The 69,054-nt window shown below is 36.1% G+C and overlaps 12 protein-coding genes across 16 annotated transcripts in view; 4 read left to right on the top strand and 8 right to left on the bottom strand.

Moving 5' to 3' along the window:
• The window catches only part of LOC125214443 (calcium-dependent protein kinase 26-like), a 3,265-nt gene extending 3,022 nt beyond the window's left edge, over window positions 1-243 (top strand). The window contains exon 7 of the mRNA XM_048115475.1: window positions 1-243. This exon is cut by the window's left edge and continues 92 nt beyond it. Within this exon, the coding sequence (XP_047971432.1) occupies window positions 1-34 (34 nt within the window). The 3' untranslated portion in view covers window positions 35-243.
• Window positions 244-4,805: 4,562 nt separating this feature from the next.
• LOC125214122 (fasciclin-like arabinogalactan protein 15) lies at window positions 4,806-7,594 on the bottom strand. The gene is made up of 3 exons (XM_048115017.1): window positions 6,182-7,594; window positions 5,212-5,332; window positions 4,806-5,138 (listed from the first exon to the last, which is right to left on the bottom strand). The coding sequence occupies exons 1-2, from the start codon at window positions 7,455-7,457 to the stop codon at window positions 5,259-5,261; spliced, it is 1,350 nt and encodes a 449-aa protein (XP_047970974.1). The 5' UTR covers window positions 7,458-7,594; the 3' UTR covers window positions 4,806-5,138; window positions 5,212-5,258.
• Window positions 7,595-14,335: 6,741 nt separating this feature from the next.
• On the bottom strand, window positions 14,336-17,717 carry LOC125210970 (E3 ubiquitin-protein ligase RHF2A-like). Its single transcript, XM_048110632.1, has 9 exons — window positions 17,514-17,717; window positions 17,001-17,147; window positions 16,878-16,924; window positions 16,005-16,067; window positions 15,795-15,903; window positions 15,356-15,696; window positions 15,148-15,255; window positions 14,698-15,039; window positions 14,336-14,608 (listed from the first exon to the last, which is right to left on the bottom strand). The coding sequence occupies exons 1-8, from the start codon at window positions 17,517-17,519 to the stop codon at window positions 14,748-14,750; spliced, it is 1,113 nt and encodes a 370-aa protein (XP_047966589.1). The 5' UTR covers window positions 17,520-17,717; the 3' UTR covers window positions 14,336-14,608; window positions 14,698-14,747.
• Window positions 17,718-24,799: 7,082 nt separating this feature from the next.
• LOC125216434 lies at window positions 24,800-25,614 on the bottom strand. Its single transcript, XM_048118145.1, has 2 exons — window positions 25,529-25,614; window positions 24,800-25,404 (listed from the first exon to the last, which is right to left on the bottom strand). The coding sequence occupies exon 2, from the start codon at window positions 25,378-25,380 to the stop codon at window positions 24,928-24,930; it is 453 nt and encodes a 150-aa protein (XP_047974102.1). The 5' UTR covers window positions 25,381-25,404; window positions 25,529-25,614; the 3' UTR covers window positions 24,800-24,927.
• A 1,501-nt stretch (window positions 25,615-27,115) lies between these two features.
• On the bottom strand, window positions 27,116-27,861 carry LOC125211479. The gene is made up of 2 exons (XM_048111296.1): window positions 27,601-27,861; window positions 27,116-27,522 (listed from the first exon to the last, which is right to left on the bottom strand). Exons 1-2 carry the CDS (start codon window positions 27,737-27,739, stop codon window positions 27,326-27,328), a joined length of 336 nt encoding a protein of 111 aa, XP_047967253.1. The 5' UTR covers window positions 27,740-27,861; the 3' UTR covers window positions 27,116-27,325.
• Window positions 27,862-29,291: 1,430 nt separating this feature from the next.
• Window positions 29,292-33,191, bottom strand: LOC125216257 (ribonuclease MRP protein subunit POP4). Of its 2 annotated transcripts, XM_048117919.1 has the most exons (10): window positions 32,906-33,191; window positions 32,468-32,673; window positions 32,086-32,121; window positions 31,925-32,001; window positions 31,560-31,822; window positions 30,812-30,880; window positions 30,671-30,729; window positions 30,460-30,561; window positions 30,301-30,374; window positions 29,292-30,177 (listed from the first exon to the last, which is right to left on the bottom strand). In XM_048117919.1, the coding sequence occupies exons 2-10, from the start codon at window positions 32,661-32,663 to the stop codon at window positions 30,169-30,171; spliced, it is 885 nt and encodes a 294-aa protein (XP_047973876.1). In that variant the 5' UTR covers window positions 32,664-32,673; window positions 32,906-33,191; the 3' UTR covers window positions 29,292-30,168. The 2 variants fall into 2 exon arrangements, with proteins under 2 accessions (XP_047973876.1, XP_047973875.1); XM_048117918.1 differs by having other exon boundaries at window positions 29,292-30,374; window positions 32,906-33,190.
• On the top strand, window positions 29,407-30,123 carry LOC125209752. The gene has a single exon (XM_048109335.1). The coding sequence runs from the start codon at window positions 29,407-29,409 to the stop codon at window positions 30,121-30,123; it is 717 nt and encodes a 238-aa protein (XP_047965292.1).
• Window positions 33,192-34,556: 1,365 nt separating the features above from the next.
• On the top strand, window positions 34,557-38,647 carry LOC125211692 (prolycopene isomerase, chloroplastic). The gene is made up of 13 exons (XM_048111593.1): window positions 34,557-35,292; window positions 35,462-35,668; window positions 35,757-35,856; window positions 36,181-36,263; window positions 36,349-36,405; window positions 36,548-36,700; window positions 36,797-36,875; window positions 36,958-37,106; window positions 37,199-37,333; window positions 37,437-37,550; window positions 37,842-37,952; window positions 38,065-38,173; window positions 38,308-38,647. The coding sequence occupies exons 1-13, from the start codon at window positions 34,840-34,842 to the stop codon at window positions 38,379-38,381; spliced, it is 1,824 nt and encodes a 607-aa protein (XP_047967550.1). The 5' UTR covers window positions 34,557-34,839; the 3' UTR covers window positions 38,382-38,647.
• Window positions 38,648-38,652: 5 nt separating this feature from the next.
• On the bottom strand, window positions 38,653-45,215 carry LOC125211691 (ABC transporter G family member 22-like). 4 transcript variants are annotated; one of them, XM_048111588.1, is made up of 11 exons: window positions 45,114-45,215; window positions 44,638-45,001; window positions 42,223-42,293; window positions 41,561-41,796; window positions 41,339-41,494; window positions 41,073-41,256; window positions 40,624-40,932; window positions 40,198-40,488; window positions 39,601-39,885; window positions 39,411-39,518; window positions 38,653-39,308 (listed from the first exon to the last, which is right to left on the bottom strand). In XM_048111588.1, exons 2-11 carry the CDS (start codon window positions 44,996-44,998, stop codon window positions 39,087-39,089), a joined length of 2,223 nt encoding a protein of 740 aa, XP_047967545.1. In that variant the 5' UTR covers window positions 44,999-45,001; window positions 45,114-45,215; the 3' UTR covers window positions 38,653-39,086. The 4 variants fall into 4 exon arrangements, with proteins under 4 accessions (XP_047967545.1, XP_047967546.1, XP_047967547.1 ...); XM_048111589.1 differs by having other exon boundaries at window positions 40,198-40,485; XM_048111590.1 differs by having other exon boundaries at window positions 40,198-40,473.
• Window positions 45,216-57,665: 12,450 nt separating this feature from the next.
• Window positions 57,666-61,102, bottom strand: LOC125214302 (myosin-binding protein 7-like). The gene is made up of 4 exons (XM_048115258.1): window positions 60,858-61,102; window positions 59,193-60,774; window positions 58,538-58,584; window positions 57,666-58,150 (listed from the first exon to the last, which is right to left on the bottom strand). The coding sequence occupies exons 2-4, from the start codon at window positions 60,564-60,566 to the stop codon at window positions 58,042-58,044; spliced, it is 1,530 nt and encodes a 509-aa protein (XP_047971215.1). The 5' UTR covers window positions 60,567-60,774; window positions 60,858-61,102; the 3' UTR covers window positions 57,666-58,041.
• A 3,795-nt stretch (window positions 61,103-64,897) lies between these two features.
• On the top strand, window positions 64,898-66,680 carry LOC125216338 (putative UDP-glucuronate:xylan alpha-glucuronosyltransferase 4). The gene has a single exon (XM_048118028.1). It carries the CDS (start codon window positions 64,969-64,971, stop codon window positions 66,493-66,495), a length of 1,527 nt encoding a protein of 508 aa, XP_047973985.1. The 5' UTR covers window positions 64,898-64,968; the 3' UTR covers window positions 66,496-66,680.
• A 1,216-nt stretch (window positions 66,681-67,896) lies between these two features.
• The window catches only part of LOC125216339 (transcription termination factor MTEF1, chloroplastic-like), a 1,171-nt gene continuing 13 nt past the window's right edge, over window positions 67,897-69,054 (bottom strand). Inside the window, exon 1 of the mRNA XM_048118029.1 lies at window positions 67,897-69,054. This exon is cut by the window's right edge and continues 13 nt beyond it. Coding sequence (XP_047973986.1) covers window positions 68,028-68,993 — 966 coding nt within the window. The 5' untranslated portion in view covers window positions 68,994-69,054 and the 3' untranslated portion in view covers window positions 67,897-68,027.

The following is a 69,054-nucleotide window of genomic DNA, read 5'->3' as shown; positions in this document are numbered from 1 at the left end:
CAAGTTCAGAGAGGCTGCTGTCAAAGGTTCTTGACATTACACACGAGAAAAAAGAGTAATGGTTGTGATTCCCTTTGTCAAATTATTATGATATTTGTATAATGTGAAGATTTATGTGCATATAGAATTATTTCAAGGAAACTACAGTTTGGTGTATAACCACAGCTCTCAGATGCTTTGCTTTAGTCATGTGATGTCTAACTCAAATTCAAGCAAGAACTGATTTTTAGCTCAAATTGGCTATAAATTAAGTGAAATATGAATATAACAGTCAATGAATAGAGCATAATGATTTTCTAAGTTGTAGTTTTTTGCAAACTGCAGCCCAATTCTTTTTTAGCCCTTTTTCCCTATGTCTTATATTTGCATTGCATACCTGTAAGGCCCATTGAAGTTGCTAAAATGGAAGATTTGGGCTTTGGCCCATTAAAAGAGAGAGTATACAATTTTTTTAATTGACATTTAGATTTTGGGCGGTTTGTTCATTCGGATATCGGGTAGCGGGTATCGAGTACCCGATACACACAAATGTCCGGGTTAGAGTAGGGTATTTAAGTATTAATGAATAAGTTTATTATTAAAATGATGGTATGAATAAAATTATGTTTCTGTGATTGAAATGTCATGGAATATGAGAGTGAAATTATGAAAGTCAATTATAAGTACTTTTTTCTTTATAGACTGATGTTTTTATATGAACAACTCCTTTTGTATTTAAATTAATTAATACTCCCTTCAAATGTGAAAAGGAGTTTCGTTTTTCTATTTTGGTCCATCTGCGAATATGAGTCCCGGTTCATATCTCGCATTCCATTAACTCATTTCACACATATCATTTAAAACTAATGTATACAAGTGAGACTCATATTTAGTTAATTTTTTTCCATCTATTTTTCATAATATTTCTTAAAATCTGTGCCTATTTTTCATAATATTTCTTTAAATCTGTGCCATAAAGAAATGAGACTCATATCTATAGTAGGTGTGAGTACTGCAATATCACTACTACTTTACATGATTCATATATCAATACTACAATAAAAGTACCATGTTTTTATTTGTCTCGACCAACCAAAAACCCCACAATCAACATCTTATTTAAGATGTTGGAATTTTTTTTAAAAATATCTTCTACCGACTCATTTCGCATTAATGGAAACAGCTGACATTTACGAGTTCCTTTTTCGATTGAGATCTAAAAATATTTTTTTCTATTATTTTTATCTAACATTACATATCGAGCACATATATATAATGCAGATTCACAATGTATATATATGCACTATAAGATCACAATATAATAATCCCACTAATAATTAGAGAAAGGTTGTGCACGTGAAATGGAAGAAGATATTAATTTAAGAGTAAATTAAACTTGGAGAATTATTATTTACCAAATGCTCAAACAAAGAATAAAGTGAATTGAGTTGAGTGTTGACATTGCAAAGTCACATTCAACCCCACCAACTAATCATTCCATAAACTAATAACCACGCCATGTAAAAATACGTGATTAATTAGTTTATCACATGGTTAAGTCATAATTAATTTCACCCTAAACTAATTTGGGTGTCCGCAGCCAGTTAATTACTTTTCCTTAACGGCCTCCACAATGGGGCGCCCTATGCGACGCCCTAAGCCCCGCCCTATGCACCGCCACATTAACATTTTATCCTTCGCCCCTTCCATCTGCAGTGAGGCGGACTATACCCCACCCTAAGCGACGCCCTAAGCATTTTACTTCTATTTTGTATTTAAATTTTGATGTTTGCAAATGTAAATAAAAATAAACAAATAAAAACAACACAATTAAAGGGAAATTCTAAATTTACTTGATTAAAAAAAAGTTACAAACTTAGAAATAAAAAAAAAGCACTAAATACAAAAAAAGGAGGCTAGTCTAGAGTAGTCCCAACTTGCGGCTGAGGCCATCGATCATCCGTTGGATGCCTACGATTTGAGCCGGGTTGGTCGCCTACATGAGGGCGGTGTGCGCGTCCAACAACGTCCTGTAGTCGGAGGAGGCCGCCAAATCCGCGTAGGCATGGGCCGCAGTCGAAGTCACGGACGGCGTCGAACTCGGGGTCGGCGACGGGGCCTGGTCAGGCGGCGCGGCGGAGGAGGATGTGGCCTTGCCCTTGCCCTTGGCAGCCTTGACGCCAGGGGGACGCCGGGAGGACATCGGTGTGCCGGAACTCTCATCCTCGAACACCGGACTGTTGAGGTCCATTGGAGACGCGCCGCTATCGCTACTTGTATAATCAGCGAAGGTGCGCTTCAACGCCCTCCTCCTCGCCGCCGTCGATTGGGAAATCACACCACCAACGAACTTCTGTTTGTCCCTCAAGAGCTCCCAGGACTGGTAGTGCTTGAAATCGTCGTACAATGAAATGTACGACCGCATCGCTTTGTCCCGCACATCCGCGAGACTCTCGCCACTGCTCTGCTCCCTCTCGCACTTCTCGTACTCCCCCGCGAACAAATTTACCTGCTTCTTTATTTGATCCCAGTGCTTGCGGAGCTACTCCCTGTGGCGCTTGTACACGTACGCCGGCTTGGCCGCGTTGTATTTCTCGGCGATGCGCTCCCAATACGCAGTCACCTTCTGGTTGTTGGCGTACACCGGATCCTCCGAAACATCAATCCAACATCTCGTCAAGACGATGGATTCGGGGTCGGAGTAGTTCGTCCTTCCCGGGGCGAACTCTTCACACACCTCCGTTGTAGGCAACTTCTGGGCTCGTGCCTTGGTCCGCTTCTTCTTGGTGGCGGACCCAGAACGCGGCGGCGGCGGAGGGGCGGTGGGGAGAAGGCTCCATGTCGGACAGGCCGTACGAGTCGGTGCTGAAGTCGGGATCGTACTCGGCGTTGGTGTCGAATGGCCGGTATTCGTCGGGTTCTGTACCCGGCCATCGTGCACCACCGAACATCGGACTATTCGGATAATCTCCGGAATCCATTTTGCTTGAAATGTTGAAAATGTAGTGTGAAGTGTGAATTTGAGAGTGAAATGAGTGAAAAATGAAGTGAAAAGGAATATATAGGTTTTGAAAATTTAATAAAAGTAAAAAAAAGAATGGAAACGCGTCGCATCGTCCGTTACCCATCGTCCCCGTCGTCCACAGTGGCGGACGATGCGACGGACGATGGGTATCCTCCGCGCATCGTCCGCAGACCCATCGTCCGCGATGCTGTAGTGGCGGACGATGCGACGGACGATATCGTCCGCCCCATTGCGGATGCCTTAAATCATTTTAATTTGAGTTATATTTATATTTATTTTAGATATAAATGAAAATAAATATTTATGGGATATAAAATAATAAAAATAAATATTTATGGTTGGAGTACACGTTGAAATGACCGATGATTTAATACGAAGACTAAAAATAAGAAGAGAATTATAGTGAAAGTTTTATTCTGATAATGAAATTACACTCCATACTCATGAAAGTAAAGTTTTAATTTTTGGAAAATTAATTTGGAAAGATGAACTATTTAAAGATAAGTAGTTGAATTTGCTATGAAGTAAATAATTAAGTTGTAAGTAAAGACAAAGAGGGTTGTTTGAAAGAACTATTGTGGAGACATGCAACCAATAATTGATAATTATAGTAATACTATAAGTTAGATATGATGTCTCCATCCATCTCTTATATTAGACGCAGCATCTTAATTTTTTGTGAAAACCATATTAGCATCTACCACTTAATAAGCTGTCCTTTTCAGACATGAGACATTATTAATTAATTTATTATTTTCAGACATGAGACATTGTGTTAATTAATTTATTATTTTTAATCCATGTAACAACCACTATTGATTCTTGCGAAGGTTCTACCGTAACTTACATTCCACATGCCACCTTGTGCCTTACTTGAAATATACCCATTCATCCACACTTTTTAACTTTTTTTCATTTATGTACTTATAGAGTATAGGTGAAGTAGAATTTGAGTAGATGGAATGTAGTAAAAATATTAGAAGTAGTAAGAGCTTGTAGTGATTCAGATTGGATCGTGATATTAGGAAATATACAAAATTAGGGATTTGGGAGAGTTGGGAGGTCATGTTCTATTGTAAAATCAGACCCATGTATATATATACATATGAAGTTCAAATGCTAACGCATGGAGTAAAACATAAGAACACAGAACTAATTTTCATCTTTGGGTCTTGAAGATTCACTATGGATGCATGTTCTAGCTAGATGAATGACTGTAGGTATGTAGTTAAATTAAGGGCAAATTGCCGGTAAAATTATGAACTTTCAAGACAATTTAGTTTCCCGCGAATGTTAAATGTTGCATGAACTTCTATCTTTACAATCTCTAACCTCAGACTTATCACAAACATACAAGTAACACAAATGAACACATACAAATCGAATTCCACAAATCGAATTTAGCATAAAAGTAGCATTAATTCCACAATTCGAATTGAACCCTAAATTTGTCATTTGCCGAGTCACGCCTTCGGCGTGGCATGTAGGATAAGTTTGTGTCGAAAATCTATCGAGTTGGGTTAGAGATGAGAAATTTACACAGTCGGGTAAAGTTCATGACTTTTCATGCAACATTTAAAGTTCAAAAAAAACCAAACTATTTTTAAAGTTAATGACTTTATAGACAATTTGTCCTTAAATCAAGCCAACTCAAATGCTAGGACAACAAAATGTGATGCTATTGCAAGCTGTAATTAATGGAAACCTTGGAGATTAAGAATGTACCAAGAAAGAAAGCATATGACATGTCCACTGAAATTGCTTGTCCTATAAATAAAGTGAGTTATAAAAAAGAAGGTTCTTTCCATCCACACAAGGACAACAAATAATGTCCATTATTAGAAGTAAAAATAGAGGAAAAAGTAGTTCTCATCACAAGATTTTCTTGACATTCTTAAAACAGAGGCAAACCCTCTTTATAAAGAGAAACAAAAATAAAAAAAGACTATATATTTGTGCATACACTGGCTGTCGGCGGACCAAACTTACTTAAATACAAATAAAAAAATGGGTATGTAATTACAGTATTTATACCAAAATAACAAAACCAAAATAAAAAAGAAAGAAAAAAGCTCTCTTGTGGGGTTCACCCTTTATCTTCTGCTCATGCACAGACATTCACCATCCTAAAAATCTGTCAATTAAAATGAACAATTATGTTAGTAACTCAAACATAAAATTTATGATGAAAATATGGGGAGTCTCACCTTTTCTGCAGCTATCATTTACTTTTTTTCATATATTTTTTGAAAATTTAATGACAGGTGGAGAAGTGATGATTTTGCCCAACAGCCCCAAGCATTCTGCATCCCAATTCAAGCAGCTTCCCTGCAAATTATTATTCGAAAATTATAAGAAATCAAGCCACATGTCTCCAATTATTTTCTTTTAACAATATTGCCATTCCAGCTAATTTAGCAGTGGACTTCATCATATGAATTATATTTATTTGTGTTTCTATAGTAGAGTCCAAGGTTCTCACTATTTTTAAAGAAGACTTATCATAAACCACACAAAATACAGTGTTTTTTTCCTAAAAAAGTAGGGTATTTAATCAATATTTCTAATTTAGCAAATTACAGGCTGGTCGCTTTTGTTAGAGTCAAATAAATGAATAATTTATTATGGAAAACAACAGCTGGACTAGCCTGGATTCTGGAATCATTCTTGCTATGATCCACTGCGCGCTACCCCATCCTACTTACGCTGCACACGCAACGCGACGCCACTCACCAACCCCACATCACTGTCCACTCATGAGACTCCACCGTGTTCCCGCCACCACCTGATTCTTCCCACCCCAATTTCGCACCGACAAATTTCGTTACAAGCTTCTTAAATAATTAAAATCATTGTTACTCATAATTACAGTTTACTAAAATATGCGTATTTATTAGGGCTAAAACTCGATTAATTAATGGAGAAGCACTAATGTGACTTGAATTAAAATGTTTAATTAGTGACTTAATAATAAATTATGATTAATGTGCGTAATATTTCAGCAACTGAAATTCGGCGGAATTTCCCACCGGAAACACAAATTACGGCCACGTTTGCCAGATAACTAAGCAATTACTCTCTAATTTCACCGATCAATCCTTGACAAACCAAAACCCCCAATTTGCAACATCAAATTCAATCAACAATTTGCAAATTAGGGTTAATAAATGGACATACCTCTTCTCGGCTTGGAAACGACCTTGGCGAGCGGAGCAGATTTGGGGGCGGCGGTGTCCTCGGCCGGGAAGAGGACGCCGTCGATTCCTTGAACGGAGATTCTGCCGTCGGTGTAAATGTCGGGGTCGAAGAGGTAAGCGGAGGTCTCGCCGTGGCCGAATTTGACCGAGCCGTCGGCCTCCTCCGCCACGACCTTATGCGGCAGTCTCAGCGTGTCGTATTTCACCTTCCCGAACCTCCTCACGGAGTTGTACATGCTCTCCTCCGTCTGGTATTCTGGAATCAGATGGTAGTACATGATCTGCTCCGGCGCTCCGGGCTCGCTGAGCTGGTCGGTGGTGAGTTTGGCCATGGCCTCGTCGTTTGGGGCTAGAACCGTCAGCACGTAGCCCTCGGAGACCAGGCGCCCCATCTCGGTGGCGAGAGAAGTCAGATTTACCAGAATATCCGCCATCTCGTTGTAGCCGCCGTAATGCAGGAGCGTCTGGATGAAGTCCTTCACCTGGCTCTCGCCGTCGAAGTGGTGGTGCGGGCCACCCGGCCCGGGGGCGGGGGCCGGAGCGAGGGAGGGGCCCGGGGCGAGGGCGTCGTACACGGATAAGACCGGCGGGGCGCCGGCGGGGACGGGCGGCGCCGCTTTTTTCAGGCGGTGAGTGCGCGGATCGACCTCCGGCGCCCCCTCCGGGATCACGGCGGAGGTCTCGCGGAGGCTGCGGCGCGAATTGAACTCGCGCTCGACGGATTTGGGGATGAGGAGCCTCTCAATGCCGTGGATTACTCCGTCGGGGCGGACGATGTCGTCGGATTTGATAACCCTAGCCGTGCCGACGATTTTCTGGCCGTTTTTCTCGTGGAGGGGGATCAATTCGGCGGCGGCGTCGCGGCAGAGGCTGGAGTGGAGCACGGGCTTCTTCCTGGGGCCCACCGGCCAGTGATTGGACTGAATGCGGGTGGGAATCATGTGGAAGAGGAGCAGGTTTTGGAGCGATTTGAGATTCCGCGGCTCGAGCAGGAAGCGCTTGAATTCGGGATCCAAATCTCGCTCCAATGCCTCGTTCCTTGGGGCGAAGATGGAGATGTTGTGGTTGGTGACGGCGTCTTCGAGCGTTTGCAGGAGGAGAGCCTTCTCGACGAGCTCAGAGAGCTCGGTGTAGTGGGAATCGAGGAGAGCTACGAGGACTGAATTGGAATTGATCTGGCCGGCCGGCAATGCGGAGGCGGTGATGGAGAGGAGGGCGAGGAAGGCGAGGGAGAGGCCACAGATCTGAAAATCCATGGCGATTGATGAATTTGGGGGTTTCTCTCTCTAGGAAAATAATGCTGCAAGTATAAGTTAAATAGGTGTGTGTTGATTTCTCTCTCTACTGTGGAAGAATATAGTGAGAGAAAATATGTGGAGTTGGTTTGCGGGGATGAGGTTTGTTTGGTTATATCATATGCTTTTTCTTTTTTTTTACCTTTTTATTGTTTTCTTTCTTTTGCAAATTAAATATTTTGTACATTTAATTAAAATTGTTAATGCATGTAACAATTATTGATGGCGCCAACAAACATGTGCGTATGAATAAGTGTAATGCTTCCTCAGTCTACAAAAATAGGATTTTTGTGGTGAAAGTGTTACTGTAAAATTGATCAAATATAAAAAAGAAAATAAAATTAATGGATAGTGATATCTATCCATCTCATTAATAGTGATGTATAATGAAAAAAATTTAAAAATAAAAAGTGGACCAATTTTATAAAATGAATTACTCCAATTAGGAGTCACACTTTTTCATTTCGGTCAGTCCCCAATTAAGAGTCACACTTTATTTTTATCATATAGTATGTAAGTAGGTCTCACATTCCACTAACTCAATTCACTCATATTTTATTATAAAATCAATATAAAAAAATAGGTCATTCATTCCATTAACTTTTTCAACCAACTTTTCTTTACATTTTTATTAAAATGCGTACCTGGTCAAAGTGTGACTCTTAATCAGGACGGAGCTAGTAAGTTGGTAAAGGAAAATTATTTTATGAGAACGGATGAAATAGGATATTTGTGAACATACCATTGCAGACTGCAGGTAATGGTTGAAAATTTTGGATAGGAAATAGGGTAAATTGATTTGACATGAATGTCTTCAATTAATAAAATGGTTGAATTAACTGTTAAGCGCATTGAAATAAAATTTACGAGTAGTTTGGTCCTCAGAATTTTTCAGATGTAATAAGACGCAATTTTACTCAAATTAGTTTTGTACGAAAAGTGAGAAAATTGTTAAAGTTCATACAATTTTTATTGATGATTTTTAAAATTATGGGATGAACTAGAATTTGACAAAATTCAGGATTTTTTTAACAATTTGCCTTATTAAGTTAATACACCCTAATCATCTCCTAAATAATTAATTTGCCTTATTAAGTTAATACATCCTAATCTTCTCTTAAATGAATTTCTATCATTATATAGTATATATAGTAAAGGGGCGTAGGTGTGTGAAGGAATAGAATCGTTTGCTTGAGAGAGGGGAATAATGCAGCTAAGTTTACTCTATTTTTATTTTATGCAAACATTATACTAATAAGTTTTTATTTTGTTAGTAAGTTAGAAATGAGCTGTGGCGAGGGTCCACACGGAGTCACATAAAGTTATAGTTATTCTAATTAAACTTTAAAAGAGTAATTTCATTTATTTTTTGCATATTACTACAATACATTATTTTATCTTTTTATATTTTAATTAGCTCATCCTACCCTTCTTCACACTGTCACACCGTCATTCGCCGTTGTCAACAAGTTTACAAGTGTTGACTCTTACTTCAATTTATCTATTTTATGATAATTATAATAATTCTTCTTCGTTTTTGAAATTTCTATTTTATTCTAGTCGTAAATATAAAAAAAAAACTAAGAGAATAGTGCATGATTTTTTCATGGAATTGAAAATGAATAAGAATTGGTATAATTAAGAGTAAACAATTGTCTTAAAATTGAAATGCTGGTGTAAGTAAAGTCAACTTGAGATTAACCTAAAATAGAAAGGTTAACGCACTAAATGACAAGGTGGCAAGTCAGTCTACCTTCACCGGCGGCTAAGCTCAGCTGATCGGCTCGGCTATGGAGCCGAGTCTCAGCAAACTCGGAAGCGGAGCTGTCACGTTGTATTTGTGTATAGTTTTTACGCCAAGGTAACTAGGTATGGAGACTTAATTATTTTGTTTCACAATCTTTCAATTTAATAATATTCTAGTACTATTATTTTTAATTAAATTTAATTATGGACAAGATATTGAAAAATACTCCCTTCGTCCCGCTTTAGCAGTCTCATTGATTTTTTTGCACTCGTTTTTTAAAAAATAAATAAATAGTTAAAGTGGAGAAATAATAAAGTAAAAAATAGAATAATATAGAGAAGAGTCTTATCTACATTATTCTCTTTTTTGTTTTATTATTTTTCCATTTTAACTATTTGTTATCATTTTTACAAAACAAGTGCAGAAAAGTCAATGGGACTGCTAAAGCGGGACAGAGGGAGTATGTTATTAATAGTATTAATTACTTGATTTTAAATAAGGTTATTTCATATTTGCCTTTAACTACATGACGTTTACTTGATTCATGAATTGGTACATAAATTCAAATTTGATATAACCGTATGAAAATACACCAACTTTTAATTTATTTTAATTTTACCCTCGAAAAATTTAGTTTTAAAGTAAGTCTTTTAAATTTTTGAGTGAACTACATATTTAGGACCTATATTTATTACGATGCACGTTTACGGTCTCTATACTTACAAAATATCATTTGCGGTCTCTATACTTATATTTATGCCCGTTTTAAGGTTCTTTTCTTTTTGACATTTTTTAAGACTAAAATACCCCCAAATGAATGAAGGGCAAATTTATACACTATTTTCTCTCCTTTTTCTTTCTTCTTCTTTTTTCCTCTTTCCCCTTTTTGTAAATGACTCGTATAATTATAAGAAAATTTGAGATGGAACATATTTGAACAAGGAAATAAGACGAATCAAATGTTCAGCTAAAAAGTTTATTTTACATTATTTTGTTAGAATTGTGAGAACCCACATAAGTCGTCGGGCGCCGCCCACTTGCTAAATACACACAACCAAAATTACCATAATTTCATCCAATCCAATTATCGCTTATTATTCCTCACTTTACAATTGATTAGATTAAGATATTCAATTGTTGAAATTCATCATTCAAATTTTTAATCTTTTATTTACGGGATCTTTAATTAAAATACTCCACATTCGAAGCATAATCACAAATAATCTAGGCGTGATGAAGGAAAACGACGTGAAAATGTAAAATTTATCATCATGTGATTAAATTGTTCAAAAAGTTTAACAGAATACAAGGAAATAAGATTAACAAATCCAGAATTTCAGTTCTAATTTTGTTATAGTCAGACGAAAAATGAAGAAGGAGTAAAAACAGAAAATAGTGTATAAATTTGCCCTTCATTCATTTGGGGGTATTTTAGTCTTAGAAAATGTCAAAAAGTAAAAAAAATCTTAAAACGTGCATAAGTACAAGTGTAGGGACTGCAAATTATATTTTGCAAGTATAGGAACCGCAAACGTACGTCATGATAAATATAGGTCCTAAATATGTATTTCAATTTAAATTTTTTGCCAATTTGATTTCAAAATATTTTATTACTGTTGCATAATCCATACATACATCTTAAATTGGCATCCAGAGGATAATGGTAATATTTCAAATCAAACCACTCAAATTAATAATATATCACTTTTATATTGGTATTATCATCAAGCAACTTACAATATTATATGGGAGAGATTTACAAAATGATTTAAGTTTTTTATATTGATTTAAGATATAACCGCCCTCTCTTAAACCCTTTTATATGAATTTTGGAAGAATTAAACTATTTCTAATTGAATAGGACCAATCTGATCTAAATTTAAAGCTTAAATATATTGGTGGATTAATCGTTTTATGTTTCAAGATCAGCTATATTATTAAATCATTTAGAATTTCAATTCATAGTTGACAACCCAGTTTGATGAAGTGGGATACTATATACTGGGGTAAATACATAATTTATACATGATGTTTCACCTTTGTTTTATATTTAAAGAAAGGAAGTTTACATAAATCATATTCCAAAAAGTTTTATTCGTGTTTCTATTTAGTACATTATTTTATTTGTGTTTAAACGGTGTTAACTCTCTCTCTATGTGAAGTATAAAATGTTTCATTATTGTTTTATATTGGTACAAAATTTTTTATAATTATTTCATATTAGTACAAAATTTTCCATCCTTGTTTTATAGTTTGTGCATCAATTACATAGTAAAAGGTTAAACACAATATAACAGAATTTACTAAATTAAAACACATATGAAACTTTTTGTATGATATATGTAAAATAATTTTTATACTAATATGAAACAAACGCATAGGGTAAACGTTTTGCATAAACTATGTTTTTAAGCCTACTAATATTAAGAAGTTTATAAGGCTTAATCCTAAATGACAAAATTAGCCCACAAAATTAATGCAAATTTACCGTAAGACTGGGAAATCGTGTAATGATGATACACACTGCACACAACACAACCAATATTTTATGCACAGACGACACAAATACACGATACACAACTGCACTACCAATTACTGTACTTAATTTCACTAAACAAGAAATTTTGAATTTAATTAAAATATCAAAACTTCAATTTTATCTCCACAAAATTGCAACTATAACACAATATCATTTTCATTGTACCAACTAACAAACACTAGAATAAATATACATACTAAATTACATAAAATAAAGTGGTTACATTTTGTACTGTTCTTGACCATGCCTACAATATTTTTATCTTTGAATAACAAAGACTACTAATATATAATTCGTAATATAAAATGTAATCTTATAATTATGGCTTTGTTTTGGTGCGTGTACATAGAGATTGGTTGGTGCGACATTCACATTTAATAAGGACTTCTCTCCTAATTGTAAGATCTTCACTCACATTAATACTTTAAATAGTTTATTTATATAATTTTTTCTCTTCATCAATTGAATTTTGTTTGTATCTAAAAGCCATTTTGGCTATAAATTAATAATGTATATTTGATTTTTGTGTCATATTATAGAATTGTTTATGGTCAATGAAAGAAAGTGGTTGTTTGGTCATTCATTTATTTTTAAATTGTTATTGATCAAATAATGCTTGTCACGGGAGAGTAATTAATCCGGAGTTTTAGACTTTAGTAGCTTAACAGTGACAAAGTCATTGAGAAATGAAATATTTATGGAAGTATATATGTTAGGATCTTAACTAAATTACTAGGAAAGATAAAAATTTTAACTTTTTTATTTTAGTACTTCTATTCCAACTTTTCATAACATATATAATATGATAGCAAATATATTTATACAATCGAAACTAAATAATCATTCTCTACAAAATATATAATCACTTCATTTTTTTATTTATCGTGTCATCATTACATCTCCAAGTCATAATCAACTATATGTTGCCTCCTCAAATTATTTTTTATTGGCATGACGACCGACAGTTTTTTGTGTTTTATTTATATAAATGTAGCCTCCTACAAACTGCTAAATTAGGTTATATTTAAAATAGATTTGTTTTTTTAATATGAGCTTAACCTTTTCAAATTATTTGTCAATTATACTTTGTTAGTTAAAAAAAGTTTTCTAGCATTTTAATTTTGATTAATATAATTATTTTCTAGAGGGACGACTCGAGAGACTTGATTGCTCAATGATGCCCTATTGCAATTAATACTACAAATACAATATAAGATTTGGTGACGAAATATGAACCACAATATAAGATTTGGTGATCAAATTTTTCATAAAAGTATAGCTCGAGGCTGTCGGTGCCGAATGGGGTTCAAATCATCTTCATTTCATATTTTGATATATAAAATTCAATTATATGTATAAAGAAACATGTACATTAATGCACATGTGGACCATCAATATAATTATTCCAATCCCATGGAGTTTAATAATAATTAGATCTTATTTTTCACGAGTTATATTGCTTGAATTATATTACAGTATAATATAAATTCACTCTCTTTATTGATTGTGTAGGGAATATGTTGTTTTTTCTTGATATTAGTAAAACTTTTTAATTTGAGTAATAAAGTAAATATAGTTAGTAATGTGGCTTGATTATTTAATCTAAGATCATTCAAATAAAAATTTAAAAGAAAGTTTGAAATAGTAAAAGCTAAAATTAGTCAAGTGCTTTTCACTAAGCATTTGGACTTATAATTTTGATGGCATTTCCATTTGAATTCAAAGAATGTTGGACTCCAAACTTATGAACTGAAGTATTTTGAAAGTTGGAATTGAATGCCATATTAATACACTTTTTTAAAAGTATTTTTCTGGAATTTTCTTTATGTTCTCATTTGAAATTGAAATCCATCAGCCAAATCCTCTCAAATCAAATTAATTCTCAATTTGAATACAACTTGAATTTTCTTTCATTTGTGAGAGTTGGTGAGCTTGTTTTAATAAAAATCATTCAAATTCAATTGTGATGATAAAAGAATTTTTTTTCCAAAAAAAATCATAACTACTTATAAGTTATAAATACAATTTAAATAAATAATTATGTTTAGTAAAAGCTTAATTTGCTCTTCCCTTCTTGTTGGTTCGTTCTTTGTTGTGTCATCCGTTCTACTGATGTCTTAGTTCGATCTTCAAGAACGCTTAAACTTCATTTTTTTTATATAAAAAAGAAAAGTTTAATTTAAAAGCCATCAATAGATATTTATGCATGTGAATGGATCTACTTTGTACTACCTCTATAGGCCCAACCCACACAAATAGACCCACTTAGTACGGAAAGGAGCCCAAGATCATAAAACATGTTCCATAATCAACTTTATATTACACATATCATTTCCAAATATTCAGTTTTAATCTATTCATTTACTAATTCATTATGGTACTGGGACATGATAAATAAATACAAATAGTGCTTTCATTTTTTTTATGAAATACCACCAACCGACAAATAGTGTTTTCACTAATTCTGGTATAGAGGAAAAACACAGGCTCACAAGTCGAGACTAATCATATATGACAACGTCCCGAGATTATAATCGAGCTCCATCTATCCAATTGAACAACATTTATAACACTTACATAGATAGGGTGAGTGTTGCAAGTTCCATGCATCAATTCAAATGGAGAAATAAGAAAGCAAAGCATCCACTACACTATCTCTGCCAAAATCTCTCTCCCAAACTCACATTGCAACATTTATGTTCAGATAAAGATTTTATGGTAAACAAAGCTTAACAAGTTGCTTTCCTTTCCTGTTTCTGTTTGTGGATCGAACAATGAGTACCATTCACCATCTCATCCTCGGCATGTCATATTTGGATCATATACCTGGATTGCCAAGGAAAAGAACGATAATCGAAAAAAGTAACCAAATATCAAAAGATAAAGATTACTCATCTGGCAACTCAACAACTCACCTTCAAAGATGAAATGCTGAGGATGGACGCCCCTTAGCAATATTATAAACTTAACTTGATACTGAACTTGCAGCAACGGAAGCAGAGTTTTTTCCATTCAACGACGTTTCACTGGGAGTATCCCTACTGTTGTTGCTTGGTCCAGCGCCCGAAGAACTTTCTGCACTATTTATTTCTGGCACGTGACTATCATCATCTCTACTTTCGAGACGTTCCATCATGCGGGATACAGTAGCATTCACCTCCTTCCTGACTTCCGAACCAATATCTGCCATGGAGGAGCTACGAGAAAACAGCTTCTCTTTCCATTCCTTTGTACTATTTGAAATGGACTCCTTGTATCTAAAAATAATTGAATTGACAACACTCAGAACTCAGAAGGCTTAAACCATAAATAACTAAGCACAAGAAGAAGATTAAATAATGATTAAAATTAAAACCAACTCATACTTCATTGACATAGAACTGAATCGAGACTTCCAGGAATTTGAAATGGATGGTGACTCAGATGGTCCAGCTCTGTCTTGATTTGGCAAGGACGACTGGCTTGCATAGTTACTAAGTGGACATACATAAACTGAGTTGAAAGTTGATATAAAAAATCATTTGGAATGATCGCCATATAATAGATAGAAACCATTTATAGTAGTAGTAGTACCTATTATCATTTGATGATCCTGGGGAAGAGGTTGGCACCACTAAAGGTCTGGATAATACAGCCGAATTTTGATTGCTTCCTATGTTATTTATGGATGCAACTGATACTGATGGGTTAGTTTCAGGTGCTGCAATTGGCTCAGTTCCTTCTCCACCAGAACCAGCAGAAGACCCAGGAGGATGACCTGAGTATACAACAAACTGTGGACGGGCATGAGCAGAAGAACGGCTCCTTGAGCCATCCCTCCGAGAAACTCGGTGAGTTCTACCAATTGCAGCAGCAGCTGCCAAATGTTGGATAATCCGCTCCTGAAGTTCAGCATCATTAATTCCAGCTGGTAACTGCATTTGGCCAGAAGAGTTGTGAAACACTAACACAACATTAAATAGCAGGGGTACTGGAGTAATTTTCAAAGTTAACACAAATATTGATAGCGTACATGCTGCAATTCAAAATCTCCGAGAGTAGGATGACGAAATATTCTTGTATTCCTTGACGGAGTGAGCCTAAAACTTCTTTCACGTTCTACAGCCTCAAGTAATTCTTGACTGCCATAAAATAGAAGGTACATCAACCCAAATCAAGAAACAACAGAACTGAACAAGAGGATTGAATTTAAACCAATAGAAGGTAAACTTCAGAAACATACTTTGCAGGATCCTTCAGACTAACACTTTGCCAGCACATTGGACAATTGGAGCTTCTTTGGCACCTACTCCACCAATAGAAGGAAGGATGAGTGTATATTTCAGTCTTCCTCAAACACTACCAAAATAACTTTATCACCAGGCTTCCTAACTTTTGGCCTCACCATACTTTGTTTTAGTTTAGATTATACAAGATTTAGCTAACAAAAACGTACAAACTAATTAGACCCATAGAATTGCAAGTACATAACAGCATTTTCAACTGTTGTAAAATTATTGTTGAGCTTGAAGCTAAATTTAAAATTAAATGAAATATAGAATGGAAACCATTGTTGGATGATAGTCAATCAGCTCTGGTAGAGTATAATTACTGGTAATGAAAGACTACGACTAGAAAATTTGCGAACCAGATCAGCAAGTTCAGTACTCATTTGCTACCCCTGTGTGATTGGGATGGGTTTCAGATACAACAAAGACAGCAATTGAGGCAGTGTCTCATAATGAATTACCTAAGAGCTTCTAAAATCTATCTAGACCATCTTCTACCTGCTATAATAACTTTTTCTCTTAAGTTCTCAACAAACAGAGGATGTAGGTTAGTGCCAAAATTAACATACAAACATTTTGGTACTACCACCAAATCGAAGTAAGGGCCACAGCATTGGTAGTCATAAGTGTTAGTTATAACTTATAAGTACAATAGACTTAGGCAGTCTATATAAAGTTATTAGTATAATTCATTTTGACATCTTAAGTGAAACATGAAATACCAAATAAACGATGTTACGTTGAGCATGAAGTAGCAACTAGAACTAGAACAATCCTAAAGATTGAGACAAAGCATGAGCTGCAAATTCAAACGGAGTGATACATACCATTCAAGAATGCACTGAAGATGGAACTCATGCTTGCAACTTGTCACCTGCATAAGATTATCAAACAGATTCACAAATAGCAACAACGGATATGCAAATGTGAATACCACATCAACACTATACCGTCATAGGATCACTATCGGTAAACCCATCGAGGCATATGCTACAAGCATCATCACAAGACTCCTGTATCCCTCCCTCGACAAAAGCCGCAGCTGAGGTCATGTGAGCCTCCGCCTTCTTAGCCTCATCCATCCCCGAAACTTTACCCTAAAAACACAAACAAATCAGAGAGCAAAATGCATTGGAGTCGATTCATTTATCACATCACTAACAATAGACCGTTTTTTCCTTCATAACTAAAACACACGCACAAATGTTAGGGCATATCCTCCATACCTATCCCCAAAAAAACAATCAATAATCAGGCAACAATCGAATTATGTGATTGCATCAGAGGCGTGACCAAAATTCAATGAATTAACAATGAAACGTATCATAAATCATGAAAAACTAGCCGAAATTCTTCAACAACCACTGTAATTGGATGATCGAGCATCATACATTCACTATCCGATCGTACAAATACGCGCACTATCAATTTTCCCAAAATAATCGAGCAAATTAATCATTTACCTCCATAATATAGAGAAATTTTCCAGAAACAAAAAAGAGAAGAATCAACAGACGGTTGTCAAAAACAGGAGAACAATCTCATAAAATTCCGCAAAAGTTGAAAGCAGATTTCCCTCCAAATATGAAAATTAACGCAGAGGTCATTCAGGGAAACCTCGAGAGACAAAGGAGGAGAGAGAAACAGAGAGATGTGACGAAATCGTGTATTAATGAATAAATTAGTAAATTATTAATTGCAGACAAGGGAAAATGGTTATTAAATTAAATAAAATTAAATGTGAAGTATTAATGGTGGGTTTGGATTTGGTGCCAAATTCAATAATTCAATTGAAACTTTAGTCTAAAACGTTTGATTAGTGATAAAATATTTATAATAATCAATGGGATATTCGATAACAATGGATGACTCTTTTTTTTTTTTTGGTCTTATTTTAGGTATTCTGTATCCAATAAAATAAATGATTTTGATATATTGTATTACTAGAATAATTTTTTCTTTTATGATTCATTCTATAAAGTGTTATACTAACTAGCAATGCATATTCACTTCAGCCCAACTCAAATGGGCCAATGAATATGGAAATACATCGCCCAATTCTAAAAATAATTTGTCACAACAATATACGAATATCTCTATTTTTTATTAGGGACAAATGCGAAAATCCAGATTATGAAAAACAAATCTTACTAAGGCGAGGAATCACCATACCCATATCTTCGTATATCAATATTATTCAATTTCTTCAACTCCATCTAACCAAAACGAATGCTTCAAATCCAATAATTTATTGTTTTCATCGATATGATTCAATTTTCTCCAATAAATCATTGTTTTCTTTAATCATGAAACCTCAACTTCGATAACTCACCATTTCTTCTAGTGATTGATTAGTTTCAAGATACGTGATTTCATGGCATGGCATGGGTCAAGACATCAATCTACAAACAATTTTCTAAAAATGTTAGTAATAATTTAGAAAATTGATTCAATCGGTCAATGATTCACGACCGAACCAAATAATATTTCTTGTTCGAAGCTGGTCATTTATCCACTGGCTTTATAATCTACAAATATATAAAAAGGGAGTTTTAGGAATAATTACATGAATGCCATTATTAATATAAAAATATTTTTTTAATATATTTACTACTATATTATTAAATTTTAATACGTGTTATGTAACCTAAATGATTAACTACCCACTAATGACATTCATTGCCACTTACCCACTAAGCTATTGAATTATGTTACTGCTGCTGCCGGAAGTATTTAAAAGAGTTCTTAGTTTAGATTGGAGGGGCTAATCATGGGTCTTGAGCGATGTAGAGGTTGAAAAAAGGTTCGGCGGTGACGGAATTGGAGATGGATGGACTGAGAGCGAGGAATGATTTCATTCTAGAAACATCAAACATTTGATTGTGTTGTTTGATGTTTAAGTTATAAGCACAAATGTCTTGACAAGTTCACTAGGAATGGAGTGCCGTGCATTGCGGCCTGCCTCCTTTACTGGTAAAATCCCAACTTCATAGCTCTGAGTTTGTGCTTATAACTTACTGTTGCTGTTACAATATTTTTGTTTCTTTTTGCTAACATAGAATTTGCTATCTGAGATTATCAGAACTCATATGCAAACTCAAAGCTTTCACCTCTTCCTCATGAACTTGCTGACTACAATCGTGGGGCTACAGTTGATATTCCTCTTGGTGGTTCCATGGTATACCAATATGAGTGTTTGATACAATCTTTTTAATTTTTAAAGAATTTATAAGGAGATGCTGATTGAGGCTTTCTTTACCCTTCTGTAAACCTCTGTAGGAATTAAAAAAGAGAGAACATGAACTTCAAGCTAGAGAGGCTGGACTGAAGAAAAAAGAATTGGTGAACTCTACTAAAGTTGTTACCTCTCAGTTTAATTAAAGTTGATATTGTGAATGCCCATCTTTGATTACATCCATCACTCTTTAGTTTTACAAAGGAAAAGCTGCTTTTAAAGAAAAATAACAAAAATGTCACTATGAATAATTTATTAAATTCAACAAAATAAAACAGTTTTTAATTCATGTAATAATTGATGGAAGTGAATTATAGGAGTTTTATTTGGAGTAGTGGCTATTGATTACAATTGGAAGTGGACCAATGGATGTTTTATTTTAGTGGGAGTAGTGGCTCTTAATTAGTCTTGGAATGTGGTTTACAAAGATTTAAATGTAAAATTATTAATATGCAAATCCAATATACTAACAAATACACGAATAATATTATAGTGGAATAATAAATTAAATATAAAATTTCATCAAAATTTTATCGCAACAAATTGGTGAAACATGTGATGGGATTGAGAAATGTATAAATGTGGCGACTTAATTACCTACTTTTATAACTTATGAGATGAACCAAAAATCAATTAAGATTATGATTTAATTGACTAATCATAAAATAGATATAAATAATTTAATTAAAACTATCATAATGTTAATAATAATGTGTATGTATATTTTTGCCCAAATCACCAATCAATATATTTGTGTGTTATTTTTTTTATTTGATTTTTTGTTTTTTAATAATTAATTTTTACTTTATATATTTATGATTTCAGATTTCATATAATAATATTTTTATGAATTAATAAAATAAGTTTAAATAAAAGAAAATGGATCGTGCATCGCACATGGGTGATAGTAGTTATAATAATCACGTACTATCATTCATAAATTTTAAAGTCACACTAAAAATGTTTAATATGTTAGTATTAATTAATAACAAAATAATAATAAATCATTAATTATTAGTATAATAAAGGTTATCATTATAGTTATTATTATTAAAATTATAATTCAGTATGAGTCGTTACATTTTTCTCTGTTCGTATGAAAACAATGTGTTCAGTGTCCTACCTTAATAATTAAACAAGATACTAGTTATTTTGATTTGAGAATTGTAATTTTCACTACAATCTTGACTAGTGAGTGTAAAATTTCCACTACCGAGGGGGCCAACATAAATGATCTGTCCAACTTCAAAACCGAATTAAATAGAATATATAATCCCTTAAAATGATGGTATGAATATTGCATACATTGTGATCAACTTTTGGTCCATGTCCAATGTCGCAAAATCATAGACTACTGCCTACTAAAGTTATCCATTTTCTCTCATGGAGTATCTAACATTACAAGAAGAAACAAACAAAAGTTTAAAACTGCATAATAATATCCTAGAATAAGGTCAATACCTAGTGGCTAGTGGATAATAATATACTTGGCGTCTAATTAGGTCATCCACGCGATTTCAACCTTGGGAGTGCTTAGTCCCTGAGATGGTTGCTTGAACTGATTTTTTTAATTTTCTTTTATAAATACTACATGCACCTTTTGTAAGATCCACATGTACTTGAAACGAGATCCAAATGGCGGGGAACCAGATCAACCTCATATAAGATTGGTAATGGGGCGTTGATTCGAACCTATAACAACACAATTTACAAGAACACGATGACGACCCTCATGAGTTACCGATGAACTAGTGGGAAAAAAATTAGGGATTTCACATAGGTAATTTATGAATTTCACTTTTGTATCACTACTACTCCTTCTATCTTATTAAAAATGAAACATTTTTTGTAAGAGTATCCCATTAAAAACGAACCGTTTTTTAAAATAAAATAAAAAAAATATCTAATTTTTCCAATCTCTTTATCTTTTCATTAACTCACAAAATAACAGTATATAAAATCTTGTATCGAAAAACAAATGTTCCATATTTAATGAGACGAAGGAAGTATAATTAAGGGATCGATTTCTCTTTTAATCTTAATACGGATCACCGTGATACACCCATCGATTCTTGAACAAACTGTGACACCTTCAGTTATTAAGATTACAAAACAAGAAGTACTTTGGATTTGAAAACATAACAGAAAAAATAGAAAAAGGATTGATTGTTGATTGGATTATAGCGTAAAGATGGCATTGGTGCGTCATGTCGATGTCCTTTGTATTGGTGACCATGTGATTATTTGTCAGCTGAGAGATAGACACTCAGTACAGTAGAACCCACCGCAAAAGATCCCACTTTCTCTCTTCCATCCACCTGACCTTTTTCCTCTTCATTTTCCACAAATTTAATAAATACAACTTCTTTTTATACGCAACTTGTGCTATGCACGTGACATTTCAAATAACTTCAAATAACGAATACAAAATATAATAAATATATAGACTATATAAATTCTACTCAATATGAAGATTTAAAAAAATAAAAATATATTTATCTTGTCTAACTCTAAATGAAGAATTTACTATTCCCTAATGAATGAAATATCTATATAATTTTAATTTATAATTTAAATGGAGTAAAAACAATAAAAATTAATGACAAAAAGAAGATGTGTAACTATGTTCAAAGAATATGACTTAATTAGAATAAGATATACAAATAAAGAAAATATGTTTGAGTAAAAATATTTATTGATAGTGCTATGGTAGTTATTAATCCAAATAAAAGTTAAATTAAATTTAATAGCTTAATCAAAAAAAATTAATGGAAAATTTTCTGGAATATCAAACATATCCACATTAAATATATGAATAATTTAAATCATAAAAATTTAAAACTTCTTTGAGAAGTCAAGTTAAAAAAATTGTATTATCTAACAATCACACTTTAGTTGATTATTTTTTTCTTCTGTTTAACTTCAGACCATAGCATAACTTGATATATATGGCCAAAGACTATATGAATTTTTAATATTAGAAAGAATAAATTTCTTACTTCTTGCCACATATAGGTATAAAAAGTAAATTATCACTTAAAATAAAGATAATATTTTATGCATCTTGGATGTATTGAATAATGTGATAATTTACAGTACTATTTATATTAAGAAGTTATACAAACTTAATAAGTTATATTTAATTTTATACAAACTTAATAAGTTATATTTAATTTTAAATATATATAATTTCATCTTCTTCCATAATTATGTACACAAAATTTAAATATAAATATATTTACATACTATATAGGTAATATTAAATATAAATAATAAATTTAGTTTTAATATTGTATACGATAATTTTTAATATCTAAAGGATTATAAAAAAATTTAATGAATCAGTTATTGAATTAAAACAAATTTAATTTTAAAAATACATACTATTATAATTGTTTCAAATCTTGATTGGGAAGGTATCATGTAATTGGACCAATTTTCTATCTAATGGTTGTCATTTATCAAAATGAATAAACAAAATAGCTTTATATTTTCCCTCCAAAAATGGCAATATTGACTTTCTATCCAACTCTCCCTTTTAGTAGTATAGATTAATGACGAAATTTCATGATTTGTTCGATAAATGATTTCACTTCTCTTATTTTTTACTCCCTCCGTCCCATTAAAGATGACCACCTTTTTTTTTGTTTGTCCCAATCAAGATGGTCATTTTTCATTTTTGGAAATCACCCCCTCTCTCATCTCTCCTCATTAAATTATTCAACTACATTTTTCCTCTCTACTTTATTCCACCTAATAACACTTCCTAAAATCCCTTGCCACTCAAGAATGTGACCATCTTGAGTGGGACGGAGGGAGTACATGAAATACGACATATCTTAATTTTGAGGGGCATTATCATATGAGTATAAACTAAACAACAAATCTATGTGACCAAATTTTGTCCAACCAAAAACTAGTTTATTTTTTTCAGAAAAAGGTTTATTTATGCATTTAATTAAAATATATGGATGCATATATAGTATATGAAAAGTGCATTATATTGTGGTCATATATTTATAATTTGTGTATAATTTTTTTACTTTTTTGGAACCATAAATATAATTAGTGCATTCTTTAATTCAAATTTTAAAAACAATAGAAAGGAAATTCAAATATAAATAAAAAATGAGGTTAAAGGCTAATAAGTCTTTTTAACTTGTCCACTCACCACATTTATTATTTTAATGTATAATTAATACATCAAATTATTAATATGACTTATTTTGATTGTATAAAATTTGGTTATTTATTATCACTCTAAACTAAATGCAATATGCTCTAATATAATTTTTTTAGTAAAACCCTAATTTTTTTCTTGCTACTCTCAATTGGGTGTCCCTTTAAGAGAAAAAAATTAAAGTAAAATACAAACCTACAAATCGTCGCGGTTGTGGGAAAAACGTAGCAGTAAGTTTTTATTATACAAAATCTAAAAATAATTCCGTTTAATGTCTACTTGTTTCTTTTTTCGCAGATTGAGAAGGACATCCATGACATTTTCCGGCCGACATTAAGGAAAAATAGACCATTTAGGCCATTCGGGGTTCTCTAAATCTGCCGGTTCTCCACAATTTATGAACCGAATCGATTATACGTCTTTAACCCGAGTCCAACCAATTTAGTTACGTGTCCAATCATTTACAACCGCAGAAAGAGAGGAAAGAGGAGAGAAAAGTTTATGCAATTAGTATGATTGAATACACAACACGTCCAATATATTTAGATAATTGAACTTATATTGGGAGTATGTTGATCAAAAGAAATACGAAGTACTAGTTGAAAATAAAATTTGATGACAAAATTTTGGCATCAAAGTATGGATTGGAACTACTCAATATTTGATGGTGACCATGCATTTGTTTGTGGCCCCTAAACTTCAGCTTGTCAGTCGCTTTCTCTTCTTCGTCGTCTTGCTAGTTTTATAGCAAGTCTCTATTTTTTCTTCTTACTTTTTCAAATGATATATTGATCACTTATAAGGGTTAATTAGGTTTAAAGATATGAGTTTTATGTTGAATGCAAACACAAATGCTATTTTAATCTGCAATATTGGTAACATCACACTCAACTTTAACCTGGTTGTTAATTTTTCAATTTCAAACAAATTCTTGTCATTTGAGTTTTATATTAATTAAGCTGCACTTAATTATACACTCACTCTGACTTAATTTGGTGATGCTAGTTTATTTAGAGATTTACTATAATGATATTTCTCGTTTTAAGTATGTTTTGTCATTATTGCTTGACGACAGAGTTGATATAAATATTTTTATTTTGGTATTTGACTTGATCATTCCAGCTCGTTAGTTTGTAGTATATAGAATTATAATAATGAAAATTCTTGTTTTTTAGTATGTTTTGTAATTATTGCTTGATGACAGTGTTACCCAACACATAAAACATTAGAAAATTGGATACACAATAAACAAAAACAACTTAATTACCACACATGATAAAACTGATCAACTAACAAAATTAGATTAAAAAAAAACGAAACAAAGGCAAATTATAGATGCATATCTCAATTAAGTTGGGATCCATTTTATTTCATAGTAACACACGTATCCCACATTATATATGTCGCATAAATAAAATAGAACCGATGTTGCAAGACCACCGTTCCGAGCACTAGGCAGAAATCACATTCTGACAGACGAGCTCCGCCAGAATCCTCCAGCATAAAACCGAGCGAACATCTCCTTATCGAGCTCGATCACCTCCATGCTCTCGGGCCCCGACTCGAACAAGTCAGGGGCTGGGACGGGGACGGGCCGAATCTCAAAGTCCTTCTCGTCGCACGTGCACTTGGCCGCCGCCGCCGGCCGCAGCCCCATCTTCACGAGCCTGCGCCGGCGCAGCGCCTTGCGGCAGAGCCCCGCGGGCACCTTGCACACGGCGAGCACGAGGAGGTTGACGAGGCCGCAGGGGCAGCAGCAGCACACCGCCGCGCACTCCGCCGTGGTGCCGCCCACGACCTCCGCCAGACGCGCCGTCAGCCGGTCCTGCGGCGCGTAGGCCTCCAGGAGCGGCTGACGCCGCGCCACCAACGATGACGAGGGGCGCAGAGCGATCTGCTTCTGCTGCCTCGTCATCGTTGGGGAGGACACCTAATTAACCTGCGGGGTTAAACCATTATTTAAATAGTTTTTTTCGCGAGAGTCTTGTGTCAGACGGTCTGATAATAGGATGGTTTTGAAATGGTGTGACACAGATTTTTATGATGAGAAATAAAAATACTACCTGGGAATAGTGAGAGGAGAGAGATGAATGGAAATGAGAGTGGTTGAGAACTGAGATTCTTATAGAAATAATTATTGAAGGTGAGGTTCTCCTGTTGCTTACCATCAATTTTCTTTCTACTTTTTTGGATTATAATTGACCAGATATATATATGAAGATGATATTATTAGTATATTACTTTTTGTGATAAAGCTTTTGTCCGCAGGATAATACACATGCATATATAAAAAAGCTACAAATTGGTTACTAAACCATAAAAAGTTAAATCCCCAAATGCAGTGACAATTTACATATTGTGAAGTTTATTAGTTGTTCAAATACTTATAAGTTGAGAAGGTAAACAATATAAGAAAATAGAAATAAATGGACAAAATATGTAGGAGAGATGCTTGGGGTTGGATTCATGTGAAAAATAGAGGACTTGTGATTGGACAATTGAATGAATCGGCTCGTGACAATCATAATAGCTATTTGGTGGTTACAATTCGACAAGGTAAAAAATTTCATCTAAATAATGAGGAAGTGGATCTTTTTACCATGCTTTGATACTATAGAATTAAGTTTAATTCGTGTTTGAAAGAGCATATATTAAATCCCGTCGGATTTTTTAAAAATACTCCATATATTGGTACTTCATTTTATATTTATTCTTTATTAATCAATCCGTTCCATAGTAATATAGTAATTTCTTTTTTTTAGTAAAAGTCAACACATTTTTCCATACCTACTTTATTCTCTCTTACCTTTTTCTCTCTTCATCTCTCTACTTTTTTTATTTTCCACTTTATTCTCTCTTCACTTAACTCATCTAACATAACTTTTCTTAATCTCCGTACCAAAAAAAATACCTCTATTACTATAGAACGGAGGGAGTATGAAAATCATTTTTTAATGTATCATGTTCATAATTATTTATCTAGTTAGTGGCTTGTATATTAAGTTATTTGTTGTGGACTTAAAAAATGTACACGTGATAGATATTTTATGATAATCAATATTTAAAATATATTATGAATGATTACTAATTCTATATGTTATTGGGAGTGCATTATTATGCACACACCCGGTCCAGTCTCATAAAAACTTTCTCCTTAATTTTTCTCTTTATGTCTCCATCTTCACCTATTTTTCATTTCTATCGTATTTTACCAATTTCTAATAATAATAATAATAATAATAATAATAATTATTATTATTATTATTATTATTATTATTATTGATTTTGTCCCCATCACTTTTCTTATCGCCCTATTATAGAGAAAACTAAACCACGCCAGCCCCTTTTCACCCCACGCACGACACACACTCACAATGGACGCCTGCGCCGCTCAGCAATGAAGGGCGCTTCTCGCTAGGACACCTCCACTAGCGTGACACACCCTCAACCCCCTGACTCTCATTGAAGATGCTCTTATTTTATCAATCACACATTAAAACTCATTTCGTTCACAAATGACACTCATTTTATGGATAAAGATAATTTATATATGTACATAAAACAAAGGATAGACTTATTTACAAAACAAAACAAAACAAAACACAACATCACTCATAAATCTCTATATACAATATGCAATTTTCATTTCTATACACAATGTACTTGCATTACATTCCCAAAATAGACTACCAAAGGAAAGAAATATCAAAGAACAACTAAATCTTTTTACAAACTAGATGCTGACAAAACAACACAAGCATCATACAATGATATTTCACCACTTAAAACAAGAAACACATCTACACCCACACATTATATTAATTTGATGGGTCATAATTCCCCATCATTTCAAACAAATACTAGTAATTCAATACATGCCTTTCATGCAAAATCTCCCTATACATAGCCTGCCAATTTTCCGGCAACGCCTCCAAATTCTCATCGTTATTACCGTCGGATTCCGCCGCCTTTTCCCAAGCCCTCCGATCCGCAGGCGAATCCACCACGTCATCGGCCCATCGAACCTTCTTTTTCGGCTCCACTTTCGCCACCGTCTCTGCAAAAAAAAAAAAACACAAATCAACTAAAATAGAATAAAAATTCACATTAATTAAATTAAAAAAAATGAATAAACCTGTGGAATTTCCGATTTCGAATTCGATTTTGTCCATGAATTTGGAGAGGAGGTGTTTGTGGACTTGCATTGCGACGAAAACGACGCTGCCGGAAACGGCAAAAACTGCCATTAAACCAGTTTTCATTGAAGAATCCATTTTTGGAATGGGGTTTTTATCTGTTTTTCATATAATAATTAAAAGGGAATATTTAAGATAAAAACCATTTACTAGATTTGAAGAATCTAATGAGAACGAAGGGAGGAAGCATTTAAGGATGATAGTGAAAAATGGAACAAGAATTTTGTTTCGAAAATTGAGGATTTTTTGGTTGACAGTTTTCTTATATTTTCTCTCCGTTTTTTTCTCATTTTTATTGTTACGATTTGGTGGTTTCACTCTTCGATGACTTTAACTTCCCCTCTTATATAAGGCTCAAATAATTTTTGTTATTAATTAATTAATTTGGATCACTGATTTTTGTATGATTGAAAATTGCAATTATACTTATTTCTCATCATAAATGTATAGTACTAATGTTTAGTTAAGAAATAGTCGTACTACTAATTTTGTTTTGTGTATACAAAACATGTCAATTTGTACATTACGACAAAAAATTTAAATATATATACCATCGGAAGACTATGAAATCATAGTTAAGCCTACACAAATGATGGTTGAATCCAATCACCAAATCAAGATCAATTTCAGTTTAATTGAACAATGGTAAAATTTTAATAATTTAAAACACTAATATAAGTTTTTTTTATGAAATATGTAAACTTAATAATTTTTATATAAAATTAAAACAAAGGTAAAACATTTTATATGAAACATGTAATTACCCCATTTAATCATAATGCCATTGTCTCGATTTTACATCCACTAAACATTCCGAATCCCTTGACCCATTAATTCAGGGTTTAGGGTTTAGGGTTATCGACAAACTAGTGTTTAGTCGTGCTTGTTCTAATTCCATGTCTCTCAATTCCAACCTTTTTGAAATGAGGAGGAAAATAAGATGTGAATGAAAAGTCTCAAGTTTACTCATAACTATTCTCACTTATTAATGTCATAACTAACGATGTTTGAACAAATATTTCATATATGAGCCGGTCAACATTTTTTTTTCAATTTTGTTTAAATTATATGAGATGGTCCGAATCCGATATACTATCTACCAATTATTGTTCCGAAATCAATCCGGAAAATTTATAACTCAAGTTTGAAAATTCAAATCCGCAATAAATATCCTATTGACGAAATAAAACCAAATGTACATAATTAGGAATTCAACAAACTGTGGAATTTAGTAAATGCGTACAGTTCGCTTCATAGCCTCGTAACCATTTTAGCAAATATTCTAAATTATAAGAATTAGGGAAACAATTAAATCATTTCAGCCAAACCATCTAATCAGGATAAAACAAATCCCAGCATCTTAATTTATACTACTATATTTCAATTTCTAGACACCAGTACAAGATAAAGAAGTGATAGATACTGATTGGCTAAAAATAAAACAAAATGAGTCCACCTTAAATTATTGAAATTTGACTATACATAAAAAATAATAATATGACGTTAACATTTCCATGCTATCTCAGTATCTTTTTTATTTTTTTAAAAAAGGAAATCGCCAACAAACCTTTCTTTTTCGTAATAAAAAGAAATCACCTCATAATCCATTAAAAGAATTTAGAAAGCACGATAATATTGCATGGCCACCCAAAATTTCCATACCAAAAGAATATTATAAATACACATTCACAAAACTGAAAACACTGATTTTATATCCATCCCCATTTCTGTAAGGAGAAAAAACCATGGCACCATCCATCATGCCCATCGCCGCATTGTTTCTTACCCTATGCTCCGCCGCTGCCGCCGACTCCATCGCCGAACCCCCCTTCCCTGCCTTCGTCGACTCCATCGCGGAGCCCCCCTTCGCCGACTTCGGCTCTCCCGCCCCTGCTCCCGCCTACGACGAGATGCCGATGACGGCCGACGACCTCGAGGGTTACGAAGACATCACCGAGCCCATCCTCGATCCCTTCTTCCCCGTCTCTGCTGACTCCATCGCCGAGCCCCCTTTCGCAGCCTCTGACTCTCCAGCCCCGGCTCCCGCCTACGACGAGACCGCCGAAGCCCCTGAGAGCAACAATATCATCAACAAGGGGGCAATGGACAGCCACTACCTGACAGCGCACATGAGCGCCGCCGCGAACAAGGTGGAGCAGTTCGTGGCGACGGAGGTGGAGGGGAAGCTCAAGGACCCGGCGACGGTGGCCTCCGCGAGGGATTGCCTGGAGCTCTGCAAGGAGGTGTACGAGAGCGCGGCGGATTCTATGAAGAAGGCGGTGAAGAGCATCTCCACCGGCGACTTCATCAAGGCCAACTTCGACGTCAGCGCTTTCAGCACCGACATCGACACCTGCAAAGAGGAATGCTCCATCGCAGAATTTGAGACGTTCGATAAGTGGGCCCAGGACGTCGCCGGCGACTGCCTCGACAGGATCCTCCAACACGCTAATCGGGTTTGAGATCATCAAACTTGATTAGGAGATGATGGATTTTTCATTATTCTGTCATTGTTTCTTCTCCAATATGGAATAATGGAATTCTTTCATCACAAAAATTTGAAAATCAACATAAAATTAAAAAAAAAACACTAATATGGAATTCATTCATTATATTTATGGAACCAAGTTTCTGGATACAAGTTTATCTCCATGTAGTGTAATCTTCCAGCAATCTGCTTCAAGCATAAAAACAGAAAACTTTTTGGGCACAACTGCAAAATAAAACATCACTCAAACAATTTGAAGCAAACAACAGATCAAGAACATCATTTTCAGTTGATGGGAGAAAATTATTACCTTTGAATCTGTTGTCCTCTGTAACAATTCCAAATGTTTCTTTGGTTTCTCGAACCATGATGCCGTGTAACCCAACATACGCTGCAGTTTTACACTGAACAACTACACACACACCGATAATTAAAGTCACACTACAAGGCATAGTAAGACTTTCACCATGAAGTTTATTTTTTATTTTACAAAAGTTGAGGAATGAGTGAATTTTCCAAACCTAAAATGATTGCACCATGTAGGTCGGCATTAAGGAAGCACTGAGCCAACTGTTCTTTCCTGCAAGAGCATTCAAGACTACAGGCTTACATACATTACAAGAAAAGGCAATACTAAAGATGAAAATAGAATAAAAACTAACCCAGAAATTTTAAGAAGCTTCTGCACATAGGCTTTCCACTTCTCATGCATAGGCTTGAAGATGTCAAAGCTGAAAAGTCAGCAAAAAGATTGAGATATTACAAGAGAAGTAATCGACAATGATCTCATGATCATATGCTAAGTACAATTAAAGTAACGACTGATTCCTATCACAATCAACGAAAGGTTGACAGAAAAGTATCTGGTAAATATATCTATCCAAGGAGTAGTTACAAGTTACAACTTACGCATGCATCCCTTGAAGAAGACGCACCAAACCATAACTTGAAATGCACTCAACAAAGAGAAAAGCCAAAAACATAACATTCTAAAAAACAACCACCTTCCTCACAAGTCCAGCTATTGTTGGACTATCACAGAAACATATTTTATGCAAATCATATTTCAAACTTCAATCACCGAATCATGTCCAAAAGGCAAGGGGAATTCTTGAATTTATAGGGACTTCATCATTCTAGTGAACTACCTTGGGGAGTATTCGTTAAGGTACACACTACACAAGTAGCAATCCCAATTTTTGTGGACTATCACAGCAAAGCCAAAATTCCAGTTGCTCCCTTGGTCCAGACCATTTTTTAAAAAACAATAATAAAAACTCCATGATTTTACTTAATTGCTACAACTAAAAGAACATGCCGCAAATTCGAATACTAACTAAGTATTAAAACCATACTGGCGTCAATACATAAAGACCGCATGGGCAAAACAGAACTGAATAGTGAACTTACTTATGGAATTCTTGTAGCAAATCAAATGTTCCAATACGCTTATGTTGCTTTAGGGACATATGTTTTTTAGAGCGTTTTGAGCCATGCTGTAGTGCTCTCATATGACCAGAACTTGAACTGCCATTTTTCTGGACAAAATTATCAAGAAGCATTGTATTCTCGATTTTTATATTTTTGGATCCCTGCATGTATTTCTTAGCTGAATCACCATGTTGGAAAAGCTCATGTAAAACCCCATTAACTGTGGCTTTACCATCGGAAACCTGCACAATAGAGCAAATAGAAAAAGCCACAATTAACTTGATTTCTAGTAAAAGCAAGTCAAATGACAACACAGATTCTCAGACGGACTATGTGAGACTTACTTGTACACCACTTCGTAGCAAGTTTTCATGAACAGAGTGAGAAAGATTGAAGTAGGCAGGCTCATTTGATTCTGTACCTGTAAAATAGGGGGGTTAATATTAAGAGTTCTCTATCAAAGTCAAATCCAGAGAGCTACTATATATTTTTAGTAGAGCAATACCTTCTTTAAAAGTACGACCTGGAAAAGAAAATTTGCCTGCATAGCATCCAGGAAGGCACATGAGATTAGACAAGAGAAAGATGCAAAAGTCTCTAAAACTTGAAACGGCATTACATTTAAAGATTTCGCAAAATTTGAAACTATTAGTTTCACAAAAAACAACACTTAAAAATTTTAAGAGTTTTTGACCACCACAATATAAAAGCTTAGACTCTAATGACATTAAAGAACGAGGAAAATCCAAATTGGTTATGCATACATACTTTATTCGAAAATGGAAAAAGATAATGAAGCTGCAATCAGTTACTATATTTTAATAATGTGTTCTAAGCTTTTATTCTAATAAAAAGATTAGACTATAATCATATGATTAAAGATAAACCTTTTTTAGATGACGATACAGAGAGGGGCTTAACGGCCGGTGAATCTACATTCAAAGATTCAACAGATACAGAAACTGGTTTCTTATCTTCAGCTGGCCTTTTCTTGCTCTTCTGTTGCTGTGTCTGAACCTCCGACTTCGCTTGAGCAAATCGGCGCTCTAGCGCTTCCATGGTACGCCTCCTCTGGTCTTCCATGCTAGTTAAACTGTCGGAAACATACATTACAGCATGAATCTAGTGGGAGCACACAGTAATAAAGAACAAAATAGTCTATTTTTTGTACAAATTATTGGCAATTAGATAGTAACTGAATGAACAACAGATAGTGATGCAGAATTCATATGCAACAACGACACAAGCATTGAGTTACAACAACGCAATTAGAAAATTGAGCTACATTGCAATAATGAGAAAGCTCCAACTCTTAAAACTCTAACCTTAATGTGCAAAATTTGTGTTCTATCTTATTGCAGGAAAACGAGTGGTATGCAAGCTCAATCACCAATATTCAGCAGAAACGCCCAATCCACAGATACAAAATTGAGATTAAAAAAAACACAGAACATTAAACTACAAAAAGGAAATCATGTAATTGTTCGAAGTTGCAGATTTGAGGTTGAGCGGATGTAGAAGAAGATTAGCGCTGTGTGATTTTAGTAAAAGAGAGAAATTTGGGGCTGTTTCCTATCAATTAGGGTTATGCGCCTGATGAAATAACTCGATAAGTAATTCAATTGCTATTATTTTATCTCTATACAAGTTTATTCCTATAATACAAAAAAATAACCATATTTTCCTATTTTAATATAATAACCACCAAAATTATGCCATATCAATATCAATCAATCCTTATAATAATAGGAGTATTTTTTTTAATGAGATAAATCTTTTTTTCATATCTATCTCATTCCGGAGATGATCAGATCACCTACGGCTAGGGATGTCAATCGGGCTAATCCATTCGGGTTCGGATTAACCCATTCGGGTCGCCGGGCTATTTGGGTGCGGGCCATTCGGGTTATGGATTTTTCGGGACATAAATTTTCAACCCTAACCCGTCGGGTTTTGGGCTAATCTATCGGGCTATTCGGGCATAAAAGCTTTCGAAAATAATCTCTTATATCAAATTTTTCTTCTATAAAATGATTTTAAATTTTAGATAGACTTTTTTTCTTTTTAGTTTAAAATCATATAAAATCTTCAAATTTTCATAGTTTTCTTCAATAATATTTTAAAAGAAGCCTTTCATCTCGATCAACTACAATATAAATTAAAGCTTGTGTTCGTGTCATTATTATGGCATTGTTCGTAACTAATTCTTTATGAAAATTAAAAATCATATCTTACATGAATCATTATTAAAATGATAAATATATTAAGATTTTGATGGGTTAGTTCTTAATTTTGTCTTGATTGGCTTTGGTGGTGGTAAGTCACTAGTGGCAGATGATGGGACGGTGCAATAATCAGTTGAGATTAAACTTGAAAGCTGATATTGTGGGATTGAGTGAAAAAGTGTAGAATGGAGATTGAATAAGACTAATAATTGTGTAGAATGAAGATTGAGGATTCAAAAATATAAAAAAATCCCAAAAGCTTAATATTTTATAATTAAAACTCACAGCCCACCGGGCCGACCCGCAACCCGCCCGTTCGGGCCAACCACCCGCAACCAGTTCGGGTCAACCCGTTTAACCCGCCAACCCATTCGGGCCAACCCGTTTAGCCCGTTTTGTATTCGGGTCATAAAATTACAACCATAACCCGCTCATATTACCGGGGTGTTCGGACCAGCCTACGGGTTTCGGGTTGAATTGACATCCCTACCTACGACAAACCTTAATCCATCTCCTAATATCATAAAACCTAGGAGTATTATTAATTTTGTTTGTGTTAACCTTTTTATATTACATTTATATATAATTAAAATTTAAACATTGTACTTACCATTTAATTTTAGACATAAATTTTCAATTTATTTTAATCATCATAATGTAAATAATAGGAGTATTTATTTATTTATTAATAAAAAAAGTGGAATATTTTGTTTCCCGGTAAAAAGAGTTGAACACAGTCTGAATTTTGTCTCATCTTGGGAAGAATCACTCTGTAAATGGGATCTTTTCCCCAAATCGATTCCAATTCATCTACAGTTCAACTCCTACTTTCGCCATTAATTTCCCTCCAAATACTTCCAAACCAGTTCCCCATTAAAGCCTGAATCCAAAGGCCGCCTCTACCACTCTAAACCCAACCTAACTCAATCACCAAAATACCTCAAACTGCCAAACTAATAAGCTCTTGCAAGAATCACTTTCTTGACAATCTCCGGATTTTTATTGTTTCTGGAATAATACTAGTAATTTTCAAAATGAGCATCCTCAGTTCTGGGGTTTCTTTCCATCGCTCAATTTTAAGTAAGCCTGAGCCTTTGAGCAGCCGAAACCCCAGAAACCAAAATCGCAGGATTCTCTGTTTAAACCATTTGAATTCCTTGAATTCGAGCAGTGATGGGTTGGAATTTGGGGCCAGCAGGGGTAAGGGTGAGAAAAGGAGCAGTCTTTCTAGGTTGAAATCGGCTGTTGATGTTGGGGAAGTGGTAGAGACTTCTGGGACAAGTGGGAGGGATAGCTGCTCCTATGATGCAATTGTTATAGGTTCCGGGATTGGGGGGCTGGTGGCGGCGACACAGCTGGCGGTGAAAGGGGCGAAAGTTTTGGTCTTGGAGAAGTATGTGATTCCTGGAGGAAGCTCTGGGTTTTATGAGAGGGATGGCTTTAAATTCGATGTTGGATCATCGGTCATGTTTGGTTTCAGCGATAAGGTTAGCTTGTTTTTGCATTTGGCTTCATTTATTGGGGGAATGAGAAGAATGTAGTAATTTGCGTAGAAATGCCCAATGATTGAGAAGTGAGAACTAGGGAAATTTGAATATGCTGTTGTATAGATGTGATCATCACTCTTGAAACTCAATTGCACCATTGTATTTGCAGGGAAATCTGAATTTGATCACACAAGCATTAGCAGCTGTGGGAGCTAGGCTGGAAGTGATACCTGATCCCACCACTGTTCATTTTCATTTACCTAATGGCCTCTCTGTCCAAGTACATAGAGAATATAACAAGTTTATTTCTGAACTTATCAGTAAATTCCCTCATGAGAAAGAAGGGATTCTCAAATTCTACGGTGTCTGCTGGCAGGTTAGTTTCTGATTGAAGTGATTGTTTGCTTCTTTAGGTTGTTCACAATGTCTGAATTAACCTTTCATTCACTTGGATATATGATTAGGTCTATAATGCACTGAACTCATTGGAGTTGAAGTCACTGGAGGAGCCAATCTACCTTTTCGGGCAATTTTTTAAGAAGCCTGTTGAATGCTTGACTCTAGGTGATTGGTGTTTTTTTGCTTATATGGTTTGCACTAACTTTCTCTCATAATGACGATAACATGGTAAACTATATTAGTGGATATTTATATCCACTTTTTTCCTTTTCTGTCTATTGATATAAGTAATCTGTTCTGCTTGGGCATTCTCCCTGTTGTTGGAGGTCTTTACTCTTTAGCCCATGATATAAGTTAAGAGCCAACATAGTAATGGGTTTAGGCTATTAATACTCCGATATATAAATTTATAATCGAATAACCTTGCTATAAACTGCAAAATTCGCATGCTTCTTTTATGCTGATTGGTGCTTTCACTATTCATCTCAGCCTACTATCTTCCCCAAAATGCTGGTGACATTGCTCGAAAGTATATCAAAGATCCTGAGTTGCTGTCCTTTATTGATGCTGAGGTGAACTTACCTAGTATGTTATGAATAAACTAACCTTTTGGACTAAAAATATTTAATCCGTGTCATCAATTTTCTTGCTTTTCAGTGTTTCATTGTGAGTACGGTTAATGGTAAGCGGACACCTATGATCAATGCAAGCATGGTAATCTATTTTATTATTCTTGCTCCATCTAGATTTTAGTCATTAATGGGGATTAATCTTTTTACAGAATGTTCCCTACTTAATCCCCTTATTTCCCCTACTTTCCTTTCACACCCTGTGTTCTGAAATTCCTCTCTTCTAGGTTGTATGTGATAGACATTTTGGTGGGATCAACTATCCTGTCGGAGGAGTTGGAGAAATTGCAAAGTCATTAGCAAAGGGTTTGACTAAAAAGGGGAGCGAGATACTTTATAAGGCAAATGCTACCAGCATTATCATAGAAGACGGAAAAGCAGTAAGTTTACCAGCAACTTCCTTCCATTTTGTGTTTCATGGTCTGTTTCCCTGAGATCATTAAGGAAAGACACGGTTCACTTGTCTCATTTTACAGGTGGGGGTGAATCTATCAGATGGAAGGCAATTTTATGCTAAAACCATAATTTCAAATGCCACTAGATGGGATACCTTCGGTGAGTTTCCAAAACTCAGTTTACTCTTGCTTTATCTTCCATATCAATGTGATATATGAAACTGTTGACACAACTGCTGTAGGCAAGCTCTTGAAAAAAGAAAATTTACCCAAGGAAGAAAAAAAGTTTCAGGAGGCATATGTTAAAGCACCATCTTTTCTCTCTATTCATGTGGGGGTTAAAGCTGATGTTTTACCACCAGATACCGATTGCCACCATTTCGTCCTAGAGGTATTGTGTAGATTTGTATCATATAATGCACAGCCTATGTATTAGTTGTTATATAAGTAATTATTTAATTTGGTTTACCTTATTAATCTTAGGATGACTGGAAAAACTTGGAAATCCCTTATGGAAGTATATTTCTAAGCATTCCAACTGTCCTCGATAAATCATTGGCTCCAGAAGGAAACCACATTCTTCACATTTTCACGACTTCTTCGGTTGAGGACTGGGAGGTTTCTTTATATCTCTTATTCTATTAAAAGCATTAGTTTTTCTTACTACCAATTTTCTTTTTGAACTTTTCAGAGTTTAATTCAAATTTCCATCTTTCTACAGGGTCTGTCGCGCAAGGATTATGAAGAAAAGAAGGAACGTGTGGCCGGAGAGATAATTAACAGGCTCGAGAAGAAACTATTCCCTGGACTGAAGTCATCTATAGTATTTAAGGAGGTACAGGAACTTACTCGACAACATTGGTTTCGGAGTTGATGCTTAACATTTTTCTATTGTAACTTCTAGATTTATACTGTTTATCACTCCAGCGATGAATTCCTTAAAGTTAAAATAATTTCACTGTACATAACTACTTTAATAAATAATTTAAGAGTTGCCTGACGAGAGGGAGGAGAAAATATTTATATTGTGATTGCATCTTCGCTGGACAAAATATTATGATTTCTTGTCCATGTCAGTTCAAGACACAAATTGTTATTATGTCGGTGATGCTTCTGAATATGGCAGGTGGGGACACCAAAGACACATCGGCGATATTTGGCCCGTGATAGTGGCACTTATGGTCCAATGCCTCGAAATGTTCCGAAGGGCTTACTGGGCATGCCCTTCAACACAACGGTACGTTAACCAAAGATAAACTGTTGCTGTCGTAATCAATCATCGAAGTTGACTTGTTTTATCAGATCTTATCTCTGCCACTTATCTACTTCATTTCTGATGGAGTTTGCAGGCTATTGATGGTTTGTATTGTGTGGGAGATAGTTGCTTTCCTGGGCAAGGTGTCATAGCTGTAGCTTTTTCGGGAGTTATGTGTGCACATCGAGTGGCGGCTGATTTGGGTCAGTTTTCTAAAGTTGTTTCTCATAACTTAATACAGTATCCTCAAACAACCTATTATTTGTCTAGATTTTCATAAAGGTAGATCAACTGTAACTGTTTCGTGTTCTTGAACTCCTTTTCCACTTCAATGCAGGATTCGAGAAGAAAAACCCTGTGCTTGATACCGCTCTCCTTCAGCTACTTGGTTGGTTCAGGACTTTAGCATGAAAAACTAGCAAAAATGTCGAGACTCAATAGGAAAGCATACCAAATCAACAGTCCTAAAAAAGAGCAATAAGATGCCATCAAATGCTGTTAGCTACCTTTTCCTTATGTCGATAGAGCGGTGAAGTAACCAAATTGAGGTACTTTTGCCTGAGTTTGTTTTGGTAATACTATTGAGGAGTTTACTTTTGAGATAGATGCTGTAAGTCATGTACTGCAGTTCCATACCAAATTAATATTACATTGTAGATTAACGAGATTGACATACACATACTTCGACCAACCCCAGATGAGGAATATTTTCATTTTCATCTTGGGTGTTCATTGGGAATGGCAAACGTTTCCAAACATTAGTACAATACATACAATCATCTTGAGGAAAAATCCTATTCCCTATTGTTCGTCTAAATACAATCTGAAAACCAAACATAGCCTAGAAAAGAGGGTGAAAAACTTTCATGGCACTGCTTGAACTTGTCAGAATTTGCTGGAAACATGTCTTTGAGTGAATCCTGCAAAAGTATCTTCAGAGAAATCCATGCAATGATGTTTAAACTAATCTCAGCGGAATGGTGGTTGTACGACCTCTCTTCGAGGCAAGAGTTTCAATATAGTCTTGTGGCTAGATGATTTGTTAGCTAGCAAAAGCCTTGAAAACAAAAAACTGCACTGTCACAAGGCCTTTAATAATATTGCTTTTGTGTACAACTAAGATCCTGGCTGGAGCTTCATTCTTCGCAACGATAGGTAAGCTAGTAGCCTATAGCCTATCACCATTGTTAGCAGTGCTCCAACTTCCTTGCAACCGTCGTCTATTCTGACCCCGTTGATCGTGTCACTTATGTGCTCGTACTGTACTTTCAGGAGAAGTTTGTAGGTATGGTAATTGAAGGAGAGATAGCGAAGCCATGATATGAACACTGGAACATTCTGCAAAAAGTTTAAACTTTATGTTATAGTGTACATTTATTTCCTACTTCATCCCTATTAATTGTTGAGTAAATTAATTCACTTCATAATTTACGTGGTTACCTTCACAAAGTATCCTCCAGCCAACATGAAGGTCATTACTGTAACCGAAGCCAGAGTTGTTGCCCTCTTTAAATCCATCAGTGTGGCACCAATGGCTAGCCCGAGCCCCTGCCATCATTTTTACTCTTATGATACTGATTCATGTTATGTATATTGCCAAAAAAATCTCATAGATGGAGAAAGGGCATACCTGAGCTGCTATAATGCAGAGAAAGACTGTCACTACAGTGAGGAAAAAGGAACAAGCATTCATTCGTAACCCTGCCATGAAATATACAACCACGAGGAAAAGTATTGGCAGTATTAGGTCAAGCGGAAGGTCGCTTGTTGTTCTTGCCACAAAATATGCACTCAATCTGTACATGTCAGCTGCTCGTTCCTTGCTTAGCATGGCTCTCTCTTGGGGAAATGTAAAGATGGCTGTAAAGACTGGGAAGAATCCCCAGAACACAGCAATGAAGAACAGTAACCCTGCCTGCAAATGTTTTTTTGCATTCAGATTAATTTTTTATTCCTTAGCTTGTTGATGAACATACCATATTAATTCACTTCATTTGACTAGAAATATTATGCTACCAGCCTTTATTTGAATCTCCTCTCTCGATTTCTTATAGCATACTATTATTTCATTTTGCAGAATAAACAATCTAATATTGATGTGGATAGGTTGTTACAGAATTTATTTACGGATATAGTTTTGCTTACACAATTCATCATTTCTATTATAGTTCCAGTTTAGGAATTATGAATGAGCTTAGGTTTAGAAGATGAAAGTATGTTTAGTTACCTGATCTTGCAGTTCTTTGGGGTTATTGCTGCCAGATTGCCACCATAGCAATCCCAAAATAGCTGCGGTTGCAAGAACCTGAGTTACCCTCAACCAGCTAAAGTAATCGTGCCTCCGTTCTTTTAGTCCTCTGCAGAATAGTATGGAGTACTGTTCAAACCAGCTTGCTCCCCATTCTCTCTTTGCAGAACATACTTTGGCCTTAATCTCGTCATCAACAGGTGTTGGGTTTTTAAGTTTCTTCTTCTCACTTTCATCAACCCGTGCCTCATAGGCCTCCACAAGATACTGCTGATGAGTGGTAACATATGAGGAAAGCAATAGTGATTTCTATTGTTTCTTAATTTCTATGCATATAGTTTACTGGTTGAGCTGTGATTTCTATAGTTTCTTAATTTCTTTGGTGACTGAATGAATATCTTTTACCTCATGCACAACTGCTGGAGCTGGTTTTCCACTCTTTGTTTCTGTTGTGGAGTCCCCGATTTGCACTCTATCCTCCAATTCCGAGGGGACAGAAATGTCTGTTACGTTCCCATTTGCAAGGTCGAGCATGAACTCTGCAGGGTTCATCGCAATTAGAGGGGAACAGCCTATGGATGAGAAGTAAACCATTGCTTCCGACACCTTGCCAAAGTAAAGCAGACTCCCTTTGCCAAGAAGGATCAACTTGTCGAACTTATGGAAGAGTCTGCTCGATGGCTGGTGAATCGTGGTCACCACTGTTTTCCCAGCCTGTCAAATCAGACACAAATTAAAAAGGTGGTGTTATAATTGCAATGTTTTGAAAGTCAGTGTAAAAATTTCAAATTCATGTAGACGGCGCCTTATTTCTAGATATTAACCCTTGTGTTGTATGTATACTTCCACAGTACCTCGGCTATATCGTGCAATGTGTCCACAATCCTCAAAGCAGTCGTAGAATCAAGGCCTGAGGTGGGTTCATCCAGGAACAAGAGGGACGGGTTGATAATTATCTCGTTTCCAATGCACACACGCTTCCTTTCTCCACCCGAGACACCCCGGACAAAGGAGCCCCCTATCATAGTGTCTTGACAGCTGGTATTGACATACATTGCTGACAGGGTCAGTCAATTTCACAAGATTTGCACTTAACTGACAAAACTACCTCCCTAGTTACCTCTCTAGCCCCAGCTCGTATATAACATCCGATGCTCTTTTATCTTTTTCCTCTTTCGTCAAAGTCTTTGGAAGCCTCAACCGAGCTGCATAAGTCAGCGTCTCCCGCACCGTAAGATGAGGAAACAGAACATCGTCTTGAGTCACAAACCCTATCCTGTGGATTCACAATGTCATCATTACTGTCCTTGAATCTCTCTAAAGGGACAGAGCAGATCATTACCTGCACTTTAGGGACTTGGAATATGGTTCATCATTGTACGTGATCGAGCCACCATGGGCAGGCTCTCTCACTCTCCCTCCCAGCAGACTCAGCAACGAAGTCTTTCCACTTCCAGATGGCCCCATCAGAGCCAGAACTTCCCCCGGAGCAACAGAGCCGTTGATCCCATATAAAATATCCTTCTCCACCGTCGACGTCATGCCTTTTAAAATCACCTTGTGAGTTACATCTGTGAACTGCACATTTTTAGAAGACAAGAATATGATGTGTATGTTAAAGGCAATTGCAAGAAAATGAGGCTCATCATCATAAGCATTCTATTTCTGGCCTAAGATCATGCTTTGTGACTATAGCAATGGTTAGATTTGTTTCTCTAAATAGAATATAGGAAAGTCTTGTACAAAAATGCCATGGGAAATGAGATTCTGTACAAGACTGAACCTGAGATGACATAATAGCAATAATGATTTGAGTTTGCATTGATCTCTAGCTAGATAAACACCTCCATCCCATTAATATCCCTGTCCAAATAGATGGTATCACACATCAATTCTGTGGCTCCTTCTAGAAAGTACAGGGCTGTGACCAATTGCGTTTGTACACGTGTATGCTATCTCGAAAGAGGTTTATTGAGTACTGTATATATGAGTGTGTATGTTTACCTTGAGGTAGATTGGTATTGTGGGTTCTGATTGGAGTCTCTTCTTGTGCCTTCCTGCCTCAAGATCTTCAGCTGCAGCCATTTTACCAAAACACATGATATAGTGTTTGCCATAGAAATGCTTTCACACGACTGGGGATTGTGTTTGATTCTTAGACCTCTTTGTTTACAGAGAATATCTCTGTTGTTTGGATATCATCGAAAGGCGACATTTTCCATAATTTAGTGAGCGGAGCTAAGTAAAATCAGTTATAATTGTAATAATTAATATATTAGGCTTAATAGGGCTTAGTCAAATTTAAAATGATTTTTCTAGTACAAATATTCCATACAGCATAGCCCGAAATTATTTTTAAAATGGTAGTGGCAAAATAGATTTGCTATGGCGGCAGTATTATTGTTACTGTTGTTAGATAAGTTTTATTCATATAGTTTCATCACAAAAAAGAAGATAGACTTGTTTTTCTCGGAAATGTGTTTAGGAAGGACTGAAAATGGTATTTTTACAATAGTGATAGATCTTAGTGTATGAATTTTAGTTTCTCGTCCTCAACTTTATACATAAAAAAATTTGGAAAAAAAAAACGTCAGAATTTATTTTTGAGTAGAAAGCAACTATTCTATAAAGTTTTTTTTTTCTTTTTTCTATTTTATTTTGAAAAATAAAATTGTAAAAACAGAGATCATAAATAGAATGCCGCTGGTTATTTAGTTTCAAAAGGAATTATAACGGTTTCAGCTAAACACTGTCGATCTTTAGCTGGTTTTCACTTTTTTTACTTATTTTTTTGGTAGTTTTGGACAAAATTAGTGTTTAACAGTTCGTTACCTTTAAAAGAGCCGATCCACTTAGATCATCTACAGTTATACACTAAATCTCATTTTGGTGTATAAAACTTTTACAATATAACTGTATATTCAAATTTATTTTTGCTTTTTCTACGTAACAACACCAAATATGAGTTTATATTGTAGCTACTGCAAATTTACGAGACATATATTAAAAAATAATGTAAAATTTATTTCATGTAATTGGTTGGAGTAAAATTATATTCTGACATGATAAATATTCAGAATGAGTTTAAGTTTGGTGTAAATGGTTTGAAGATAAGAAGATTTTGATTTAATCATGAATCCCTAGCCATAAATGTACTACTACGACTACACAAATAGAAGATGAAATGTACGAATGTCCTTGGCAAAGCAAGGGACCCCATTTATGTCGCCAAACTATTCTTGACCTTACAATTGTAGTGAGATAAATAGGATGAGCTACAATTATTTGATTTGGTGGAGAATTTTGTGTCCCGCACCCAAATCTCAATTAGTACCTAATTTTCTTGAATTTCATAATCAAAATCTGAGCTTCTTCTAAAATAATTGACACACACACACACCCACACAATCATTGACTAGGACTGCTGGTCTACTATAGTCTATATATCACCTTTTATCAAACGAACATTATATGTTTCATCATGTAGAATTTTCGTCCCATCATCGTCTTTCATGACTTATTTGCAGAAAGTGATATAAATTTGAAGATAAAAATGTCATTTAGAATCATCGAAACTGCCGAAATTTGGTGTGGGGGTGACAGATAGAAAAAAATAATTTCATTTTCATGCAAGTTCTTGTGACTCTAAAAAAAATTAAATTTAACGTGATCAAGTGGTTTGGCTAGATTCACGATTCATGCATGTGTTTTCATCCACTTTGGAATATGGTACCATATAATTTTTGCTCTTTTTCATTGTTAATTTCGTATAAATTATCCAAAATCATCTCTAGTCCTTACCAATTGTCAAAAGTTGGAGAACCAGGAAGAACTGAAATTCGAGAAAAAACAAAGAGTTTTTAGTTTTAAAATTTACTCCCCCATTCCATTAGTAGTGAATCGAATTCCTTTTCTAGTCGTCATTATAATTGAGTTATTTCTCTTTTCAAGCAAAATCTTATACTCCTATGCAGCTATGCAATCCTCTCTTTTAAAGTCTTTCTTTATTCTCTTATTGCTTATCTCCTTTATTCCCACTTCATTTAATTCACTAAATATTTATTCTTTAATTCTATGTCCAAAGAAACGCATCAATGCTCATGAGCCGTATTATTGTTATTAATATTATTAGCTTGATTTTTTTTTACAATATAGTATTATTTTTAATATACATATATGTATTATTATAAGAAAATGGGCTCAATTTTTACACATGCATGCATATGTATATAGAGAGAGAATATCACATGCTTTTAGTCTTCAACCACCCTTTTCACAATCTATATGTAAATAATTAAAAACAAGCGTCTAATTTCGGTTGCATATCATAAAAATAATCATCCATTTAATTTCAACTACAAAAAATAAAAATTAAATGCATAAATTTGCAATGTATGAGTGAGAGAGGAGAGGACTAACCGATCTCGTCGTCGCTAAACGGCTTTGAATCGGCGAAATCATCGGCGGGGACAGTGAAGCTAGCAAATCCGCTAAACGAAAATCCGAGGCTAGCGCTGGAGGCGCGGCTCAGGGCGGCGCCGCCGCTCAAATCGTCGACGTCGAATTTCAGCTGAGCGCTCCTCGACTTCCGAATGTGCGTGTTCCTCCCCGGCGACGCCGCCGTCAGCCGCCGGCTCGAGATCCGCGACAAATTGCCGCTGCTGTCCGCCGCCGCGTCGCCAGGAGACTTTATCGCGCCCAGCGCCGCCGCTATCGTCTCCACCAGCTGGTCCGATTTCGTCCGGATGAGACTCGTCGCCGAATTCGCTGTCTTCTCCATTTTCTGCAAATTGATTAAATTCGATTACACTGATTCATCATTTTTTGCTACAGAATTAACAAATTGAACTTACAATTTGCATTTTTTTTCTACAGAGTTAACGAATTGAACTTACATTTTGCGAAAGTAGAGAGAGAGAGAGTGAAGTTGTTGAAGTTTGATCATAAATGTGGAGGGTTTATGCAGGAGTAATATATAGGAGAGGGCGATGGAGAAATTTGAGAAGAGTGGTCAAGTTGCATGTGAGCCCCTAAACTTTGTGATAATTGAATTTCTACCTTTTGATGAAAATTACGGGACATAAATGCAAAAGATAGGATAAAGGGGATGATTGAACCATGTCTTGGCTTCTCACGCATATGCACATCACTTTTTAATTTTTATTTTAATTTAAGAAAATGTTAATAAGCTTTATTTAACTTGCTTGCGTTGAAATGACAATTATAGTAATCTCGTGAATAAAATGTTAGAATTTTTTGTGGACTAATTACAAATTTATCATTTAAGGTGGTGTTCGGTTTCCAAGATAAAATAATACCAATATACAATTTAGAATTGAGTCGTGAGATTATTTTAGTGATAGGGGGTTAGCTATGACTAATTATCCCATAATTATCCATCTAGGATTGAGTCGTGGAGTTGAATCTCATGAATTAGAGCATCCACAATGGGGCGGAGGATGCGACGGACGATGCATCCTCCGTCCCTTAGTCCACCACTGCAGCACTACGGACTATGCACATTTTATCCTCCGCGCCCTATGCATCATCCGCGGACTATGACACGGAGGATGCACACATTTTTATTTTTATTTTTAATTTTTTTTTTTGTATTTTCTTTTATATATATCACCAATTTTTTTACTTTATTTCACACTTTTCACTCCACTCTCTTCCTCATCTCAATTTCTCTCTAAATTCAATAATGAATTCTGACAATTTTTCATTTTTGCAAGCACAAAAAATAAAAAATAAATATTGACAATAGCATTTGCCTTTAATTTAAGTGTCTTTATATTTATTCTTGCTAATTGATATGTTTGCAAACATAAAAAATAAATATTGTAGTGTTTAAATATTCAAATAATAAATAAAATACTTAGGGCGGGGCTTAGGGCGAGCTATAGTCCGTCCTATTGCAGGTAGAAGGGGCGGAGGATAAAATGCTGATGTGGCAGAGCATAGGGCGGGGCTTAGAGCGTCGCATCCTCCACCCCATTGTGGATGCCCTTAAACACACTATAAATTTAATCTCGGATACAATCTTGAGCGTACTGTGATATTTACATGTAAGTGACTCCTCTCGTTGCAAATTAATTTTAGAATAAAGTTTTACCAATATTTTATTGATTTCTTTTCACCTATCATATTTGACGTATGTTTGATTGGTTCAGATATGAATGTTTTAGTCAAGTGATGCGCCAATTTAATGGGAGTCGTACAAATGCACAACTCATTCAATGCTCATCTCAAGATATTAAGAAACATTGTGGAATGAACAATTTGTAAATCATTTTGTCAGTTGAAATAAGTAAATGTGTCATTATATTTCAATCATTATGAATTATTTTCGGTAGAAATAATTAATAAAGTGGGTCTAACTGTGTTTTCATGTTTACTTATATACTATTGACCTTTCTTCATAATATCAATGTTTCAAAAGTGAAATTCAGATATCTAATATATAAACAAAAGCTTTTACCGAAACATTCTAAACATGACAACAAATTGAAATTTATACACCAAAATCATGATATTCAATAATAATCTCTCACTCTCATTTCCTAGTTAAAGGAGTCATCTAAAGCAATGCATGTGCTATCTAGGTTCAGTTAAAAAAAAAAAACTTACAAAAAAAGAACTAAATAAAAAACAAAATAAACTAGTTCACTCGTTGCTTGGTTCCCAGTCGAACTAGTCGGTTTCATGTTCATATCAATTCAAATGCTCAACTGAATAACACATCGATTCGCGATCTAAAATGCCGATCCGATTTTTAAAACCAAATGGTTAATTGTGGAGCCTAATCTCCTACCATATTTAGGATTTGTTTCCTAGAAGTATATTTCCTTGTGATAGATTTATTCCATAGAAGATATTTCCTTATGGAATATGTTTCCTAGTTTGACTAGAATTAGGGCTCTCTATTTTGCTTATAAATAGAGGTGTCCCCTCATTATAAAATCATCCTAAAATTATATAGTGAAATCCCTAGCTTGGCATCGCCCCCAGACGTAGATACACTTTGTATCGAACTGGGTAAACAATTTCTTGTGTTCATTCTCCTTTTATATTCGTGATTCCCTGTGTTTATTGCCCAACAACTGGTATCTAGAGCCTAGGGTTTAAGAGGCAGAAATCACGATGGGGATCGACGGGAAGATTGCTGTAGAGAAGTTCGACGGATCTAATTTCGGATTTTGGAAGATGCAGATTGAGGATTACCTGTACGGTAAAGATATGTGGAAACCTTTAAAAGCCAAACCCAAAAAGATGGAACGAGAGGAGTGGGAGCTACTGGACAGAAAAGCGATGAGCGCGATTAAGCTATCGTTGTCCAAGGAGGTGGCTTATCACACGACTGCAGCAAAGTCGACGAATGAGATGATGAAGATCTTGGAGGATATGTATCAGAAACCATCAACGGCAAACAAGGTACATCTGATTAGACGATTGTTTAATTTTAGAATGCAAGAGGGAAAGCAGGTGCAACAACATCTCAACGAGTTCAACATGATTACTTCGCAACTGAACTCGGTTGATATAAAATTCGCTGATGAAATTCGTGCCCTAATTTTGCTATCGTCCCTGCCTGAGAGTTGGGCTGGCACAGTGACAGCAGTTACTGCTGCAGAGACAAACCTGACAGTTGACAAAGTAAGAGATCTGATGATTGGTGAGGAAGTTCGCCGGAAAGAATCAGGATCTTCTACTTCTGGTTCAGTATTGAATACAGAACAGAGAGGCAGATCGAAGGGAGGCAAAATCGTGGAAGATCAAAATCCAGAGGAAGGAGCCAATCCAAGAAAGATTTAGATCGAGTTAAATGCTGGAATTGTGATGAGTTTGGGCACTTTAGAAATAATTGTGAGTCACCGAAGAAATATAAGAATAAGGATCAGAAAGAGAAGAATACAGCAAACGCTGCCATGTCAGATGACGATGGCGAGGCGTTGGTCCTAAGTGTGAATATTCCGATGGAATCGTGGGTATTGGATTCTGGAGCGTCGTTCCATTCATGCAGCAATGTGGAGGTAATGGAAAACTACGTTTCTGGCAATTTAGGGAAAGTATATCTGGCTGATGACGAGCCCTTAGATATCGTGGAAAAGGGAAACGTGAAGGTAGTGACATCAAATGGATCTGTAATAAAACTGAATGGAGTCAGACACATTCCTGGATTACAGAGAAACTTGATTTCGATTGGGCAGCTTGATGCAGAAGGGTACACGGTAACATTTGGATGCAGCAATTGGAAGATTACCAAGGGAGCTATGATAGTAGCTCGAGGTAAGAAAGAGGGTACGTTGTATACCAAAACTAACTCCAAAGATTGCATTGATCTTGCAAGTGAAGCAAATAATGCAGATTTGTAGCATTGTCGTCTTGGCCACATGAGCGAGAAAAAGATGAAGATAATGTGCTCAAAAGGTTTACTGCCGGGCCTGAAAACAGTTGAAGTTGGCCTATGCGAGGATTGCGTGTTTGGAAAACAGAAAAGGGTGAGTTTCTCAAGAAGAGGCAGAAAATTGAAGATGCAAAAGTTGGAGTTGGTCCATAGCGATCTATGGGGACCAGCACCTGTGAAGTCCCTAGGAGGCTCTGAATATTATATGACATTCATCGACGACTCCACTCGAAAGGTATGGGTTTATTTTCTGAAGAGTAAATCTGATGCGTTTGATACTTTCAGGAAGTGGAAAGCCCTTGTTGAAACTGAAACCGGGCTGAAGGTGAAGTGTCTAAGATCCGATAATGGAGGAGAATATGAACTTGCAGAGTTCAAGGAGTTTTGCGCAGAGAATGGAATTCGCATGGAGAAGACTGTGAAAGGAACTCCACGACAGAATGGAATCGCGGAGCGCATGAACAGAACGTTGAATGAGCGAGCAAGATGCATGAGGTTGAAAAGTGGATTGCTAAAGAATTTTTGGGCAGATGCAGTCAATACAACTGCGTTCCTAATCAACAGAGGTCCATCAGTTCCGTTGGAGTTTCGGATACCCGAGGAGGTTTGGACAGGAAAAGAGGTGAATCTATCTTACCTACGTATCTTTGGTTGTGTTGCTTATGCTCATGTTAGTTCTGTTGAGAGAAGTAAGTTGGATGCCAAATCTATTAAGTGTACGTTCATTGGTTATGGAGGCGATGAGTTCGGTTATAGACTCTGGGATGAGCAGAACCGTAAGGTTATTCGCAGTAGAGATGTCATTTTCAATGAACATGTATTATACAAGGATAGATTGGAGGCGTCGAGTTCTAGCAGTTCTAAGCCCCAATTAGTCGAGCTAGACATCTCAAACTCGAGTGGGAGCAAGGAGAGTCAGAATGCTGAAGAGGTGCTTGAAGAAGAACCAAGCACTCCACCACCGATTATTCCGCTGCCTAAACAGACTAGAGAGCGACGTGCACCTGATAGGTACTCGCCCTCTAATTTCTGTTTGTTACTTACTGATGGTGGTGAACCTGAGTATTATGCAGAGGCAGGAGAAGGCCCTGATAAACGAAGGTGGAAAATTTCCATGGATAACGAGTTTGTCTCTCTTCTCCTGAATGGCACATGGGAGCTTGTGGAACTTCCAAAAGGGAATAAGGCATTGCATTGCAAGTGGATCTATCGAATCAAAGGTGAAGCTGATGGTAGCAAGCGCTACAAGGCTAGGCTGGTTGTCAAGGGATTTGAGCAACGATACGGTATTGATTATACAGATGTCTTCACTCCTGTTGTGAAACTGACTACTATTCGTTTAGTGTTGAGTATGGTAGTTGCAGAAAATCTATTGTTACATCAGATGGATGTAAAGACGGCATTCCTTCATGGTGATTTGGAGGATGAGTTGTACATGCCACAGCCCGAGGGATTCGTAGTAAAAGGAAAGAAAAATCTTGTGTGCAAGTTGAAGAAGAGCTTGTATGGTTTAAAGCAAGATCCAAAGCATTGGTACAAGAAGTTTGATGGATTCATGATGGAGATTGGCTATAAAAGATGCTACGCTGACCATTGTTGTTACTACAAGAGGTTTGAAAAGAGCTATCTTATCATGTTATTATATGTTGATGATATGTTGATCGCAGGAGGTGATCCAAAGGTAATGGATAAGTTGAAAAGGCAATTGTCTGAACGATTCTCCTTGAAAGATCTTGGAGAGGCTAATCAAATTTTGGGCATGAGAATCGAGCATGACAAGGTGGCAGGAAATTGTATCTTTTGCAAGCTGCTTACTTAATAAGGTTTTGGAAAGATTCAACATGGATAATTCGAAGCCAGTAAGTGCGCATTTGGGAAGTCACTTCAAGCTGTCGAAGAAGGAGTCGCCGAGTACAAAAGAAGAACGTGCTGAAATGAAGAAAGTTCCTTATGCTTCAACAATTGGCAGTATTATGATGTGTACGAGGCCTGATATTACACAAGCAGTGGGAGTAGTGAGTCGGTTCATGGGTGAACCAGGCAAGCAACATTGGGAAGCAGTTAAATGGATCATTCGATACTTGAGAGGTACTACAGAAAGAGTCTTATGTTTCAATGGCAAGAATGTCGAGCTGGCAGGTTATGTGGATGCAGACTTGGCGTCCAATGATCTTGATGGGAGAAGAAGCACAACCGGGTATGTATTTACTTATGGTGGTACTGCTATTTCATGGACTTCTAAGTTGCAGAAGACCGTTGCTTTGTCTACTACGGAGGCTGAATATGTAGCTGCGACGGAGGCAAGCAAGGAGATGGTGTGGTTGCAGAGTTTCTTAGATGAACATGGGAAGGAGAACAAGAGTAGCAGACTCTACAGTGATAGTCAGAGTGCTATTGGCAAAGAATCCAGACAAAGCATGTGGAGTTGAAGTATCATTACATTCGACACTTATTGGAGATGAAAATCCTACAACTTGAGAAGATACTTGGAAGTGAGAATCCAGCAGACATGTTTACTAAGGTGGTGACCTTAGAGAAATTGAAGCTATGCATAGCTTCAATTGGCCTTGGAACTTGAAGAGAAGGTTAGGCGATGCTAAGCGGATGCAGGGATGAGATCACGAGGATATGGTGGCGTAGGAGTTGTTAGTCTCCAAGTGGGAGATTGTTAATTATGAAGCCTAATCTCCTACCATATTTAGGATTTGTTTCCTAGAAGTATATTTCCTTGTGATAGATTTATTCCATAGAAGATATTTCCTTATGGAATATGTTTCCTAGTTTGACTAGAATTATGGCTCTCTATTTTGCTTATAAATAGAGGTGTCCCCTCATTGTAAAATCATCCTAAAATTATATAGTGAAATCTCTTGCTTGACATCGCCCCCAGACATAGATACACTTGGTATCGAACTAGGTAAACAATTTCTTGTGTTCATTCTCCTTTTATATTCGTGATTGTCTGTGTTTATTTCCCAACACGAATAATACAGTGTGATGCAACCCAATTATGCACTGTTGTTACTTATTTGATACCATATGTCCTCTTTGGTCTATGAAATTACTTATATATTAACTCAATGTGAGCCACTAGAGCATCACTAAATAAGGGTATATGACACAAACTTGGTTTCACTTAAAAAAACTCAAAGTGGCATACATATCTTCATTCAATTTATTTTGTGGAATAAAGACAAGTCTCATCGAGATGGAATAGGGTTAGGATAAAGGTGTCTCTATAATTCAAACTTTTGACATTAATGTTGTTTAACTTCATTAGGTATGAAATTGTGATTGAATGGCCATCGTTTCATCTTAGCTTGCCTCTTTGCTAGGGCATGCAAATTTCTATATCGTGTACCACCTTTTCCTTTTCCTTTTCCTTTTCAGATATGGAATTTGTCACTCGATCCCAATTATATATATATGGTATATTTTTTTGTTTTGTGCTTATTTTGTAGGTGTTTGGGTTTGATTTTATCCATTTAATTTCTAGTATTTTCTTCTTCGTCATGGTCTCATCATCGTTGTAGTCATCATTTTTTTTCCTTCTAATTATCTTTTCTAGTTTTATATTATTACGATACTCATGACCTTGAATTCGAGCTAGTTAATAGCCATTTTTAAATAAAATTTGTGAAGGTGATTCTTAATTAAGGAAGAATAAGGATAAATACATATGTTCTATATCAAAGACTATGAGTGGGAAAAATACTGTAATAACCAGACTTGTCGTACCAAAAAATGCTGAATTTTTTGAGTTTTTGGTGTATCATTATTTTTGGTACGTTAATTATATTACCTTACTGAGAGATTTCGATACGCTAAGGATTTGAAATTTTATATATCGCAGTATACCGAAGACTCATTTAGTCACTTATAGTCGACTATCTATATATATGTGTGGATAAAAGGGGCATAATTTAGGGAAAATTCTATGAGCTACTATTAATTTAGGAGTACTTATTTAGTTTTATGGATTCTTGTAGGAGTATTTTTTTTCTTTCAATATTTTCAGTACAATTTCTTTGTGAGAAATTCATTAGAATGAATGCATGATAATTTCACATATTAATTAATTGGTACATATAACACATTAATTCATTATGATGTCAGTGCCAATCAATACTATCAATGCATAATTATGGTATATAGTGGCCAAATATTGTCAGAGACCTTCAACTGGATCGCCACCCACCTCTGACCTCTCAATTCAAATTTCAAAACCCTACTTATAAACCCTAAATCTATCATAACACTCAGCTCGATCTTCCTCTATGTCTTTTGTCAGACGCAACCAATACAAAGACAAACAAACATTTAGGCCAGAATTATCTCACAACACTCACTTGAATTATCATAGAATTACATTTTCGGTAAGCAATGAGAATGACGAGCGTTACGTAAAATCAACTATCAAGAAAAAAAGAGCAATTTAATTGCCAAATAAATCATGATAGATGGTCAAATTCTGGTCCTTCCTACACTTTTTAATATCTGCAAATTAAGCCATGAAAGATGAAAATCTCGCAATTATTTCATCCGTTGAAATATATGATGACGTGGCGAGTGGTTTTAATCCAGTTTATAGGTGAGTGGCGTGTTTAAAATTGAGTAACACGTGGCATAAAGGAGTCAGATGAGATAATTGTAAAATTTTCATCTTTTTAGAATTTAAATTTCAGCTTTTGAAAAGTGTGGGTGTGACTGGAGTTTGACCATCTTTTCTGATTTAATTGACAATTTACTCTAGAACTCCATATAATTTAATTTTAAGTATTAGGAGTACTCCATTATTTATTTATTTGAATGATAAATGATGAAAATTTAATTAGAACTCTTTTGTTTCACAAAGGGAAAGTAAAATCATAATTTTAGGGATATTTATTTATATAAATGGAATTAAAAATGGGATGGTGTTGGTCTCGTGTCAAAAAGTGGAGGTGCCGGCCAAAGCACGCGATAGAGACACGGCGGTGGGGACGGCGGAGCAGTGGGCTGGCCACAGCTGAGCCACCACACACGTGGTGCCAAAAATCTATTACTGTCTCTTTACAGCTTCCACGTCCACCCACTCTATCACCATCCCCTCATCATTTTACTACACACTATTTTCACCTCTTTTTACATTCACTTTTCATTAATTAATTTCACCAATTTGGTCTTGGTCTTCTCTCATTAAATCTAACTCCATTTATTCTCAATGAGTATTTGTATAGAAATATGATTTTGCCAACATCATTTGAACATATTGCGAGTTTCTATTTGTATATCAATATAACATATATTTATTAAGATTTCATAGCTACATTATTATCAGTTTAAAAAATAGAAATATGATCAAAACAAGTACTATATATTATTGCAAAACCAAGGCCAAATTTAGTTCACAAAATCATGTAATTTAATGGTCAATAAATTATGCATCTTATTATTGATCGCAGATTTATCATTTTTAGGTGACACATATCTCATTGCGTTTTTAGGTCATTTTATAAAATTCAGATTTATAAAATACGGAGGTCACAATTTAGAGCATTTTAGGTCATTATTTCTAACTTTTTAATATGATTTAAATTTGAGCTTGTGTTTTAATTTTGTGTTATGCAATAAGATTGAATTTGTGTGTTAAAATTGTAATGAAAGAAATGGGCAAATGAATACAAAAAAACTCTTTTATAGATTGAATTTGTGTGTTAAAATTGTAAAGAAAGAAATGGGCAAATGAACACAAAAAACCTCTTTATAGTTATTAACTTATTAGGCTGTCCTTTTTACAAAATATATATAGATGTAGTGATGAAAATGAAATGAAAAGATGGAAAGGACAAGAGAAATTTAAAAGGAGGAAAATGTCTATTAGCGATTATGAAAATTAGGTGTTGCGATGTGAAAGACAATATGGCTCATGCTTTCAAACAAACAAATTGGACGTACATAAATTACGTATAATTATGTCCACACAATTGTCATGGATTTAGGATTTAGAGAGAGACAGTGAAAAGAGAGAGAAGAGGCTGAAAATGGCCCCCATTTATGACTTTGGATTTGAATCAAAAGATGATGGTATAATGTTCTCCACTTAGGAGCAATATTTAAAGGAAGACTAGCTTCAATAATTGAATATGTCCGAAGTGATACCATATAGTGAAATTCATAAAAGTAATTTTATACTATATCATTTTTAATAGAGTATCTAGATCTAGTAGTATTTCATAACATATTTTTTTTATCAACTATAGGTCAATTTAGGTTTTTACCATCAACTTTAATTATGGTTTCATTATATCTAGTATTTTTTATTTTTCTATTCTAGGAAGTGTATTTTCGACATTCCTTTAAGGATTATATATCATGAATACATTTGTCATTTTTTAGAGCATCTCCAATGCTAAATAGGCCAGCAATAGGCCAGCCACTCTCTCTCTCTGCCACGCCAGCAGCACTAAAAATCCACCTGCCACATCAGATTTAGGCCAGCCATAGGTCAGCCGCAATAAAAATAATTCAAACTATACTACATACCGAATTAAATTTACGAGACATATACGAGAAAATTCATTAATTTTATTTAAATAAAAAAAGTACATTAACTAAAAATCAAAAAAATTACATAATAAAAAAAAATCCGGGCTTCCACACACGAGCCACCGCCCCACTCTACTCCTCACTAATTTATTAAAAAAATACATTAAAAAATGTTAGTATGCCTTGAATCCGTTATAGTTTGCCGCTAGCCGAACGGGGGTCTTAAAAAATGACATGTTTCGTTTTAGGTCTTAATTTTGTATTAGGCTAGTTGTTGTTGTCCATCGCTAGATGTTGCTCTTGTACGTGAAATTTAGAGATAAAGAAAATCGCGTTTATATAGTTTTTCAAAAATTTTAAAAAGAATTAATTTTTTTTTCAAAAAGAATTAAAAAAAAAAAAAAAAAAATTAAAAATCGTCGCTGGCCGATCGGGCCGCCACAATGGCGGCCAGCGCATCGGCCAGCCACACGCAATCGGCTAGCCTTGGCCGGTTTTTTCGCCGAAATTCGGTTAGCCTGCTCCAATGGTTCGGCTAGCCGACTGGCTAGCCACATCAATCGGCTAGCCGGTCGCTAGCCTACCATTGGAGATGCTCTCATAATTAGAGCGTGTTCACTATGTAAGAATTGGACAATTCTTGGCCCAATTGGAATTATGGTTGTTCACCTTCCACTAATTAATTGTTGGGGGCCTTACAATTGGGGTGGGCCCGCACTTTCATGCCAAGTGAGGAAGAATTGAAATCTTGCCTAATAGATAAGATTTGTTTGTGTATTGAAAAGTACACCAAGAAATGAACTTTGTTTTACACATTTGCCACATCTTTCCACCTTTCCAGTTGGAAGGATAAATTTTTCAATCCATAATTCTATTAGGTCAAAGTCTTTATTTTGGTAATATCTGGACCAACTCTTGGGCCAATTCTAGGATACTATACAATGGGAAAAAAAATTATATATGTGATTAATTATAGCTCAATTCTTTAAAAATTTAATTCTTCCGAATGTTAAAAATGGAAATCTCCTACAGTTAACACGCCCTTAAGCTAAATGGACATTTTTCGCAATGACACTTAAATTGGGTATTCGCAATATAGCCCATAATTTATTTTATAAACCATGAAATTCCCACTAAGTAGTTATTGCTAGTTGAGTGCTCTCTATGTTGACATGTACGCTCAATAAGTGCTCGGAGGGTGCTTGTCGATTAGTTAAGCAATGTTTTTTTTGTAATAAATATCAATCATTACAATTTTTTGAACTAAGGAAACGTTCAAAGATAACATGCCATACATATGCAAAACTAAAAATTACTAGTAATACATATAAGTAGAAAATATTGCAACCAAAATTAGTGACAAAAAGAATATAAATATAAAATAGTGAATGTGATCAGGCATATGGAGTAGAGACTAAAAATAAGATGAAATCATTGTTAAAATCTCTCAATAAACTAACCGTGTGACTTAAAAAGGAAAATTTGAAGGCACATACCACATCAGGAGGAAACAGCACCCACTTCTTGGAGCCTCTCACCACCGCGTTCCAAGCAGAGGTCGAGTTAGGATCAATGTGGAAAGACGATCCAGACCCTGCTGGTAGACCTGCCCAAGGTTTACCGAACCGGCGGTTACGGTTTGGGGTTTAGGGTTTTAACCGCCGGTTACGGTTTCGAACCGAAACCGTGAGAATTTAACCGAACCGAAACCGTCAATTCTTGAACCGTGGTTCGGTTCAGGTTCAAAACTTTTTGAACCGAAACCGTGCCGGAACCGCCGGTTCTGGGCGGTTCCAAACCAGAACCGCGAAAAACCGTTGGAATCGCAAAAAACCGCAAAAAAACTGGCGGTTCGAAACCGTAAAAAACCGCCGGTTCGAAACCGAAACCGAAACCGGCAGTTTTGGAACCAGAATTGTAACCGTGAAACACCCTCGCGGTTCGGTTCCGGTTCAACAATTTCCAAAACCGAAACCGGCGGTTCCAAACCATAACCGTCGGTTCCTGAACCGTGGGCACCTCTACCTGCTGGTCCAATTATGATCCACCTATAGTCCGACCTCTCGCTCCCCAAAACACTAAAAAGATCTTCACTGAAATACACAGTAACCTCATAATCCATCCCAGCTAAGGAACTTTCTCAACAAACTCACAAGACATGTCAAGAAAACTCTCAACCTGAACAACCGAACATGAAGAGCCCAAACGCGACTCGCACACAACACGATTCTATTTGTATTGATACAATAACACAAACTCAATAACACACACTACCGACACAGAACATGATATATAACCCGACAACATGGTGATGGTCGTGACTATGAAGGCAATAAAATAACCAACAATTAATGGGTTATTCAAACTTGAAACCCAATCCGCATTATTATGTTCTTATCGGGTTTGACCTAATAAGAACACAAATACGATAAGACATGATACTAGCTCATAAATTTTGTGTGTTTGTGTCGCGTTGAGGATTATCAGTCCTACTATAAACAACAGTTGGGGATACAAGAGAAATAACAAATCAACATTATAGTGTGAAGTAAAGGGGAAAAAATAGAAAGCACGAGTGGTAATATACAGCAGAGAACTATCTAAAAGGCACACTCAAGGACTACATTTCCACAAACCCAATTCTTACATTGGCTGATCAACAGACAAGAATGTGCATCTCCTATATCCACAAATGAGATGTATGCTATGTCACAAATTGAAGTAGCGAAACTGCACAACGACGTGTGATTAATGACCAATCAATCCCCTTAGCAGCAAATCCACAAGAACAACCTTCACGCACAATCGAAACACCAAAAAAGCAGCATCAAAGCACTCAGCATCCAAACGGGTGTGGAAACAGGGGATTGAAGAAAGACTGATCAGTCTCAGTTTCGCAGGTTTACTGTCGACACAAACCTGCGCTGTCCGATACGAGGTCCTTTGTCTAAAAGCATTAGCAAACCTTCATTCTTGGCAGATTTCCCGAACATGTACCTGAGACAGTCAGAAAAAAAATAATGAGTGCACAATGGTGATCTCATACAATTTCTATAATCTTCCATTATTTTTTGCTTTTCCTGATTCTCATGAAAATGTCTATTATCAGAATCAATAAGTGATTCTACTCCACTACTTCACTAACTGCTAGCTATTCTTTCACTGAGGCTAACACTTAAGATATATTATATCTTTGAGAATAGCTACTATTATGAGTTTTTATCCGGCAGAGCCTTCAGTGCTCAGATATCATATCGACAATATTCAGCAGGCATAAGGAAGCACTACCAAGCAAAACAGCAAAAAAGAGTATAGAGCGAAAAATATCTGATATCCAATAATCTCCACAAGCTAGTCAGATGATTCCATGGTGCAGTATCTAACCTGCTTCTGCGTGCTTTCCTTCTCCAGAAAAGAAAAGATATGACCCACTGAACAAAGAGAAATACATAGTCAGCATTTATGAAGAAAATGTTATTTGCAAGATTTATGGATGTAGCTGAAATTATTGTCCTGCAATCAGCTTTCACACACGACCAGTGTGCTGCATGAAGGATTCTTACTAGAGACAATGATCAGTATGCTAAGCTTCTGAAAGTGTATGTGCCTTTTATGTGGACTATAGAAAGGAGAATAATATATCTATCGTGATACACTAACAGCCAGAAGATGATCTCAAGTGTGTGCAGACACAGTGAAAAGATAAAAGTTGGAAGAACTTAATAACAACACAAACTACATAGTATCATGATGCCGTAATATATGGAAAAGTAGGTCTTATTGGTAGGTATCGTATTTTAAAAAAGCTCAAATCAACTGTTTTTGTAACATACACTGAGGCCTGCCCCACTAACAATTATAGGTAACAAAAGGCCTGTTCAGGGCAATATATTGTGAGACTGCTGATGGTTAGATTGCATAACAAATTAACCATACATATTAATCAAGTTTTTCCAAATACTAATGTTTGTTTGATCTAGTGTAATTGCAGATAATGCAGCACAACAGAAATAATTCAAGTATTTACAACTATCATTACCTTGAATAAAGAAATGAAGCTAAAACTCTTCGTTGCTGGTTTCTTCTGGATAGGCATTGCTTTAGCTGGTGCCATTTCTTTGCACAAGTTCTCAGCTATCTCTTTCAACAAAACCAGTTGTGCTTTATCAGTTCCAACAGAGATAAGAGCTTGCCTCATTGATTCTCTATCAGCTTCAAGCGCCTGAAGCCTTGCATACAGCTTCTGCATCTCTAGGTCCGTAACATCAGAATGGTCTAGTGAGTCCCGGGGACTTTTTGTATAGTCGTCATATGCGGATCCAATTGAAGCCTTACGTTCCATGACACCAGATCCTTGATGAATGGAATCTATTGTGTAAACTCTGTCATTTATGTCACTTCCAGCTTCAGATGCACTATCCACTTGCCCGAATGTTGTCTTCTTGAAACTGCTACCAAATTTTGGGGAATCTGTGGCAAAATCTTGACTCATTTCTTTAACCATCCCAAATTGTGAATTTGAGCTATCAGTAGATGACTTCCTAAGATGCTTAGGTCGTCTTGGAGATGGACCAACAATTACCTTTTCAAGCATGTTCCTTGTGCCAAAGTATTCCCTATCAGGCTCAATGGTTTTAGGACTTCGCTCAAATTCACTGAGCCTGTACTCAAAATCCTTCATCTCATACCGAGAGCGTGGTGTTTCCCCAAACGGATATTTCTCAACGCCCACACTTTCCTCATCGCCATCTGGATAAGCCTGGGATTCATGTATATTGCACTTGAGAGATGGGTACACCTCGTACGCAGAGAACTCATATTGTTCCTCCAGGTTCTCTATCATGCTTGTGTTTTGGCCCACAACCTTATATCCATCGATTTCGGACTCTGTGAGCCCAAAACTCAACAACTTTTGTTTTAAGGCCTGAATCTCACTGGTAAGTGACTGAATGATCTCTTCCCTCTTATACAACAAATCCTCCAATGCCAATACCTCCTCCTGATCATGCGCCATTTTCTCCTCCGCGAACCTCTTAAACTGCCTTGCCTCCATTTGAACCTCTGCCTTCTCTCTCTGCAGCCTCAGAATCATAGACATGGCCTCATTTGCAGCTGAAGAGGATGCATTTCTCTCCTCATCCAATTCCATAATGAGGTCCTGGATAGTCTCCTGCTGACTGCAGACTGTTTCACGCAGTGCCACGCATTCATTTTCTACCTCCACACGGGCATTTTGCGGCACAACAAGCCCCGGCACAGTGAATTCGTGTTCATCCTCGACATCATCATACTTACGCTTGACAGAGCGGAGACACGGCTTGGATAAAGCCGTGCCCGTCATCGAACAGCTGCTGCGCCCACAGTCAGAACATTGGACATGGCTCATCGATTGGCCTGAATCATCTGACTCCATGGATCAGTCAATACACACCCAACGCAACTTCACCACCAGAAACTCACAATTTTAACCCAACTATAGATAAAATTTCTCAATAAATTCAGAATTCAAAAGCTCCAACTCCTCCACCCGTATATGTATTAATAAATTTCCCCATCCATGCCACAATACAGATAAAAACCTATGGTTCCGGATAAAAATGATTCAATCGCCATTAAATTCCCTGCAATACACACGACGCGTAAACAAATACAAATCCGCACGCATAAATGAGATATTTCCTGAATCGCGTCACGAAAATCGAACCTGGAATTTCCCGGGAAGCTGCGAAGAGTGAGAATGATATTCTCCGGAAAGCCAAAGGTGGTTGCCTGCAGCAATCAATCTCCCGGTGGAATTGGGAGATTGATAGAAGGGAAACTATGATTGGGGGAGGATTTGAAACCCTATCTCTTCCGGTGATGTGTTACTCTCTCTCCGGTATTTGTTTCTGCAATTCTGTGTTTATTTCGCGAAAATCTGATACCTGATTTTAGAGAGGTTGGACTTTGGAGAGAGAGAAAGAGAGAGGGGTAGTTTCGGAAGTTAGATAAGCGTTACAATTTTGCAATTAACAATACTAACATAATGATTAATTATTAATCCACTCATTATGACAAAATAAAAACCAATATTCCAATAATATTCACACGAGTTTTTATCATATTCCAATGATATTCATATAGTACTTTTTTAATCATATTCCAATAATATTTATACTAGTATTCTTATTAAAGTAGATGTCAAAATTGATACTGAACATATTATCATTTTACGATTTTGATCATGAACTTTATCTTTTAAATTTTTTGGTCATGTATATTTCAAATCGTCACAATTAGTCCTCCATTTACAATTCTGTTAATTTTATAACGGTCAACGGATTTAACCCAATTTTAAGCGACTAAAATTCTTAATTATGATTTAAGTTACTAATTATATCTTTAATTATTATTCTATTTATTACTCCTAATAAAACATAATAAATATATTAAACAATTTGATGAATCATCTTCTCCCCTCTCCCTTCCGCGACGTTTAACCCTCCGTCTTCTCCTCCTGTGGCGGCGATATCCACAAAGCAACCGATTTCCTCCTCAACCACAACCCCCACCTTCCTCAAACCCCACCACCACCTCTCGATTCCACCCCTCCCAATATCCAGCCCAAAATCAACCGATTCATCAATCTCAATCCCAATTCCAAAACAGATATCAAAAAACCATAATTGAGAAAATCCAACACTCCCCTGATTTGATCCACCACCAAAAGCCCCCAGATCCCCAGAACCAGAACCGCCGCGCTCGCTCGACGAGGTGCTGGGCCAGGACCATCTCCTCTCCGGCGACTCCCTCCTCCGCCCCTCCGTCATCCTCTGGGGACCTCCCGGCACCGGCGGAGTCAGCGGCGAAACCCATGCCTTTATCGCCGGCGATCGAAGTGAGGGGGAGGGAGACGGAGGGTTAAACGTCGCGGGAGGGAGAGGGGAGAAGATGATTCATCAAATTGTTTAATATATATTTTTTTTATTAGGAGTAATAAATAGAATAATAATTAATGATTTAGTGGCTTAAAAATCATAATTAAGAGTTTTAATCGGTTAAAATTGGGTTAAACCCGTTGACTGATATAAAATTAATAGAATTGTAAACGGATGATCAATTGTGATCCGATTTGAAATATACAAGATCAAAAAATTCAAAAAATAAAATTTAGGACCAAAATCGTAAAATGACTATATGTTCATGACCAGTTTTGGCATTTAGTCTCCTTTTTACCATAATCTTAGTCTTCATATAATATGAAATAGCTATTCAAAATGCCGAGTATGTGACGAGTATCCCAACAAGGTTCATCTTTTTTCCACTTTATCATTTTTTCCTTTAATTGAAATATCGACGTGGTTGCATTATGACAACATTTGGGTTGACGAAATTAAGCCACTTTTCTATTATGATTATTAGTAGTATTTTATTTTAGTTCATTACCAATAATAAAAATTACTCCATGTCACATTTCATTTTCAATTTTCCATCCACACAGGCCATCAAGTTGGGACAAAAAAAAATACTGAATACGGAGTATTGATTAAATAAGGAATGATTGTTTTCTAAATCACAAAAATTCCATAAATATTTCAAATGGAATAATCAAATATGTGGCAACAAAATATTATTATATTTTTTACGAAATGCCATTATTATATTTGGAGTATTATTCAAAGATATCGATATATAAAAAATGATATAGTTTTATTAATAATTTTAGTTAAAATAATTTATTGATATTAAAACTTTTAAATTTTAATTTATTTTTATAAAATTAAATCTAATATTGAAATAAAATAAAAAATAAAAAACAAAGTGAAGGATGACAAAGGGAAGAAGAAGATAATTTTGAAATAATATCAAATTTAGTACATCATTGAAATAATATCATATTAAAACAGTTAAAATGTGATAAGATGAAATTGCCAAGCCGTCCAAAAGGACATTTTCGAAAGAATACCGTATAAAATGATCAATTTTGAAATAAACCCTTAGTCCAGGACTACTGGAGATATTTTTAAAGTCCATGGACTATGATAGGGCCTTGAGCATTTAAATCATACCCAAGATCGTGTCCAAATCTATCTCAATCTCCATATTTGTTATTATTAGATTTTGCATATCTTATTGTAATCTTGTTATTTATTATCTTGCTTGCTCAACAAGATATATTTTGAGGGTTTAGAATTCTATAAATAATAGAATTCTATAGTATTTGTTTGATTCATTGAAAAATAAAATTAATTACTCATTCTCATTCTCGGTTCTGGCGGAAATCGCCCCCTAGCACTTCAACTAGGGTTTATCTTTCTCTTATTTCGTTATAAACGTGTGTGCTCAAACCTGATCAAACGAGGTTTTATCAAACTATTGACGAGATAAACTCATAATCCAGAGATTGTTTTTGTAGTTTACTCTTAATACAAACACAGAGTAAATATTTATCCTCTAGATGATGAAATGAGGGAGAAAAATATGTATGTTATAAAGAATGAAACATTTTAATTTGGGTTAAGATGAAAAGCAATTTACATAAATAATAGTAAATCGATTATTTATGTACTTTATTGTATACGGCTCCATACTTTATTATAGGGATCTGATATCGCAAAACACAACGTGCATAGTTCAGATGCATAGTTTTCAGCAAGGTTTTGAAAAGAATAGAAAAAAGAACATAAATTAGTTTAATCTAGTAATATACTGGCTAGCACTAGCATACCAAGAACTGAAAATTATATTGTAAAATATGAACAAAGTGAGTGACCGAGTTAAGATTCGGACCAAGTCATCAAACTGAAACGAGTCAAATTTAATGACCTCGATTTTGAAATTAGAAATTAGTTCTAATACAATGACAGATCGATTTGAAATTTTGAACTCAGATTAATTCCAAATTTGAATTAAATCTTTTTTAGGTCTAATAGATGAAATAGATTCCATAATGAATATTTTTTTTACCGTGATCACCTCCGTCCTCGGCCAGCTGCCCAATTTTTTTTATTCCTTGAAATTATTGAGTTTAACTAATCTATCACTGATTAGGGAAAGAGGTTTGTGTTTAAGGGTTCTATCTAAGATGGTATAAACATTTTACAATCAAGTAAAGAGATGTACGTTCGTGATTACTTGTAATATTATCCCTAAAAATAAGTACATTAATGCAAAGTTCATCATTATTCGGTTTGTTGAATGGTCACATTCTCGTACCTATATCAATGTAATTGACATTTATAAGATCAATTCTTATTTAGAGTTTTCCACTAAAAATATATTCTAGTTTTTTAAAACCTTGGTCATCAATTGTCTATTTACTGTTTTTTATAACTATGCGTAATTACAATTTTAATTAATAATGTAACATGGTTTTTCAGTATTTATTATTGAAGATGAAATGTCGAATAATGATGGAAACCACCAATTAATTAAGTTAAATGACATATTAAAACCGCTATATATAGAAAAAATTAGGCGTGAAAATAATGTTGAAATCTTTTTATATTTTCGTAGAGATTCATCACATATATGTACTAGTTACTTGTCTAATTTATAAATAAGTGAATTCATTTTTTGAGTTCTCACTTTTTTCATAATAATTGTCACTTAATGAGTTCATAAACTAGTCTTGTAATTTCTTGCAAGGATTGGGAGGTTTAGTTGGTTGAATTTAATCAAGACTCTTTAAATTCGATTTGCATATAATTAGTTCAAACTCTTTCCAATCTTTACAACAACAAAAATTTTTCTTGATGATGTCTAAGTTCTACACCTTTTCTGTCATTCTTTTCTTTGCAGTCCTCACAACTCTCAACATTCAATACCTAAGACAAATGCAAGAAGAGGTCGAAAATCCAACAACCTACCTTAAACCAGCCACGAACCACGGCTGGTTCGAATTCGTTGCACAAGAGTTCGGAGACGATCGCATCAACGCCGCACTGGTCAACATCGACCAAAGGACGATGCCGGGCCCGATCCCGACCAAAGGAAAGACCGTCACAGTGGATTTCCGCCACGTGGAAGAGGGCATGCGGTGGTCCGACCTGTATCCATCGTGGATCAACGAGGACTCCTCCAAGTGCCCCGAGGTACCAATGCCAGTGTTCGAGAACCACAAGGAGCTCGACGTGGTGGTTGCTAGGGTTCCTTCTAATGGATGTGTGGAGATTGGAGTGAGGGATGTTTTTAGATTGCAAGTGAATTTGGTGGTGGCGAACTTGTTAGTGAGAAGTGGGAGAGCCCAAAGTAGGGTTACTACTAGACCTATATTTGCAGTGTTTATAGGGTCAAGTGGGCCCATGTGGGAGATCTTTAGATGTGATGATCTTGTCTTGCAAGATTCTAATTTCTGGATTTACAAACCTCAATTGAGAAGGATAAGACAGATACTACTCACGCCTGTCGGAAGTTGCCAACTCAACAACGAAGTCGTATCGGGTGAAGGCTTACGGGCACAGGCAACCGAGGACGAGAGGACGAAGCAGCCAAGAGAGGCTTATTCCACTATACTACACTCTTCAGAAGCCTATGTATGTGGGGCAATAGCTCTAGCACAGAGCATCATCCAATCAAACACAACAAAAGACCTCGTCTTGCTAGCCGACAACCATGTCTCTCCCGAATCCATCAACGGCCTCCGAGCAGCCGGGTGGAAGATCAAGCGAATCCAGCGGATACGCAACCCTCACTCGAAAAAAAACGCCTACAACGAGTGGAACTACAGCAAGCTCCGCCTCTGGGAACTAGCAGAGTACGACAAAGTTATGTTCATAGACTCTGATTTCATCGTCACCAGAAGCCTAGACAAGTTCTTCGCACACCCGGGAGTGTCTGCCAAGGGAGATAACATAAACCGTTTCAACTCGGGGCTGATGGTTCTTGAACCATCCATGTGCACGTTTAGGACCCTGATGGAGAGGAGGTGGTTGGTGAGATCATATAACGGTGGTGATCAAGGTTTTCTTAATGAAATGTTCCCTTGGTGGCACCGTCTCCCCAACAAAATAAATCATCTCACCTACTTTCCATCAGCTGGTGATCATAAAAATAGAGATCATACGGTGCCCGATGATATATCCGGGATCCACTACCTAGGGTCGAAGCCTTGGTGGTGCTACAGGGACTACGACTGCAATTGGGATATGCCGGAAAGGCAAATATTCGCCAGTGACTCAGCCAACAACATCTGGTGGGATGTTTATGACAAGATGCCGGAGAATTTGAGACAACACTGCTCCTTTACACCCAAAATGCATTCTATTTATAGAGACCATAGAAACAAAGCCAGAGATGCTAACTTACCTGATGGACATTGGAGGATCAAGATCAGAGACCCCAGGCTGAAAAATGTATTGTGATTCCTTATCAAATGAATATACATGATAACTAGTTCCGGCATATTCTGCAGTAATACCGCACATGTTAGAGGTTGTTTGTTCCAATATTTCTCAAATAAACTTTTTTACGTAAGCATCAAAGTCAATTTTGCTACAAAACTTCAGTGAAAATATGGAAAACCTACTTTTACCCGAAAGTAATTGCATGTATGTTGATGCCAATCTGAAAAATGAAAGATATCTTTCATATTAAGTTCACAAAGAGGAAGGAATTACTGTTCAATTTATATGAAGTTCGTCTTCTTTCATCTTGTGGTCATTTATGCACAGGAAATTATCAACCGCACTTTGAACTTCACTTTTGAGTAAATCATTGCCTCTGATAGCTGCAGAAAACTCAGCTTGCAACCACCCCACATCAAGCTCCCTAGAATAAAGCTTCTCGCACAACAACTGGTCAATAAAGTCTCTGATTTCAACTCAGGTCTAATTAAGTCCTGCAATAGAAACCACAGAACATTGCAAAAAGTATGTTAGAACAAAATATAAAGGAGAAAACCGCAATTTGAAAGCACAATAAGAAGTAATCTACCTCTGCTTCCATAGTACCTGGGTGGAACATCTCATGTATCTGAGTGGACTTTTCTTGAAGGGCAGTGGACATTAGTTGCTCAATTCACAGTGGCCCTCTCTAGACCTTGAAGCTTCACTTCATATTTAATAAGAACTGAAGAACATGGCCGTGTAAACATGTCGCAGAAGCTGTCCATTTGTTCAATGGGAAGCCACCATTTGGTTCAACTAACTTTCTACCTGGTCTCAGTAAGCAGTGGGAGAATCTGGTTTCCAAAAAACTAATACTACTACAGTTCTGTAGCATAAATGATTGATTTACAAGAATCCAGATTGATTTTTTTAGTCCATATGTATAAAGCGAAATCATAGAAATCCCAGAAACACTGATGCCAACTAGAAACATTTCTGTCTAATCACAAAATTCACATTTTTAGGCTTTAGCTCCAGTAACAAATATCATAATCCTATATAGAAAATCCATTGACCAATAATGATATTTCTAAATATTTGTCGAAGCATGCTCTAGGATATCATGAGCTGTTATCAGTCTTTCTAGCACTTCCTCAACAAGGCATGTCCTTCCTAGTGCTTCTATATATCAAGGTCATGAAATCTATTGTACTGATACACTAAACCAAACTCGTCCAGTACACCATGAGCAATCGAAACTGAAATAGGTAGTAATCAACAAAACGAAGCTGCTTTATCTCTTACAATTAAGAGAGGAAGGCCTTGAAGAAAATGATTCTACCATATCGAATATCTAGCAAGCAAAGGAGTAGTACATTTCCAGCACTAGCTAGCATTGCTAAAAAAGGGTGGCATTATCAACATAAGACATAGTAATAAACACAACAACATCACTCATCCATAATTCTTAGCAATGATGAATTGAATTAACCTCATAAACATTCACAAGAGTAGAATGTATGTACTGTGCATACATCAATATAAACAAACATCACCAAATTCCCCATCTATGTAACATCATCACCATGAGTATTTATCCAGAACGGAGAACTCCTCACCGGCGCGGATGAGCTACAGCACACCTCCAACCTCGCCCGAAACCGCACCTCGGAGAGCTTCAGCATCGTCGGCAACGCCAAGCACACGCCCTTCTCCACACACATCCCGTGCCTCGGCTTTATCCTATTCTCCAAGCTGAAGGAGAAATAATGGGGGAAAGCCACCAATTCCTTCAAATCCCTCCCCATTTCGACCACGAAGTAATCGAATTTCGGCTCGAAATTCTCCTTAATGCTGTAGCAGAAGAGCGAGGGGAATCTCCTGAACATGGCGATCGTGTCCCTGTAGGAAAACCCTAGCTTCTGCAGGTACTCAATTCTGGGAATAAACTTGGATTCGACGGAGCAGGAGAGGAGGAAGGTGAATTTGCTGACGTCCTCGATGCCGATTGTGCCCTGGAGGAAGTAGAGGGCGGGGCGGAGCTGGCGGTCGACGCTGCAGGTGAGGAGGCGGGGGCGGCGGTGGATGACGCGGCGGAGGTCGGGGGCGGCGACGCGGGCCTCGCGGAGGAGGAAGGTGGTGGCGCGGATGACGGTGGCGGAGGTGGGGGAGGAGAGGAGGTCGGGGCACATGGGGAAGATGCGGCGGAGGTCGGGGACGGTGAGGCCGAGGGAGAGGAGGAAGGCGACGGTGGATTGGATTTGGGAGACGGGGGTGGAGAGGAGGGGAGGGTGGGAGTGGAGGCAGTGGAAGGAGTCGACGCCGAGGGAGTCGAGGTAGAGGATGATTTCCTGGATTTGGGAGGTTTGAGGCGTGGGCGGAGGAACGGGATTAGCAGGGGACTTGATTGAGATGGTTTTGGTTGAAGGAGGAGGGGGAAATTGGAGGTGTTTGGGGCGGGGAGTGGAGGGGAAATTGGGATTGGGGAGGGGGAGGGGAGTGATGGCGGAGGAGAGGTGGAGAGTTTCCTGCATAGTTGCTTGCTACATTGTCTGGAGACGGAGACAGAGACAGAGACAGAGCCAAAACGAGAGA

This window comes from Salvia hispanica, chromosome 3 (assembly GCF_023119035.1).
Source record: "Salvia hispanica cultivar TCC Black 2014 chromosome 3, UniMelb_Shisp_WGS_1.0, whole genome shotgun sequence".
In the NCBI taxonomy this organism is placed as follows: Eukaryota; Viridiplantae; Streptophyta; class Magnoliopsida; order Lamiales; family Lamiaceae; genus Salvia; species Salvia hispanica.
The sequence above is the reverse complement of the archived record's forward strand: the minus strand, read 5'-3'. Positions and strand labels throughout refer to the sequence as shown.

Bases quoted from the DNA above. Each gene is read 5' to 3' on its own strand.
- LOC125214122 (XM_048115017.1), bottom strand. From the start codon at position 7,457: ATGGATTTTCAGATCTGTGGCCTCTCCCTCGCCTTCCTCGCCCTCCTC. The intron at 5,333-6,181 runs GTATGTCCATTT...AATAATTTGCAG, and splicing joins CGTTTCCAAGCCGAGAAGAG to GGAAGCTGCTTGAATTGGGA.
- LOC125210970 (XM_048110632.1), bottom strand. The intron at 15,904-16,004 runs GTATGTTTCTGA...ATTTTATGGCAG, and splicing joins AGTCTGAAGGATCCTGCAAA to TCAAGAATTACTTGAGGCTG. The intron at 15,697-15,794 runs GTACGCTATCAA...GGCCAAATGCAG, and splicing joins GAGATTTTGAATTGCAGCAT to TTACCAGCTGGAATTAATGA.
- LOC125216434 (XM_048118145.1), bottom strand. From the start codon at position 25,380: ATGACGAGGCAGCAGAAGCAGATCGCTCTGCGCCCCTCGTCATCGTTG.
- LOC125211479 (XM_048111296.1), bottom strand. From the start codon at position 27,739: ATGGATTCTTCAATGAAAACTGGTTTAATGGCAGTTTTTGCCGTTTCC. The intron at 27,523-27,600 runs GTTTATTCATTT...TTTTTTTTGCAG, and splicing joins CGAAATCGGAAATTCCACAG to AGACGGTGGCGAAAGTGGAG.
- LOC125209752 (XM_048109335.1), top strand. From the start codon at position 29,407: ATGGCACCATCCATCATGCCCATCGCCGCATTGTTTCTTACCCTATGC.
- LOC125216257 (XM_048117918.1), bottom strand. From the start codon at position 32,663: ATGGAAGACCAGAGGAGGCGTACCATGGAAGCGCTAGAGCGCCGATTT. The intron at 32,002-32,085 runs GTATTGCTCTAC...CCTATTTTACAG, and splicing joins AGGTCGTACTTTTAAAGAAG to GTACAGAATCAAATGAGCCT. The intron at 30,375-30,459 runs GTAATAATTTTC...TTTATTTTGCAG, and splicing joins AGAGGACAACAGATTCAAAG to TTGTGCCCAAAAAGTTTTCT.
- LOC125211692 (XM_048111593.1), top strand. From the start codon at position 34,840: ATGAGCATCCTCAGTTCTGGGGTTTCTTTCCATCGCTCAATTTTAAGT. The intron at 35,293-35,461 runs GTTAGCTTGTTT...TTGTATTTGCAG, and splicing joins TGTTTGGTTTCAGCGATAAG to GGAAATCTGAATTTGATCAC. The intron at 37,107-37,198 runs GTATTGTGTAGA...TATTAATCTTAG, and splicing joins GCCACCATTTCGTCCTAGAG to GATGACTGGAAAAACTTGGA.
- LOC125211691 (XM_048111588.1), bottom strand. From the start codon at position 44,998: ATGGAGAAGACAGCGAATTCGGCGACGAGTCTCATCCGGACGAAATCG. The intron at 41,495-41,560 runs GTAATGATCTGC...GTGAATCCACAG, and splicing joins TCCAAGTCCCTAAAGTGCAG to GATAGGGTTTGTGACTCAAG. The intron at 40,489-40,623 runs GTAAAAGATATT...ACCACTCATCAG, and splicing joins CTCCAGCAGTTGTGCATGAG to CAGTATCTTGTGGAGGCCTA.
- LOC125214302 (XM_048115258.1), bottom strand. From the start codon at position 60,566: ATGGAGTCAGATGATTCAGGCCAATCGATGAGCCATGTCCAATGTTCT. The intron at 58,585-59,192 runs GTAATGATAGTT...CTCTTTGTTCAG, and splicing joins GCTTCATTTCTTTATTCAAG to TGGGTCATATCTTTTCTTTT. The intron at 58,151-58,537 runs GTTAGATACTGC...TGACTGTCTCAG, and splicing joins AGGAAAGCACGCAGAAGCAG to GTACATGTTCGGGAAATCTG.
- LOC125216338 (XM_048118028.1), top strand. From the start codon at position 64,969: ATGCAAGAAGAGGTCGAAAATCCAACAACCTACCTTAAACCAGCCACG.